The following is a 72,089-nucleotide window of genomic DNA, read 5'->3' on the forward strand; positions in this document are numbered from 1 at the left end:
AACGGTGGCCCGAACCAGTATAAACCCTGTGTCTCTTGTGTTGTTCTTTCCTTAGTTTAGATCCTAGCATGGCGGAGGGGTGCAGGTAGGAGGCGAAATCTCCGCGCGCACCCCAGTGTTCGAACCTCAAGGGTCTGCTGGAACCCGAAATCCGACATTTGGCGCGCCAGGTAGGGGTGCGCAGGAACTTGTCTTCCGTCACCCGTTCTCCTCCGACCATCGCGCTCATATCTGACGCTCGTCGGGCCCGCGCGGAGCGCCGAGCCGCCCTCGCTTCCCGCGTCGCTCAAACGGCCCCTGTCGACAGGCGTCCTCGCCGTTCCCCGTCACCTGCCGTCAACGCCGCCACCGGCCCGGCGGGGGACGAGCAGCAAGCATCGTCTCAGCACCCATCTGTGCGCCAAGACGGCCGCACTGCAACTCCCTCGCTCGCCCCAGCTGGTTCTTCGTTCCGCGCGCTCCGCGCGCCCATGGAGCCCCGCAACCTCTCCCCCGCCTATCGCGCTGCACCGGCACCCCCAGTCGTCACGACCCTCTTGGGCGGCTCGCAGGCGCCGCCTACAAGTTACCACGTCAAGCCGTTCATCCGCTGGTCAGCGCCGCTTCCACGCGGCAGGGGGCTCCCCTGGATCGGGCAGCGCCCGAGACCGGCCTGAGCTTCAGCTCGGAGGACCACCCCTCCAACTCGGCCTGCTCGGGCGCGCTCCCCATGCTGTGCACCCCCACCATCTGCCAGGTGGCTGTCACCAGAACTCTCATCGATGGCGGGGCAGGCCTCAGCGTGCTCTCAGTCGAGGCCTTCAACCTCCTCCGCATACCCCTGGAACGGCTGCAGCCCAGCCGGCCCTTCTCAGGCGTTGGGGGCAGGTCGTCCGGCTCCTTGGGACAGATCCGGCTCCCAGTGACCTTCGGCATCTACGACAACTTCCGCACGGAGCTGGTCGACTTCGACATCGCACCCATCGGCCTCCCCTACAACGCCATCCTCGGCTACCCAGCGCTGGCCCAGTTCATGGCCGCGACACACCCGGCGTACAACCTCATGAAGATGCCCGGGAGCAGCGGTGTCCTCACCGTGCACGGGGACACTGGGGACGCTCTGCGGGTGCTCAAGCTCGTCTTCAAGACAGCGGCGTCGGCACAGCCCGCCGCCTTGGAGGCCCCCGAGCCCAAGGGGGCTGCGCCCGCCAAGAAGAAACAGTTGTTCACCCAAGACAAGGCAGAAACCAAGCAGATACCCGTCGATGAGGACGGATCCACCAACGCCACTTTCACCATAGGCGCCCACCTCAAACCCGAGCAAGAGGAGGCCCTGGTCGGGTTCCTACACGCAAACAAGAAGGTATTCGCTTGGGAGCCAGACCATTTGGCAGGGATCCCCAGGAGTGTAGTCGAGCATCACCTCAACGTGTGCCCCAATGTGCGCCCTGTGAAGCAGAAGGCCAGGCGGCAGTCCACAGAAAAGCAGGCCTTCATCGTCCAAGAGACCCGCAAATTAGAGGCCGCTGGGGTCATTCGCGAGGTCCGATACCCAGATTGGTTGGCCAACCCTGTCGTTGTGCCAAAGAAGGGAGGGAAGGAACGCATGTGTGTCGACTTCACCAACCTCAACAAAGCGTGCCCGCAAGATCCGTTCCCACTCCCCCGCATTGACCAGATCGTCGATTCCACTACGGAATGCGACCTGCTATGCTTCCTGGATGCCTTCTCTGGGTATCACCAGATCAAGATGGCGGTTGAAGACGTCGAGAAGACAGCCTTCCTAACCCCGTGTGGGGTGTACTGCTACACCTGCATGCCATTCGGGCTGCGTAACGCAGGGGCGACCTTTCAGCGGCTGATGCATATCACCTTGGGCCCGCAGCTCGAGAAGAATATTGAAGCTTACGTCGATGACATCGTGGTAAAATCTCGGGAGGCCAGGACCTTGATACAAGACCTGGAGGAAACCTTCGCGAGCCTCAACGCAATGAACCTACGGCTCAATCCAGAGAAATGTGTGTTCGGAGTCCCCTCGGGCAAGCTCTTGGGTTTCCTCGTGTCTCACCGAGGCATTGAGGCTAACCCGGAGAAGGTCAAGGCAGTGAAAGACATGAGCCCGCCAAAGACCCTCAGAGAAATGCAGAAGCTCATGGGGCACGTGACCGCGCTAGGGCGCTTCATCTCCAAGTTGGGGGAGCGAGCGCTACCCTTCTTCCAGCTAATGAAGAAAAAGGGGCCCTTCGAGTGGACTGAAGAAGCCGACAAGGCATTCTAGGATCTCAAGAAATACCTGACCAGTGTTGGGGTACGCAGTAATTTCAAAAATTTTCCTACGCACACACAAGATCATGGTGATGCACAGCAACGAGAGGGGAGAGTGTTGTCTACGTACCCACGCAGACCGACTGCGGAAGCGATCACACAACGTAGAGGAAGTAGTCGTACGTCTTCCCGATCCGACCGATCCAAGCACCGTTACTCCGGCACCTCCGAGTTCTTAGCACACGTACAGCTCGATGACGATCCCCGGGCTCCGATCCAGCAAAGCGTCGGGGAAGAGTTCCGTCAGCACGACGGCGTGGTGACGATCTTGATGTTCTACCATCGCAGGGCTTCGCCTAAGCACCGCTACAATATGATCGAGGTGGAATATGGTGGCAGGGGGCACCGCACACGGCTAAGGAATGATCTCAAGGATCAACTTGTGTGTCTAGAGGTGCCCCTGCCTCCGTATATAAAGGAGCCAAGGGGGAGGGGTGCGGCCAGCCCTATGGAGGCGCAGGAGGAGTCCTACTCCTACCGGGAGTAGGACTCCCCCCCCCAATCCTAGTTGGACTAGGATTCCCCGAGGGGAAAAGAGAGAGAGGGGGGCCGACCACCTCTCCTAGTCCTAATAGGACTAGGGGAGGGGGGAGGTGCGCAGCCCACCTTGGGCTGCCCCCTTCTCCTTTCCACTAAAGCCCACTAAGGCCCATTTAGCTCCCGGGGGGTTCCGGTAACCTCCCGGTACTCCGGTAAAATCCCGATTTCACCCGGAACACTTCCGATATCCAAATATAGGCTTCCAATATATCAATCTTTATGTCTCGACCATTTCGAGACTCCTCGTCATGTCCGTGATCACATCCGGGACTCCGAACAACCTTCGGTACATCAAAATGCATAAACTCATAATAACTATCATCGTAACGTTAAGCGTGCGGACCCTATGGTTCGAGAACAATGTAGACATGACCGAGACACGTCTCCGGTCAATAACCAATAGCGGGACCTGGATGCCCATATTGGCTCCTACATATTCTACGAAGATCTTTATCGGTCAGACCGCATAACAACATACGTTGTTCCCTTTGTCATCGGTATGTTACTTGCCCGAGATTCTATCGTCGGTATCCAATACCTAGTTCAATCTCGTTACCGGCAAGTCTCTTTACTCGTTCCGTAATACATCATCTCACAACTAACATCTTAGTTACAATGCTTGCAAGGCTTATGTGATGTGCATTACCGAGAGGGCCCAGAGATACCTCTACGACAATCGGAGTGACAAATCCTAATCTCGAAATACGCCAACCCAACATCTACCTTTGGAGACACCTGTAATGCTCCTTTATAATCACCCAGTTACGTTGTGACGTTTGGTAGCACCCAAAGTGTTCCTCCGGTAAACGGGAGTTGCATAATCTCATAGTTATAGGAACATGTATAAGTCATGAAGAAAGCAATAGCAACATACTAAACGATCGGGTGCTAAGCTAATGGAATGGGTCATGTCAATCAGATCATTCAACTAATGATGTGATCCCGTTAATCAAATGACAACTCTTTGTCCATGGTTAGGAAACATAACCATCTTTGATTAACGAGCTAGGCAATTAGAGGCATACTAGTGACACTCTGTTTGTCTATGTATTCACACATGTATTATGTTTCCGGTTAATACAATTCTAGCATGAATAATAAACATTTATCATGATATAAGGAAATAAATAATAACTTTATTATTGCCTCTAGGGCATATTTCCTTCAGTCTCCCACTTGCACTAGAGTCAATAATCTAGTTCACATCGCCATGTGATTTAACAGCAATAGTTCACATCACCATGTGATTAACACCCATAGTTCACATCGTCATGTGACCAAAACTCAAAGGGTTTACTAGAGTCAGTAATCTAGTTCACATATCTATGTGATTAACACCCAAAGAGTACTAAGGTGTGATCATGTTTTGCTTGTGAGATAATTTTAGTCAACGGGCCTGTCACATTCAGATCCGTAAGTATTTTGCAAGTTCTATGTCTACAATGCTCTACACGGAGCTACTCTAGCTAATTGCTCCCACTTTCAATATGTATCCAGATTGAGACTTAGAATCATCTGGATCAGTGTCAAAACTTGCATCGATGTAACCCTTTACGACGAACCTTTTGTCACGTCCATAATCGAGAAACATATCCTTATTTCACTAAGGATAATTCTGACCGCTGTCCAGTGATCTACTCCTAGATCACTATTGTACTCCCTTGCCAAATCAGTGCAGGGTATACAATAGATCTGGTATACAGCATGACATACTTTATAGAACCTATGGCCAAGGCATAGGGAATGACTTTCATTCTCTTTCTATCTTCTGCCGTGGTCGGGCTTTGAGTCTTACTCAACTTCACACCTTGTAATACAGGCAAGAACTCTTTCTTTGACTGCTCCATTTTGAACTACTTCAAAATCATGTCAAGGTATGTACTCATTGAAAAAAAAACTTATCAAGCGTTTTGATCTATCTCTATAGATCTTGGAGCTCAATATGTAAGCAGCCTCACCGAAGTCTTTCTTTGAAAAACTCCTTTCAAACACTCCTTTATGCTTTACAGAATAATTCTACATTATTTCCGATCAACAATATGTTATTCACATATACTTATCAGAAATGCTGTAGTGCTCCCACTCACTTTCTTGTAAATACAGGCTTCACCGCAAGTCTGTATAAAACTATATGCTTTGATCAGCTCATCAAAGCGTATATTCCAACTCCGAGATGCTTGCACCAGTCCACAGATGGATCGCTGGAGCTTGCACATTTTGTTAGCACCTTTCGGATTGACAAAACCTTCTGGTTGCATCATATACAACTCTTCTTTAATAAATCCATTAAGGAATGCAGTTTTGTTTATCCATTTGCCAGATTTCATAAAATGCGGCAATTACTAACATGATTCGGACAGACTCAAGCATAGATACCAGTGAGAAACTCTCATCGTAGTCAACACCTTGAACTTGTCGAAAACCTTTTGCGACAATTCTAGCTTTGTAGATAGTAACACTACTATCAGCGTCCGTCTTCCTCTTGAAGATCCATTTATTCTCAATTGCTTGCCGATCATCGGGCAAGCCAACCAAAGTCCAAACTTTGTTCTCATACATGGATCATATCTCAGATTTCATGGCCTCAAACCATTTCGCGGAATCTGGGCTCATCATCGCTTCCTCATAGTTCGTAGGTTCGTCATGGTCAAGTAACATGACCTCCAGAATAGGATTACCGTACCACTCTGGTGCGGATCTCACTCTGGTTGACCTACGAGGTTTGGTAGTAACTTGATCCGAAGTTACATGATCATCATCATTATCTTCCTCACTAATTGGTGCAGGAGTCACAGGAACAGATTTCTGTGATGAACTACTTTCCAATTATGGAGCAGGTACAGTTACCTCATCAAGTTCTACTTTCCTCCCACTCACTTCTTTCGAGAGAAACTCCTTCTCCAGAAAGTTTCCGAATTTAGCAACAAAATTCTTGCCTTCGGATCTGTGATAGAAGGTGTTCCCAACAATAACTTTTTGGGTATCCTATGAAGACACACTTTTCCGATTTGGGTTTGAGCTTATCAGGATGAAACTTTTTCACATAAGCATTGCAACCCCAAACTTTGAGAAACGACAACTTTGGTTTCTTGCCAAACCACAGTTCATACGGTGTCGTCTCAACAGATTTAGATGGTGCCCTTTTAACGTGAATGCAGCTGTCTCTAATGCATAACCCCAAAACGATAGTGGTAGATCGGTAAGATACATCATAGATTGCACTATATCCAATAAAGTACGGTTATGACGTTCGGGCACACCATTACATTGTGGTGTTCCAGGTGGCATGAGTAGTGAAACTATTTCACATTGTTTTTAACTGAAGGCCAAACTCGTAACTCAAATACTCTTCTCTACGATCAGATCGTAGAAACTTTATTTTCTTGTTACGATGATTTTTCACTTCACTCTGAAATTCTTTGAACTTTTCAAATGTTTCAGACTTATGTTTCATCAAGTAGATATACTCATATCTGCTCAAATTCATCTGTGAAGATCAGAAAATAATGATACTTGTCGCGAGCCTCAATATTCATCGGACCACATACATCAGTATGTATGATTTCCAACAAATCTGTTGCTCGCTCCATTGTTCCGAAGAACAGAGTCTTAGTCATCTTGCCCATGAGGCATGGTTCGCAAGCATCAACTGATTCATAATCAAGTGATTCCAAAATCCCATCAGCATGGAGTTTCTTCATGCGCTTTACACCAATATGACCTAAACGGCAGTGCTACAAACAAGTTGCAGTATCATTATTAACTTTGCATCTTTTGGTTTCAATATTATGATTATGTGTATCACTACGATCGAGATCCAACGAACTATTTTCATTGGCTGTGTAACCATATAAGGTTTTATTCATATAAACAGAACAACAATTTGTTCTCTTACTTAAATGAATAATCGTATTACTATAAACATGATCAAATCATATTCATGCTTAACGCAAACACCAAATAACACTTATTTAGGTTCAACACTAATCCCGAAAGTATAGGGAGTGTGTGGTGATGATATCAATCTTGGAACCACTTCCAACAGACATCGTCACTTCACCCTTAACTAGTCTCTGTTCATTCTGCAACTCCCGTTTCGAGTTACTACTCTTAGCAACTGAACTAGTATCAAATACTGAGGGTTTGCTATAAACACTAGTAAAGTACACATCAACAACATGTATATCAAATATACTTATGTTCACTTTGCCATCCTTCTTTTCCGCCAATCACTTGGGGTAGTTCCGCTTCCAGTGACCAGTCCCTTTGCAGTAGAAGCACTTAGTCTCAGGCTTAGGACCAGACTTGGGCTTCTTCACTTGAGCAGCAACTTGCTTGCTGTTCTTTTTGAAGTTCCCCTTCTTCCCTCTGCCCTTTTCTTGAAACTAGTGATCTTGTCAACCATCAACACTTGATGTTTTTCTTGATTTCTACCTTCGTTGATTTCAGCATCACGAAGAGCTTGGGAGTTGTTTCCGTTATCCCTTGCATATTATAGTTCATCACGAAGTTCTACTAACTTGGTGATGGTGACTAGAGAATTCTGTCAATCACTATCTTATTTTGAAGATTAACTCCCACTTGATTCAAGCGATTGTAGTACTCAGACAATCTGGGCACATGCTCACTAGTTGAGCGATTCTCCTCCATCTTTTAGCTATAGAACTTGTTGGAGACTTCATATCTCTCAACTCGGGTATTTGCTTGAAATATTAACTTCAACTCCTGGAACATCTCATATGGTCCATGACGTTCAAAACGTCTTTGAAGTCCCGATTCTAAGCCGTTAAGCATGGTGCACTAAACTATCAAGTAGTCATCATATTGAGCTAGCCAAACGTTCATAACGTCTGCATCTGCTCCTGCAATAGGTCTGTCACCTAGCGGTGCATCAAGGACATAATTCTTCTGTGCAGCAATGAGGATAAACCTCAGACCACGGATCCAATCCGCATCTTTGCTACTAACATCTTTCAACACAATTTTCTCTAGGAACATATCAAAATAGAAACAGGGAAGCAACAACGCGAGCTATTGATCTACAACATGATTTGCAAAATACTACCAGGACTAAGTTCATGATAAATTTAAGTTCAATTTAATCATATTAGTTAAAGAACTCCCACTTAGATAGACATCCCTCTAATCCTCTAAGTGATTACGTGATCCAAATCAACTAAACCATAACCGATCATCACGTGAGATGGAGTAGTTTTCAATGGTGAACATCGTTATGTTGATCATATCTACTATATGATTCACGCTCGACCTTTCGGTCTCCGTGTTCCGAGGCCATATCTGCATATGCTAGGCTCGTCAAGTTTAACCTGAGTATTCTGCGTGTGCAAAACTGGCTTGCACCCGTTGTAGATGGACGTAGAGATTATCACACCCGATCATCACGTGGTGTCTGGGCACGACGAACTTTGGCAACGGTGCATACTCAGGGAGAACACTTCTTGATAATTTAGTGAGAGATCATCTTATAATGCTACCGTCAATCAAAGCAAGATAAGATGCATAAAAAGATAAACATCACATGCAATCAATATAAGTGATATGATATGGCCATCATCATCTTGTGCTTGCGATCTCCATCTCCGAAGCACCGTCATGATCACCATCGTCACCGGCACGACACCTTGATCTCCATCGTAGCATCGTTGTCGTCTCGCCAAGCTTGTGCTTCCACGACTATCACTACCGCTTAGTAATAAAGTAAAGCATTACATCGCGATTTCATTGCATACAATAAAACGACAACCATAAGGCTCCTGCCAGTTGCCGATAACTCGGTTACAAAACATGATCATCTCATACAATAAAATTCAGCATCATGTCTTGACCATATCACATCACAACATGCCCTGCAAGAACAAGTTAGACGTCCTCTACTTTGTTGTTGCAAGTTTTACGTGGCTGCTACGGGCTTAAGCAAGAACCAATCTCACCTACGCATCAAAACCACAACGATAGTTTGTCAAATAGACTCCGTTTTAACCTTCGCAAGGACCGGGCGTAGCCACACTCGGTTCAGCTAAAGTTGGAGAGACAGTCGCCCGCAAGCCACCTGTGTGCAAAGCACGTCGGGGGAACCGGTCTCGCGTAAGCGTACGCGTAATGTTGGTCCGGGTCGTCTCGTCCAACAATACCGCCGAACCAAAGTATGACATGCTGGTAGGCAGTATGACTTATATCGCCCACAACTCACTTGTGTTCTACTCGTGCATATAACATCAAACCATAAAACCTAAGCTCGGATGCCACTGTTGGGGAACGCAGTAATTTGAAATTTTTTCCTACGCACACGCAAGATCATGGTGATGCACAACAACGAGAGGGGAGAGTGTTGTCTACGTACCCACGCAGACCGACTGCGGAAGCGATCACACAACGTAGAGGAAGTAGTCGTACGTCTTCCCGATCCGACCGATCCAAGCACCGTTACTCCGGCACCTCCGAGTTCTTAGCACACGTACAGCTCGATGACGATCCCCGGGCTCCGATCCAGCAAAGCGTCGGGGAAGAGTTCCGTCAGCACGACGGCGTGGTGACGATCTTGATGTTCTACCGTCGCAGGGCTTCACCTAAGCACCGCTACAATATGATCGAGGTGGAATATGGTGGCATGGGGCACCGCACACGGCTAAGGAACGATCTCAAGGATCAACTTGTGTGTCTAGAGGTGCCCCCTGCCTCCGTATATAAAGGAGCCAAGGGGGAGGGGTGCGGCCAGCCCTATGGAGGCGCAGGAGGAGTCCTACTCCTACCGGGAGTAGGACTCCCCCCAATCCTAGTTGGACTAGGATTCCCCGAGGGGAAAAGAGAGAGAGGGGGGCCGGCCACCTCTCCTAGTCCTAATAGGACTAGGGGAGGGGGGAGGTGCGCAGCCCACCTTGGGCTGCCCCCTTCTCCTTTCCACTAAAGCCCACTAAGGCCCATTTAGCTCCCGGGGGGTTCCGGTAACCTCCCGGTACTCCGGTAAAATCCCGATTTCACCCGGAACACTTCCGATATCCAAATATAGGCTTCCAATATATCAATATTTATGTCTCGACCATTTCGAGACTCCTCGTCATGTCCGTGATCACATCCGGGACTCCGAACAACCTTCGGTACATCAAAATGCATAAACTCATAATAACTATCATCGTAACGTTAAGCGTGCGGACCCTATGGTTCGAGAACAATGTAGACATGACCGAGACACGTCTCCGGTCAATAACCAATAGCGGGACCTGGATGCCCATATTGGCTCCTACATATTCTACGAAGATCTTTATCGGTCAGACCGCATAACAACATACGTTGTTCCCTTTGTCATCGGTATGTTACTTGCCCGAGATTCGATCGTCGGTATCCAATACCTAGTTCAATCTCGTTACCGGCAAGTCTCTTTACTCGTTCCGTAATACATCATCTCACAACTAACATCTTAGTTACAATGCTTGCAAGGCTTATGTGATGTGCACCGAGAGGGCCCAGAGATACCTCTACGACAATCGGAGTGACAAATCCTAATCTCGAAATACGCCAACCCAACATCTACCTTTGGAGACACCTGTAATGCTCCTTTATAATCACCCAGTTACGTTGTGACGTTTGGTAGCACCCAAAGTGTTCCTCCGGTAAACGGGAGTTGCATAATCTCATAGTTATAGGAACATGTATAAGTCATGAAGAAAGCAATAGCAACATACTAAACGATCGGGTGCTAAGCTAATGGAATGGGTCATGTCAATCAGATCATTCAACTAATGATGTGATCCCGTTAATCAAATGACAACTCTTTGTCCATGGTTAGGAAACATAACCATCTTTGATTAACGAGCTAGTCAATTAGAGGCATACTAGTGACACTCTGTTTGTCTATGTATTCACACATGTATTATGTTTCCGGTTAATACAATTCTAGCATGAATAATAAACATTTATCATGATATAAGGAAATAAATAATAACTTTATTATTGCCTCTAGGGCATATTTCCTTCAACCAGCCCACCGGTCATGGTGGCTCCGCGCCCTCAAGAGCCCCTGGTGCTTTACCTCGCCGCCACTCCCTACTCCGCCAGCGCAGCCCTGGTGGCAGTCAGAGAGGAGCCTCGAATCAAAACCGCGGCAGTAGCCTAGGTCAAGGCGGAACTGGTACGAGGAAGGCCCACAGAAGCCGCCACGGAGGCTGATGAGGACCAGCCGCCGCAGAGGGGCGCACCAGAGGCAGAAGAGGCCCCTCTCCCAGATGGCCAGTCTCAGGAGGCCTCATTGTCTCGAGAGGCGCCATGGTCTCCAAAGGGAGCCGCCAGCACTGACGCACTCCACCTCGTTGAGCACCCAGTGTACTTCGTCAGCACAGTGTTGCGGGATGCAAGGGCGCGGTACACTATGCCCCAAAAACTCCTCCTCGCGCTACTGGTGGCCTCGCGCAAGCTGCGGCACTATTTTCAGGGTCACCCCATCAAGGTTATCTCGTCATACCCCCTGAGAGAGCGTGCTCAGGAGCCCCAATTCAGCTGGGAGAGTCGCTGAGTGGAACATAGAGCTGCAAGCGTTTCAGCTCGAATTCAGCACGACCAGAGTCATCAAGGGAGCAGCGTTGGCGGATTTTGTGGCAGAATGGACGGAGGCGCCAGGCCTCAAGGCCGACGAGGATCGGTCCCTGTTCCCGGGAAGGGAGGCGCCAGAAGGCTGGGTCATGTACTTCGATGGGGCGTTCTCCAGACACGGCGCAGGGGCTGGGGCGGTGCTTATATCGCCCACCCAGGACAAACTCTATTACGCCGTGCAGCTTTGTTTCCAGCAAGGCGAAAAGGTTTCCAACAACATAGCGGAGTATGAAGGTTTAATAGCGGGCTTGAAGGCCGCAGCTGCCCTGGGGGTGAAACGCCTCACCATCAAGGGCGATTCGCAGCTCCTTGTCAATTTCTCCAACAAGGTGTACGGGCCGAAGGATGAGCACATGGAGGCCTACCTTGCAGAGGTCCGCAGGATGGAGAAGCAGTTCTGGGGTTTGGAGTTGCAGCATGTGCCCCGTGGCACCAATCAAGAGGCCGATGACATCGCCAAACGCGCGTCCAGGCGGTTACCTCAGGAGCCCGGCGTTTTCGAGGAATGGCTCTTCAAGCCTTCAGCCTTGCCGTCACTATCAAACACGGCTCAGCCCCGGGAGGAGCTCCCCCAGCCACCTGCCTCCGGAGCTCCGGCCTGTGGCCCGGCCTCAGGAACACGCCTGCTCCTGATGATGGAACCTCAGGAGGGATGCTGGATCACGGAGCTCCGGAGCTACTTGACGCAAGGGACCCTACCGGAGAAGGAGGAGGAAGCAGAGCGAGTGGCACGCCAGGCCACGGCATACTGCATCAGAGATGAAGAGCTCTACCGGAAGCGACCAAACGATGTGTCCCTACGCTGCATCTCCAAGGAGCAAGGGAAGGAACTACTGGAGGATATACACGGCGGGGACTGCGGACATCATTCATCGTCACGGACCCTCATCGGCAAGGCGTTCCGCAGTGGGTTTTATTGGCCCACCGCGCTCAATGACGCCGTTGAACTAGTGAAAGCTTGTGAGGCCTGCCAGTTCCACGCCAAGCAGATCCATCAGACGGCAGGGGGCTTGCAGACTATCCCCCTTTCGTGGCCATTCGCAGTCTGGGGGCTCGACATCTTGGGTCCGTTTCCTCGGGCGCCAGGGGGCTACCGCTACCTTTACGTTGCTGTAGACAAGTTCACCAAGTGGGCTGAAGTGGAGGCTGTCCGCACCATTCCCGCGGGTTCCGCGGTCAAGTTCATCAAGGGCATCATGAGCCGGTTCGGGGTGCCAAATCGCATCATCACGGACAACGGTTCGCAGTTCACCAGTAACCTCTTCAAAACATATTGTGCTAACCTTGGAACGCAGATATGCTACGCTTCGGTGGCGCACCCCCGAAGCAACGGCCAGGCCGAGCGAGCCAATGCGGAGGTCCTGAGGGGCCTCAAGACCAGGACGTTCAAGAAGAAGCTGGAGGCCTGCGGCAGAGGTTGGTACGACAAGCTTCAGTTCGTGTTGTGGTCCATCCACACAACCGCGACCAAGCCGACTGGGGAGACCCCGTTCTTCCTGGTCTACGGAGCCGAAGCGGTCCTCCCTCACGAGGTCAGACGTCACTCCGCGCGGGTCCTGGCGTTCAACGAGGCGCAACAGGACGCCATGCGGGGGATGGACCTCGTGCTGGGGGAGGAACGTCGCCGAGAAGCCGCGCTACGAGCGGCGAGGTACCAACAAGCGCTGCGGCGATATCACTGCCGCAACATCCGCCCCAGGACACTCGAGGTAGGAGGCCTCGTGCTCAGGCGGGTCCTCTCCAGGGAGGGGCTGCACAAGCTCTCTCCCATGTGGGAGGGCCCGTTCAAGGTTGTCCATGTTTCCAGGCCCGGCTCGGCGCGCTTGGAGACTCAGGAGGGAGAGCCGGTCCAGAATGCATGGAACATCCAGCACCTCCGGAGGTTCTACCCCTAAGAAGGCCCGGAGCCTGTGAAGGAAGGCGAATGCCTGTGAAGCTATCGTGTTTTGGAAAAGGCCCGGAGCCTGTGAAGCAAGGGAATGCCTGTGAAGCTATCGCGTTTTGGAAAAGGCCCGGAGCCTGTGAAGCAAGGCAAATGCCTGTGAAGCTATCGCGTTTTGGAAAAGGCCCGGAGCCTGTGAAGCAAGGCGAATGCCTGTGAAGCTACCGCGTTTTGGAAAAGGCCTGGAGCCTATGAAGCAAGGCGAATGCCTGTGAAGCTATCGCGCTTTGGAAAAGGCCCGGAGCCTGTGAAGCAAGGCGAATGCCTGTGAAGCTATCGCGCTTTGGAAAAGGCCCGGAGCCTGTGAAGCAAGGCGAATGCCTGTGAAGCTATCGCGTTTCGGAAAAGGCCCGGAGCCTGTGAAGCAAGGCGAACGCCTGTGAAGCTCGCCGCCCGTGACACTCTCACGTAATAATGAGTTGGGGCTGTACACGCCCCGGAGTCTCAGGAGCGTCGGCCTCAGGCCCTGGGGCTCCCTCCCACGCCTAGTGGCAGCACTTAGCTCCGCGCTGGTGAGAAGACGTCGAAGACTAGACTAGGTGCCGGACGTGGCTTTTCATTTGCTTTCCGCAGTTGACTTGTTCTTCTTCATTTGAAGTTTTATTGAAGTTGTTGCCGTCTTTGGCTCGCGGTTCTTCGGCTTTTGACGCTCCTGCCTCGATTTCTCTTGTGCAAGGCCTCGCGAGGGGGAGAGCCGAGCGCCCTCGCGAGTGTTCCTATCCTAGTCACTCAAAGGGTTCGCGACCTGGGCCCCTTGCAGGAGCACCCCTCCAGTCCATGCCCCTCGGGCACCGCGACACAAACACAGGGCCTGGGTCGGTCGCCCCCATGGCTGGGGCCGGGAACCATCCATGCGCGGGCACATAGTCGGAAGGTACGATGAAGAAAGCAAAATGATAATTAACAGCAATAACCCATACACGTCCCCGCGGGGCACCACACTACTGTCCTTCTTTATGCAAGAAAAGGGAAGAGGAAAAAACAAATCTAGTGCGGCTCGCCTCGCACCGGCCCGCAGGGAAGCCCGAGCTGCCTCCGGAGCTCAGGCGGACTCCCTCTCGCGCTTCACCAGGGCGCGACGGTGGGCGGACGCGCCACCACCCCCCAAGCAGATACGACGGCGTGGGGGCTGGCTGCGGCCACCACTAGGAGAGTCGCCGCCTGAAGAAGAACCGGAGAAGCTTGAGGAACCCTGAGCGCCGCCAGCCCCGCGAGCGTCGTCCTCTCCATCATCGCCGAAGCCGGGTTCCCAGCCGCGGTCGTCGCCCTCGGGGCAACACCCTGCGCGGCGACCATCTTCCCCAAACACCCTCACGTAGAGGGTGGCATCCCCGTCGAACCTGAAGTGTAGGGTGCACCGACGGCCAGGCCACGCGCGCGGGCAAACGTCTACCAACCGTGGGCCAGGGCCAGGCTCCCGACTGCGGAGACCTCCAGTGAAACCCATGAGGCCCGGCTGCAGTAGCCGTCGGCCTGAAGCCAGAGGCCGCCCGGGGCGCCGGCCGGGAGCTCGCCGAGGAGGAAGCAAGGAAGTGGGAGCCGGGTGCTAGTCGGCTCCCCCGACCACATGATGAACTCCGGCAGCACCTCTGCAGCGCGAAAGCGCGGCATAGGGGGACGCGTAGCCGGAGCGCACCCCCTGGCCGCAGCAATCCGTCTGCCACCGCGCTGGAAAGCGTCTCCGCGGCCGCGGGGAGCTGCCGTGGTGGCCACAGGATGTTTGCGGGGGCGCCCTCGGCCGCGCTTGGGCAGGGGAGAGGCATGCTCTTCCTGGCAAGCCTTCCCCTTCTCCGCGGCTGAGAACCTCCTCGACGGGGCCATGAAGAAGAAGGAGAAGCAAGGGAAGATGAACCGGAAGGGCGCACGCCGTCCCGTACTTATAGCCGGCGGAGGCCAACCGCCGACCTCCACGATCGCAGGTAATCATGACCCGTTTTGCATGCAGGGACTTGTCCAGTTAGTGCAGTTGCCGAGGCACCATGGGGAAGTGGAGACGCCCACGTCCAATCAACCGCCACACGGCGCCCAATGCCGCAGGCTGTTAGGGCCCGCAGCGCTTCGCTCTTGCCCTTCCGCCTCCCTGCACGGCCAAGTCCGGGTGCGCCTTGGGCCCGAGGGCTATTGTCGGCGTTCTGGGAACGGGGGTCCCCAGACTTGCCTGCCTGCGGCCTGCGGCGTGGCTCAAAGGGGGGCCCAGCACGGCCCATCTTCACCAACACAAACCCATGACCCTCGCGAGGGGCCAATCCTCGCGGGGCGGACGACGCAAAGCTTCCTCAGGCACGGCCTCGTCAGGCTAGCTCACGAGGAGGCGGAGAGATCAAGGCGGGGTACCTCACGAGGTGCCCATGACGCAAGCCATGACAACTCAGGACGCCAGGCGGGTGCCAGCCCGCGCAGCGTCCTCCTTTCCTCTTTGGTGCAAAGGGGGCAAGTGCAGCCGCGGAGTACCGAGGCATCAGGCAAAGTTTGCCATTTCGGTGCAACGAGACCAAGACCAGGAGGACTACGAGACGGATGTCACCGTGGAGCTCAAGACGGCGTCATCACCAGAGCTTTGCGCAGGCGAAGACTACTTTTGTCAGGATAGCTGATACTTGTTGTCCCCCTTCAAATTAGCCCGCCATTGTTGGCTCCCTTCCCGCTCAATACTTGGGAAGAGGACCAGGGCCTCTATAAATAGGACTAGCCACCCACACAGCAAGGGGGTCGGTCGGAGGAGAGCAGAGAGAGAGAGAGAGAGAGAGAGGTGGTTGAACTCCTCCCAGCAGTTCATCGCCTCAGCCAAGAACAGACCCTCGCGAGGCTGTTCTTCCCTGTATTGTTCATCATCATCAGCCCAAGAGGCAATCCACCACACCACACACTGGAGTAGGGTATTACACCACAACGGTGGCCCGAACCAGTATAAACCCTGTGTCTCTTGTGTTGTTCTTTCCTTAGTTTAGATCCTAGCATGGCGGAGGGGTGCAGGTAGGTAGGAGGCGAAATCTCTGCGCGCACCCCAGTGTTCGAACCTCAAGGGTCTGCCGGAACCCGAAATCCGACAAAACATTGCCTATGTTTGTGCTTTGATGCTCTCTTTTTTACTGGCTGTTGGCCGTTCATATATTGCGAAATCTTTGCTCCATGTTGTGAAGCTGGATATTTGGTAGAACTCGTGTGCAAATGTTATGTGTAATGTAAAGGGATCATTTTTGAACTTGCAACTTAGGTAGCTCACTTTACTGACAGGGATTTGAATCTTCTTTGATCATCTTCATCGACAGGGTTATTCTTGAAATAACCCAAAAAATGTAAAACCCTATATCCTGTAGTTGATGTGCTAAATAAATTAGAGGAGTCGTTGTATGGACAAAGAATTCTTTAGGACTGGCAAAAATCATTAAAATTATACAAAAGCTCAGCTAAGGTTCACTGCAACATGTCTGGAACTAGAAAAACATAAATTTTAGGAGACGATGCGAACTTGCTAGGGCAATAAAGTTAATTGTAATAAGCTATGTTAGCCCCTCTGTGAAGTCTGTGACAAAGGAGGCGCATTAACAGGTTTCACCGGCTGAAGGTTTACAAAATTGAACTTCCAAAACATCACTAACCTGGCTTTTGCTGAAGGGTATGTTCATCCGACGATGAAGCCAGTGTTGAACACCAATTCTGATGGCAAACTATGGATCTTTTGCCGCTGGATAATCTCTTCACATAGCTTCCAGGGCTCCCATCCTTGACAACAATGTTGTCTCGTATCTGAGGATGGAGGCCGGAGCCCCTGGTGTCGAGTGTGAAGAAGAAAATAAGGGACTACAGTTGTTGGTGGAGTCACGTGGAGCCTCAGAGTAGCTGTGGCACTCATGGTATAATCTCGAGTCCAATATATATGGAAGTTTGACTCATGGATGAATTCAAGGTGGCAAAGAATATTCGTCAAGATGGAGTTTGTTGGAGTTGTGTCAAATATTGTGTACAAGGTAGGTTACAGCTGAAATTGGAGTAGTACTTTTGTGTAGGCAGGGTATTGTGTCATGTCCTAATCGGACAATTGTATTCATGGTCTCCTATATAATGTGAGGCTCAAACGGCGTAACCTATGCTAACATAATAGCACATGCACACAGCGCCTAAGTGATCGGTGTGCGACATTGCAGTGTCATGGGAGGAGCGTTAGTAGGCATGCCCCGGGGATTAGCATATGATCGTTGAACCTTGTTAGCCCGGGGATTGCTTGTTTCTTGGTGGATTGATCGTGTACCTTGAATTATTTTAACAAGATGGGAACCGGCTCCGTTCCATATGAATACGCAAGGTGGATGATCATTGTTGATTCTGGAACTGATGACATCCTTTTAGCCCGGGTGTTCGATGCTTTTAGCAGGCAATGGCAACAACAGTGTGAGCCAAGGGGTTTACGGGTGAGACTAGTGGTAATCCGTTTGGATTCCGCTGTAGCCAGCCCTGCCAATCACGGGCGTGCCAAAAATTTGGGGGAGCAATCGGCCGCTAGCTTCTCGCCAAATAGTTGGCGTGGAATTGAACAAGGAGGGAGCTAGCCTGGGCACGCCAAAGAATCGGCGTCCATCCAAACACATAGCTACCGCAGGGCGGCTCGGCGATCTAAACCAAAGAGTACATATCTGATGGAAACCATATATTCAGTGGAAGCATGGAAACTTGATCCCGTGCCGTTGGATAAGGAGTGTACGTTGTGAGATGAAAAGATGGAGGAATCTCAAAAGAACCCCCGTAATCTTCCTATACCTCGGTACAACATCCCTGATGGAAGATGAGCCATCCCGTGCCTTTCCCCTTGGAGCTACCCTGATTCAATTTTTCCCCATCAACAACTAGGGTTAGGAGATGACACCGGCGGCCGGCGGCCGCAGCTAATTCCCTCTCTCCTCTCCGGCGGCTGGCCCACCGCACCAACCCAGCACAACGCCCTTGTTCCATGCAGGGCCAGCGACTGACGCGACTAATTCTTCCTCGGACTTCTCTCCTCTCCGGCAGCTGGCCCAGCGAGCCAATCGTCCTCTGGGCATTCCCCATCGGATTGGTACTGGATCTAGGTCTGAAGGTATGGACCTTTCTATTACATTGTTCATCTTCTGTGTTATGTTTTGCCACGTTCTTCTTATCGTAGCTCAACTAGTGTTTTTATCTGTCGGTTGGGCTAGGTTTGCAAAGCAAAAGAGATGACAAGGTCGTGGGTTCTGGTTGTCTCCTCCAAGATTAGCACTTCTAGTTGGGATAGGTATGCAAAGCAAAGCAAATAGAGTAGGGGAGGGAATGAGGTAGTAGTATCTTGGCTGGAACTGCTGATTGCCCCTAACTCTACTATCCAGATTTTGGTCTTCAAGAAGTTGGTAAAGACTAATGCATTGCGTAAGTAAGTTTTATATTAATGCAGCAACATGGAGACCCCATCATGCTAATTTGACAATATTGTTTACCATATTGGTGGTTCTAGGCATATTTGTTACTGTATAGTTGTTAAATGAAGGAAACTATCAGGCTTAGTTTGGCAGCACAATTTTTACAAAACTGTGGTAATCCAAAACCGCAGTATTCCAATGCCTAGGCAAGAAATACTAAATGTTCTTGAAATTGTAGTTTTCCTCAGTTTTACCAAAAATATCGAGGTGTTTGGATGTTGTTTTACCATGGTTTTGACCGGCACAACTGGCATGAAATTGCTTAATTAATCTAACCTGGAGGTACATGATTGATCAAGGTTCACCAATCAACTAGATCAAAAGTAATTGTGACGACAGCTGGAAGAAAATGGATCCGAGAGCACAACTTAAGCAACCCAAAATGGCTAATAAGCAAGAGATATATTACAACTAATTTACCATATAACAGAATGAGGAGAAATCAAAGGTAGAGATCACATCTATTCTTATCTGGTCATGGATAGGGACATAAACAATTTCGTCTCATTTGGTTTAGAAAAAATGGGCCGGGACCTCTTTTCTAGACACACAAAAAAACCCCACGGTTTTGAGAATACTACAGGTTCTAAAACTTCAGCCTTACTTCTTGTAGACTTGTGTGTAGTATGATGGGCATAAGAAAGGAGTTGAAACTGGTTGAGCATAGAAAAATTGTAGAAATGATTTTAGCTGTCAGTTTTAATTTATATTGCAATTGATCGGTGAAGTGAGCTGAGATTAGGTACTTCTAACACTTGAATGTTCTTTCTAGCAGTTTATTTTATTCTATGTTATTCTGGAAGGCACATATTGGCTGGCTCCTATGAGAGTGTGCTTTCGACTTACAAACTGTATTTCTTCTATTTGTGGAGTAATTATGGAATGCCACAGTGAAGTGAGCAAGGCACCACCTTTGGCTATTTGCAACTCCCAGTCTGATGCAGAATAAGCCATCCACACTAGACCAAGCCCGGAAATTGTATTTGCCACACAACAAAAATTGTATAGCGCACCTTTCTGTGTAAGTACTTGTCTAACTAATATGTGCATGCTTATAATTTCTTGTATTCCAGCATGTTAAACCGTTGTGCTTTTCATCCACATTTCATGGCTCATCTTGTACTCCGGAGTGTGATGATGACATCAGGCCGGCCATAGGGATGACTTTTACAGATTTGAACGCAGCCAAGGATTTCTATGAAGCTTATGCACATCATGAGGTAGAATAAAAGGACTAAAGGGATATAAGGATAAGGCTGGAAAGCGAAGACAGGAAGACAAGAACAAGAACAAGGAAGTGCAGCAAACATGATGGCGGTACATTCCTCTGGACTTAGTTTGAGAATATTTCTAAAATTTTGCTTCCTAATAAATACACATGCACCGATGTATCTATGTTCATATATTAGGATTAAAAATTGATTTCAAAAATTAGGTATAAATTCTTGCAATTTTTCCTACTGCTTGACCAATTAATTTTTTTGTTTCAGATTGCTTGGTGGCCCTACCGACCTCTACAAGTTTTTAGGACTAATAGTATTACATTATTATGTTCTTGGCTAGTGTAATGGAGCTATTAGCTATTGGCGCCGAACTTCTTCAAGTTGTTAGCTAGTGTACTGGAGGTATTATCTGTTGGGGCCGGGCATCTGCAAGTTGTTAGCTAGTGTACTGGAGCTATGTGTTCAATGACTGATGTATAAAGGTGTAGATTTGCCATCACTGTTAATGATGCATCTATTTTGTAACCATGTATTGGAGTGTGGGCATTATTTAAGTGACTGAATCAGATGCATGAGTTTTGCTTTACTTAAATATATTCTAGGAAATTGTTTCAATTGCTGGAAATGTGCTATGTGAGGTGCATGAGTTCTTCAACTGGGCAATGGTTTTGGTTGTGGTTTCGTCATTTATCTGGGCAATGATTTTAGCTAATGTATTTTACTGTTTGTTCTACTTAAATTTACAAGGGAACTGGGTAGTACCCATCGTTCAATTTTTGTCTTCGTTCAGTTTCACGCAATCAACACAAATAGGTGGGGACATGTGCCGAAGCCCCACACGTGATGGGGTGCTAGCTGTAATACTTGTATGCGTCAGGGGTCATGTGCAGAACAACATTGCTGGGGTGGGCGTTTTTCTGCAAAAATGCATGTAGCAGTTATGGATGGATCTAGTCCATACATACAAGATCCAACAGCCTATGGTAAAGTTTCCAACCTTTCACTGAAGATGTGGTTTTCACCTGATATTGTCTCCTAAACCAAACAGGCCCTCTTGACTTGCTTCAGGCCTACCAGTGGTAATTGGGTGGAGTAGAGCGACCGTCCAATGGTGGAGATGAAGTTTACAGGGACTACCCTGAAGCAGCCACCGGAGATTGAGAACGTGTTCCATGGACAGTCGTAGTCAACTGCTGAAGTTTGCTTAGCATTTAAGCCGGATGTTGTTGGTGTGAGAAATGTCCAGATTCTGGGGCACAAAGCAACAAGATCATTTAAGGTTGTGTATCATCTCCAGGCCATGTATTTTGGCTTTCAACCTGGTGAATGTTGATGGGAGAGACTAATAGAGTTGTGTGTTTCAATAACTACCCATTTTAGAGTTGTGCGTTTCTCCAATTTGGACGCGTGATGTTTGATAAACTAACATGGATGTCTGAAAATACTATGTTGTTAATACCTTATCTGATATTTTTACTTGAAGAGTATGTAAACATGGAGCTCATTTAAAAAAACACAGAGCTCATATTCCTATTTGTAAAGCACTTAATCAGACTTTTATTCCGGTGATGCACTAAATATATGTAGTGTGCACCAAATATGTTCCAAAATACTTGAGTCAAACTTCTTTAAGTTTGACAATGTATATAAATAATCTCTTGACTTAATCTAATGGTGTCACAGTCTCTCTCAAACTAATTTGGTTAATCTAATGAAACTAATTTGGTGTTGTAGATGTTGGTATTTTTTCAATATATTTGGTCAAACTTAAAGATGTTTGACTTATAAAAAATCTAAAACTTCAAGTACTTTGAAACTGAGGGAGTATAGTTTTTTTCCTTATATATACATAACAGCCCCAGCGAGGTATTTATTTCTGAAGATACTCACATCGTTAGCTTGTGCTTGAAAACTATCAATAATGCATGATTAGGATTATTACGGAATGCAACCGATGATCATAGATGATGTACTGAATACGTTTCTCTTTGCCTGTCGCCGAGTTGCACCCGACAGATTGCATGTCCTGTTAAAATACCCCTATAGTCAATTTTCAGTAACAACAAAAGGACCTTGTAATCTTCTCCCGTGTCCATTCTTGTCTGGAGAAACAAAAGTCAGCATTGTTGGGTACAAAAGAACAAATGGCAAAAGATAAAAGCCAAATTGCAATATCCTATCTTTTGCAAATTCAGAGAAATCTCAAGTATCTCAAAGTGACGTTGTTTCTGCTGTGAAGTGGTAGAAAAATGGAATAAGAGGGCAGTCAAAGCATATACAGAGTTTCCACATGCCATAAAATTACTGGTTTGTTCGAAAGAAAACTAATTTACTGATTACACATGACATTTTCAATGATTGTGCTTATCTATTTTGGATATAATCTTATTTAAATGCATTTCCAATGTGAGAACTTATGTCTATCTTTATTCAAGTATTTATTGCCCCCTTCTTTTACTGTACTTGTTGCCCTCTTTGTCCAATAGGCTACTGGAAACCCGGTAAACATTTTCATGCTATCTGGTGGTGGTTGGTATCACATCTCTTCCCAAACCCCCGCCAATTTTTCATCAATGAGCTCTTAACTGGCTGATTGAGCTCATCTTCAACTCGGTTGCAACAAATGTTATCTAACCAAGTGTCTATAAAAAACCCTCCATTTCTTTAGCAACCACCCCTTCCCCCCATAAAGTATCGAAGAGGTCTCAAATGGAGGGGGGGTGAATAGGAGACTATGGGTTTTTAAGATTCTCTTAACAAACTTTGGGTAGCAGATAAAATAAGTTTTTTAGTTATGCAATCTACGGTGAGACAAGCAAGCTAACAATAAGGTAAGCAAGAGCAACAAGCTAAGAAGCAAGGACGGCACAAAGTAAATGGTGTGGAAAGAATGAACCACAAGTTGGAGAAGAGGATGTATCCCGAAGTTCACACTCTCTAAGAGTGTTAATCTCCATTAAAGGGGTGCGAGTGCCAAGGCCTCCCGAACACAACATATACCTCACCATATTCTCCTTTTGAGCCACCCCTGACGGATGACCCTCAAATTGTTGGGAAACGTAGTAGAAAACATAAACAAAAACGGGCTACGGACCAAGATCCCAAGGTCACCATGAAGATGCATACAAGGTTAGATCTGATCGTTATTAACTTCGAGTTGCAACGGAAGAAGAGTTGGTGTAGCTCGTTCTTCAAGTCCCTCAAACCGTCCCACGAACGCTTCCTCGAACGAAGATCGAAAATACAACCTCTCTATGGATTGCACGCGTACGAGATTGATGGTACAGTAGTGCTTCGTCGTCTAGAGCTAGGCGTCACCGGAGAACTAGGGGAGGGAGGAGCAGCCTCGCGGTGTCTCACAATTTTCCTGGAGAACTAGAGAGAGAAGGGGCGCCCAAAGATTGTAGGAGAACTTATGTCTCAATAGGGGTGCCCCTTGGGTATATATAGGCGGAGGGAAGGGAGGACGACTTGGAGGAGGGGCCTCCCTTCCCTGTGGCGGCAGCCAAGGGGTGGGCCCCACCCCTCCAACCCTAGACGCACCAAGTTGGACTGGTGCCCAAGGATAAAGGGGGGTGCCACCTATATGGGCCTTAAAGCCCATCTGGTTGCCCCCTACTAGGCCTAGCCTATTTTGGGATGCCCAGATGCCTATAATAATTCCAGGGGGCTCCTGTAAATCCAGGAGCCCCTCTACATAATTATTTACCCTCTTGAAACTTTTTCCACCTATCCGGTTTTTCTCTGGATTTATCTGAAACACTTCCAGTTCTCTAACAAAACAATTTGTGTTATCTTCGAAACTTTTTCGGTGATATTCTCTCAAACTCCTAACTCCAATAGTACTCAACAGATCATAAACCCTTAAGCGCCTGACTTGCAGGTTCAGTGAAATAGAGACATGACCGAAACACATTTCGTTGAATGATAAATAGCATAACTGTGGGCATCCATATTGACTCATATACTCACACCAATGATTATCGAGGAACCTAAAGCTACCATATGCTATTCCTTTTGCTTCACGATACTTTACAAAAGCCGAGGTGAGATATATCAGCATCCCGTAAATCAAACACATGATCACTGTGTCGGTCTCCTTGTTATCGGTTTTGTTCTCTTTTCTCATTCTCGTGTTTCGGCATCCCCGTGAGCAAGTCACACTTTATTTGGCTAGGGGATGATTGATGTCGTCAGGCAGAGAGGACCCTAAGAATATCTCGCCATCGCCGGAGGAGCAAATTCCGATCTCGAGCTATCTAGTCCCGCATACGTTTCCGATGAACCTATAAGTTATTGTTATGATCATTGTGTTATGGTTCATGTTATAACAACCCCAAAGTGCATTGTCCGGTATTAAGTGACTCGATACTCTCAATGGTCTAAGGACATATGACAACTTCTCGTGTTATGGACTATTAGACTTGTGACGAAATCATCTCCTAGTATAGCATACAATTTTGGTCAATTCAACATGAGTGTTCGCCTTTAAATAGTGGATAAGCATCCGGGTGCGTCAATGCGCGGGCGCCGGAGTTGGTTTCTCAGCTGACGAGCCTGTTTAATGGCGGCACACGAAGGGATGGGCATTGAACTCCAGTAAACGTCTCTTCAGCATTGAACAGGCATAGACACCGGGGACACGACGCGGGCGGTGCCCTTGGCCGACGAGCCACTTCAATGCCGGTGTCGATGAGAGGTCATGTCCACTCTCAGCCGACGTCAATGTGGAGTGGCCGCTCTAGAGCAGTATGAATACGGGCAACTGGCTTCTGGCGGGAAAGCGCGTGGGCGAGGGAGGGTTTTTAGGTGTTGGGCCAGGGTAGTTAGAAGCAGGCATGATAGTGGTTCGAGCGCTTGCAAAGCCCCCCCCTCCAAACCTCAGTTTGTTCTTGGTTTGCGGAAAAAAGTGTGTATGGACCGGTCGGTGGACCGATACAGACCCGCGCTCGATGACAAAACACGTCCCAACCGAACCGTTACGTGTGGTTTGAGGGTCAGTATTGCAGATGCCCTAAAGAGTAAAAGTCCTACCGCTCAAGTGTGTCTGAAATCTCCCTCAGAATTGTGCACCAGGAGTAGCGGTAACCCCCTGCAACATTGTAGGGCATCAAATCCGCCCTCGCAGCCTATAGTGAGGGTCGACTATAGCAAATTCGATGTGCCATCGGGAGATCTATGTGTGATCACCGGTGCTCTGCCATCCTAGATATTGCCATTGCCACAAGTTTGTGAGATTCGTGTATGAGCTGAGATATATATTTTTTGATTTTATGGCAACACATGAGTACCTAGTTGTACTAAATAGGGGAATGGCTATATGCAAGTTGCCTAATTTTTATCATTTGAGTCAGTCGAGCATTTCAGGCCATTGGATAAAGATTCTACGTCTCCTAACCCTTCTTCTTCCCCAGCAGACCACCGCACGGGTCGCCAGACAAACTACCAGCTTTCGCCCCTGCAGCCGGCAGCGATCCCGCGACCGCCTCGCTGCCTCGCCCTCGCCTGAATCGCCAGTCTTCCGCCGCCCCCGGCCATAGCCCCCCCTCCACCCCTCCCCGCGCCCAAGGTTTTCCTCCGGTGAGGTCCCACCACCGCCCCCACCCGTAATCCTAAGATAGATAATGGGGTAGCCCTCCAGCGAGCCCCTTCCTTCTTCGTTTCCTCCGGCGAACTCTCAAGAATCGACTGCCTGGACCCGCTCCTAGGGTTCCTCCCGCGCCACCGCCGCCGCCCTCCCCTCCCCTCCCGCGCCTCCGGCCACCGGCCGCGCCACGTCTCCCTCCTCCCCTCCCGGCCCGCCCCCCGCGTCGCCTCCCCGAGCGGGGCGACTGAGGGCCCATCTCCTCGTCCCCCAGCGCCCCTCTCCCGTTCCCCTCCTCCCGCCGCCGCCGGCCTGCGCCACCGGGCCCTGCCCGCGTGGTGTTGGCGGCGGCGGAGGCCGTCCCTTCCCCGCGCGTGGTGCCATGGCTCGGGTGGTGGCGTCTTGTGGCGGTGCTCCTCGGTCGACGGTGGTTCCGGCAGCGGTGGCTGCTCCTGGCGGCGCAGCTCCGGGTGGCCTAGAGGCGGCGGTGCAGCCACTTGGCGGCGAGTTGGCGTGGTGGATGGTGGCGGCGTCCTCCCGGCCCAGATCTGGGCCCTTTTGGGCCCCATCTGGGTCTGGGCGGGCCTGACTCGGTCTCGCCTGCGGCGGCTCCGGCGGGGCGGTGGTGGCGCGGCTCGTGCAAGGGGTGGTGGAGACGGCAACACGTCTACTGCAGCTCGGCGATGGGTGCTTCACGAGCCCCTTTTGGGCTCGGCCGGGCCTTGAGGGCCTGGTACGCCCCCCTTGCCGCGTCCGGTCGGTGACCGCCGATGGCGGTGGAGGTTGTCTCCTCCGGCGTGGCTGCTCTCGCTGCCATTCCTCGTTCCCGGCTGCTCCCTCTCGTCCTCGTCGGTCTCGCTTCGATGACCATGGTGAGGCGGCGGTGATGATTGCAAGACCGTGGTGGCGCACGTTCGTGGGTGGCTTGTCTGGTGGAGCGCGTCGGACCGTTCGGGGTGTGGGTGTTTGGCGGATGGGAGAAATCTGGGCCGGCTTACCGGCACCGACGCGGTGACGCCCGTGGGCACCATCGTTCCTTCCTGAAGGGCGTCGGGTCTTCCCCTTCCCCACACCCCTCCGTGTACCGGGGGAAACCCTAGGACCTGTCCGGGCAGCAACGTCGTCGTCGTGTTCCTTCTTGAAGGTGCTGCTTGGTATGCGGAGGTTCGAGGTGCCTGGAGCGAGGTGGCACATCTCTGGTAGGCACAACGGTTTTGGGTTATCATCGTTTTCGTCGATCCGACGCTGTTGACTTTATTTTCTCTCTTCTTTCTCTTTTGTTTTTTTGGGCATGCTTGTGTTGTTTGCCTCAGCATTGGACTCTTTATTGTATTGGGTGGTTGCTATATCAATATAGCGGTGCGAAAGCCTTTTTCTTAAGAATCGACTGCCTCAATTTGAAATTCAGTCGACTGCCATTTAGCTCATGTGACTAAATAGACTAACCTCGTGTTGAATTTCTTCAAAAGAAAAATGGATTGAAAGATTCCGTAGGAATTTAATAGGAATCGTATCAACGTTTTCATTTGTTCCAAAGGGTTTACACTTGTATGCCCAATTTTGTTGCTGAGAAGAAAAGACCCTCACAATATGACCCATGACACACCTTTTATCTACCCTGCAAAAGAAAGGCACACCTTTCATCTTATTTATCATGTAGGAGTATAAAAAAAAAGGGAGCGGCAGATTTATGACAAAATTTTAAGCCAACAGACGCTATCGAAAACAGTCACGCACTTTGTTTGGTTGTGTAGGGCGCGGTTGCAGGGACGTAACCTGAAACAGAATGGTTTGATCACAAGCTTGTCTTGTACCTTGCGACCCAAACCTCGGGGATGAATTCCAAGAGAATAATCTCAATCTTCTCAGTTACTCCACCGAGATGCGGACAAAGATGGCATTGCGCGTGCCGCAGATGCGTCCAGCCTTGGAGAGACCCGAGGTGACACAAGAGACAAGCTCACCACATCGGAAGGTATGAACTCGAGGCCTCGCCATTTTTGTTGCTTCGAACAAGACAACGGGGTCGAACAATGCCCATGGCTTGACTCACCCGATAACCTTAATTACTCTCTGCAGGGAGTGGAACCGCGCACTTGGGGTGGGATAGCATCCATCATGTTCCAGCAGCAGCAGCCGCAGCCGCAGCCGCAGCGCCAGCAGCAGCAGGAGGACGTGATGTCGTCGGCGACGTCGTCGCCTGCGTCCACGCTGTACTCTCCCATGCCGTACGCTTTCGCGGGGACGTCGGTGCAGGAGCTGAGCTCGGACCAGTGCAGCGTGCGCCTCATCAGCCTGCTGTACCAGTGCGCCTCCGAGGTGGCCGCCGGCGAGTTCGACCGCGCTAACCTCTGCCTGGAGCACATCATGCAGCTCGCGTCGCTGGACGCGCCTCACACGCTGCAGCGCCTCGCCGCCGTCTTCGCCGACGCGCTGGCCTGCAAGCTGCTCAAGCTCCTGCCGGGCCTCTCGCGGGCGCTCCTGTCGTCTTCGAGCTCCGACGACGCCCACCTCGTCCCGGCCGCGCGCCGCCACATGTTCGACATGCTCCCGTTCCTCAAGCTCGCGTACCTCACCACCAACCACGCCATCGTCGAGGCCATGGAGGGTGAGCGGTTCGTCCACGTCGTCGACCTCTCCGGCCCTGCCGCCAACCCCGCGCAGTGGATCGCGCTGTTCCACTCGTTCCGCGGCCGGCGCGACGGCACGCCAAATCTCCGCATCACCGCCGTCCATGAGAGCAAGGAGTTCCTGGCTGGCATGTCCGCGGTGCTCGTCAGGGAGGCCGAGGCGTTCGACATCCCGTTCCAGTTCAACGCTGTGGAGGCGCGGCTCGAGGACATGGACTTCGACGCGCTCCGGCACAACCTCCGCGTCAGGTCCGGCGAGGCGCTCGCGGTGAGCGTCGCGCTACAGCTGCACCGCCTCCTCGCGGCCGACGACACCGGAGGCAGGCGGCAGGGCGGCCTCACCCCGCTCCAGATCATCGCGCGGTCCAGCCCGAGCAGCTTCGGGGAGCTCCTGGAGCGGGAACTGAACACGCGGCTACAGCTGAGCCCCGACGCGTCCGCGTTCTCCTCCATGTCGCCGCAGTCCCCGATAGGCGGCCACTTCCCCGCCGTAGGGCAGCAGAGGCCCAAGATCGGGTCCTTCCTGTCGGCGGTGAAGGCGCTGTCTCCCAAGATCATGGTGGTGACGGAGCAGGAGGCGAACCACAACGGGGCGGCGTTCCACGAGAGGTTCGACGAGGCGCTCAACTACTACGCATCGCTGTTCGACTGCCTGGAGCGCGCGGCGGCGGCGCAGCGGGGCAGCGCGGCGGCGGAGCGGGCGCGGGTGGAGCGGTCGGTGCTGGGGGAGGAGATCAGGAGCATCGTGGCGTGCGAGGGCGGGGAGCGGAAGGAGCGGCACGAGCGGGCGCGGCAGTGGGCGGGGAGGATGGAGGCGGCGGGGATGGAGCGGGTGGGACTGAGCTACAGCGGCGCCATGGAGGCGAGGAAGCTGCTGCAGAGGAGCGGGTGGGGCGGGTACGAGGTGAGGCACGACGCCGAGGGGCACTGCTTCTTCCTCTGCTGGCACAAGAAGCCGCTGTACGCCGTCACCGCGTGGAGGCCGGCGGGGTACCACCACTCCGGCGGCGCCAGGTCCAGGTGATGGATGAGTGGAGCGTGTCTCCTCGTGTGCCGCATGTACCCTGCTGTCTCTCTCTAATTCAGGTGTGTTAATTTGACTGTGGATTGGGCTGGATGAACAGTTTTTCTTTTCTTTTTTTGAAAAAAAGCGAGCGGGATTTTTCGATAAAGGGCGCTTTTATTATCTAAAAAGTAGCATCAAGATCAAAGCATTATGAGTAACACCCGCCTCTGCAATAACTAAGATGCATACAGCCAATCATCTAAAGTCCGATAAAAAGAAAAAAAAGACGACAAATGGACAACCGTAGAGTCATATAGACTGACACTATGTCTATGTCGAAAGGGGCGGTGAACCGATCCGGAGATTATGCTGCCACCCTGTTCCAATCGCGTACACACCGCCTTGAACAGCGGTTGGTACTCCACTCGTTATAGCGTAAACCATGTATGAAACGAGTGCGTACAACGAAAAATAACCTGCAAAGGAGAAGCATTTTTGTTATTGAAAACCAAATTGTTTCTATATAGCCAAAGCGACCATAGTAAAACATACACTCCCATCCTTATTAGCATTTTCAGTCTATTTGAAATACCATCCAACCAATGACCAAAAATATTGGCGACACTTGTGAGCGGATACAAATTTGACGCTATTTGAATGACTGACCACGTAGAACGTGTAAACTTGCATTGAAAAAAGAGGTGTTTGATTGTCTCTTCATGAGTGCAAAAATAGCACTTCTTAGAGCATCTCCAACAGCCGCCGAACGCGCCGCGCGCTAAAAATTACTTTGCCGCGCGCCCATCGCCTGGTTTGGCACGGCATGCAGCGCCGGCTCCAGCAGCCGCGCTAAAATGTAGAGCGCGCGCAGCTCCAGCAGCGCGCAAAAATGCAGCGCGCGCGACTCTCGCACAAACAACATATGCATTCCAAAACAGAAGCAAAAAGATCAAACACAAACAAAATAAATCAAAATAAATAGTTCAATTTCGTTATTACAACTCAAACAAACAGTTTATTGTTCAATACAACAAATAGTTCAACAATACAAGAAATAGTTCAACAATACAATATTGAACGCACAAATCATGATGCTCTTTATCGTCCATTCCATGCGCCCCACTCCGCAATGAGATCCTTCTGAAGATCATCATGCGCTACGGGACGTCGAATGGCATGATAGGAGGCAACAAAACGGGCTACCCTTTCAGCCCTCCATCGCACTCGCACGGGATGTCCCAAGAGTTCATACCGAGAGTAGTCTACATCTTGGCCACGCTCATTCTCGATGATCATGTTATGCATGATCACACAAGCGTGCATGATGTACCAAAGCATTTTTTGATTCCAAAATCTAGCCGGTTCTCTCACAATAGCAAATTGGGCTTGCAAAATCCCAAAAGCTCTCTCCACATCTTTTCTAGCCGCCGCCTGAGCATTGTGGAAATCAAGATTTTTCTTACCTTCAATGGCTTCACAAAGGTTTGCCACTTTGAATAGATGCCATCCGCTAGATAATAGCCATAGTTGTATGTACGTTCATTTGCTACAAACTGCACCGGTTGCAAATCACCATTTGCAATCTTATTCATCAGTGGTGACCGGTTGACAATATTGATGTCATTCAAAGATCCAGGCATCCCAAAGAATGCATGCCAAATCCAAGTCTCTTGATTGGCCACCGCTTCAAGGATTATAGTGGAACCCTTTTTTGGCCGTGGAATTACCCATGCCATGCCTTTGGACAATTCTTCCAACTCCAATGCATGCAATCTATTGAGCCAAGCATACTAGGAAAGCCACGAGCTTTGTTCATCTCCAATAGCCTTGCAGCGTCTTCAGCATTGGGAGATGTCAAATACTCCTGGCCAAACACTTGCACAATTCCGACTGCGAAGTGCTTGACACACATGATGGCTTGTCTCTCACCCATAGCCAAGTGATCATCAACTAAATCAGTCAGGATACCGTATGCCAACATATGCAAAGCGGCTGTCACCTTCTGAAAGATGCTATGCCCGAGCTCTCCGGCGGCATTCCTCCTTTGCTGAAAAAACCGGTCATGGCTCGCTAGTTTCTCTGCAATGCGCCTGAACAACTCGTGATCATCCTAAACCGGCGACGAAAGTACGACTCCGGGTATGTGGGATTCTCCACGAAATAGTGCCTCATCAATCTGTTATGGGCATCAATCCTATCCCTCCAAATTTTCTGCCGACCCATAACCGAACCACCGTGCTTCGGTTTTTTATTGATGTGCATAGCTAGGATCATTGCAAGATCCTCCTCCTCTTCCATATCAAATTCTTCTTCGGAAGAATCATACGTCGAACTCATCTACAATGTTCAATACTATGCTATAAAAACTACAATCAACATGCACCAAATTCATGAAGTTTGAGCAATACATACCTTGCAGGCGTTTTGTCGAACACCTTGCGGGCGCCGAGCGGCAGCGAGCGCCCGGGCGCTGTTCATCGGAGGACGGACGCGTACGAGGGGAGGCGGTGACTAGAGGGGGCGGAGGAAGCCGCGGCGGCGCGGGGATAGGTCGGGGAAGCGCCGGAACGGTCCACGGATGGCGTGGGCGGCAGCGGCACCGCGGCTGGAGAGGGGGTGAGTTGCGAGCGAGCGCGCGAGAGTACAACGGGCGGGAGCGGGCGCAGCAAATAAGCGGCGCGCGATGCAGTTTTGGCCCGCGCGTTGAACTAGATATGTCGCGCACGCGGTTTTTGCGCACCCGCTGGAGCCACTATACCGGTTGCGCGCGCTAAAATGGGCAATTTTGCGGCGCAGCGCTAGTTTGGCGCGGTTGTTGGAGATGCTCTTACTCCCTGGCCAGTTACGCCGTGCGAGGTTGTCTTTGGTTAGAACAACTCCCCTACGAAGAGACTGGGATGAACAGCTTGTTCTACCGAGTTTGCCACTGCACAGGAGTACGGGTACAGCGCTCCAAAAAAAGCTTTAAAATCCAGGTGAATATTTTGGGCCTCCAATTCGGTTAGACAACTTTGGTGTTTCTTGTTCCCATCAACGGTCAACTAGATTAAACACATTCTACCTCCCTACCGTGTTCATGTTCATCTTTTATCCTCGACGATGATCGGTTTTTCGTGCGAACTTGCACCACCCCCACGCCCCTAAGATAGATAATGGATTAGCCTTCTCCGGCGAGCTCACCCCCCCCCCACACACACCCCTAAGATAGATAATGAGGTAACCTTCTCCGACGAGCTCCTTCCTTCCCTCCTTGTTCCAACGTGAAAATCGACTTATGCATATTCCAAATTCAAGTGACTTACATATACCTCTTGTGTTTTTATTAACTCAAATGTAGCATCGAGAGGATACGAATCACACCGACATCTACATAGATAGGATGGACACAACCAACAACAAGCAGTCCAACAAAAAGGTAAATGAAACAAAATATTGTCAACAATAAAGTCATATAAAACCAACATTGTGCCTATGTCGAAGGAAAGGGTGGACCGATCCAGAGATTACGCTGCCACCCATGTTGGGTAGAAACCTCTGTGGTCACTCGCTTCAAGCGCATACACATCTCCTTATCACCGGTTGATACTCCATTTGATCCAGCATAGACCTCGTATGGAGCCAATGAGTACAACGCAAAATAACCTGCAATGGAGAAGAAACTTTGCCACTGAAGACAACATCATTTCTATGTAGTCAAAGCGACCATAATAAGGGTGCATATCCGGTATTAGCATGTTGAACCTATGTGGTATTCCGTCAAGTCAATGACCATAAATATTGACTACACTTGTGGTTGTTACAAATTGGACGTTATTGGGATGACTGACCAAATAGAACGCACAAACTTGCATTGGAAGAAGAGGTGTTTTAACGTCTTGACATGAGTACAAAAACAAGACTTCTTACTCCCATGACAGTTGCGCCGAGCGAGGTTATCTTTTGTCAACACAACTCACATTCGAAGATACCACATGAAAATTTTAGCTTTTAGCGGTACCTTGCATTTTCAGGTTTATTTATGTCTATCCCACTAGAATCTCAGAGTGCATAAGACCACGATACATAGACTCAACTGTGAATGACCTAGATGTGGTGAGACTCCAATGAAACAAATCCCGCCCTTGTGTCAGGTTAACTGATTCCAAATGGGTTAACAGTTGTTGCCATGACATAAGTCAGGGGCCAACCAAGTCCCTCTGAAAAGATACTTCGAGGGGTAGGGTGTGGAGCTAAGCACTTCCGCAAGAGTATCATTATTATTGCGGAAAATGTTGTACAAGGCCGGACATTGTTTCTGGGAGTGGTGTTTCCTAACCACTTACCCTCCCAGAAACACACCTCTGAGTCATCCTTTATCGCGAAAGACCCCAAGCGGGAAATGATGCTTCTTTGCCGCCATCAGGCCAGTCCAAAAATGTGACTCCATTGGGCTCCAATATGCCTGGGACACCACATTTGGCCTATATACTTATTGCGCAGTAGGGTTTGCCAAACACCCTCCTCGGTAAGTAGCTTGAACAACCATTTACTAAGTAAGGTGTCATTCTTGACCTTGAGGTCTTGAATGTCAAGACCTCTTTGGCCTTTCGATTGACAAACCACACTCCAGGTGAGCCGATACCTTTTCTTTTAACTATCTCCTTACCAAACCAATCTGGACCTAAAATAATCAGAACCCCTTTATGGAGTTGAAAATAGGAAAGCGTATAGAGAACCATGTTTGTAAGGACCAAGTTGACAAGAACTAGTTGTGCTCCAACTGAGAGCAACTTACCTTTCCAACTGCTCAACCATTTCTTTAAGCACTCTTCGACACATGTACATGTTTCCTTGAAAAAACTAAATCAAATGTTTGTCATGCAACCTCACTTTAAATCAACGATTCATAGCAATTCAACCATACATTTAAATCATAATAGGAGTGTCGGATGTTCAACAATTTTTTTGAATTCATCGATCCCAAATTCAACCATACTCCTTGAAAGCGGCCTTCATCTTGTGTTTTCTCTGCTCGAGCTTGAATTTCTTCATTGATGCATGGTGTTCACCCAGATGGGTTGCTCCTAGAGCTTCGTCTAGCAATGCATCTATGTGAAGGGTTGCCCTCCATCCTTCGCTTCATACCTACAAACCCTGCACTTGTGGCCAACCACGTGTCCCACCACAATGCATCTTCCCTCACTGAGTACCCCACCATCATGTTTGCTTCATGTTAAACAAGGAGAAAGATAAAAAATCCCAATGGCATTTGCTCAAACACTTGCCCGGCATGGTGTCTGCCATGGATGGCGTCGGCTAGGGCGAACGATACATGTGTTGTGGATGGATCCACACCTCGGTGGCGAAGAACAAGGCGCCTGGGTGGAGCAGTGGTGGTTCAACAAGAACTGGGCGGCGGACAGAGTGGTGTACAGGTGGCGGTCTTGGTGGGTGCGGATACAAAGCAAGGGGAGGGACGAAGTGGGAGAACAAGCCTCCGAGAGGGGTGGTGGGTGGGCCGGGTTTGTCGGAGTACGACGTGGCGGGCGTCCGAGATCCCCCAAACCTCCCACAAGTTTGTTTCTAGTTTGGCTGAATTCGGATGTCCGGACTTGTCTGTGGACATTTGATGCACGAGTTGGATGGGACAAAGGACCGCGTTGTCCAGACGTTTATGTGTGTTTTGTGAAGGAAATATGCCCTAGAGGCAATAATAAAGTTGTTGTTTATATTTCCTTATATCATGATAAATTTTTATTATTCATTCTAGAATTGTATTAACCGGAAACTTAGTATATGTGTGAATACATAGACAAACAGAGTGTCCCTAGTATGCCTCTACTTGACTAGCTCGGTAATCAAAGATGGTTACGTTTCCTAGCCATAGACATGTGTTGTCATTTGATGAACGGGATCACATCATTAGAGAATGATGTGATGGACTAGACCCATCCGTTAGCTTAGCACTATGATCGTTTAGTTTATTGCTATTGCTTTCTTCATGATTTATACATGTTCCTATGACTATGAGATTACGCAACTCCTGAATACCGGAGGAACACCTTGTGTGCTATCAAACGTCACAACGTAACTGGGTGATCATAAAGATGCTCTACAGGCATCTCTGATGGTGTTTGTTGAGTTGGCATAGATCGAGATTAGGATTTGTCACTCCGTGTATCGGAGAGGTATCTCTGGGCCCTCTCGGTAATGCACATCACTATGATCCTTGCAAGCAATGTGACTAATGAGTTAGTCACGAGATGATGCATTACGGAACGAGTAAAGAGACTTGCTGGTAACGAGATTCAACTAGGTATGATGATACCGACGATCGAATCTCAGGCAAGTAACATACCGATGACAAAGGGAACAACGTATGTTGTTTTGCGGTTTGACCGATAAAGATCTTCGCAGAATATGTCAGGACAAATATGAGCATCCAGGTTCTGCTATTGGTTATTGACCAAAGATGTGTCTCGGTCATGTCTACATAGTTCTCGAACCCGCAGGGTCCGCACGCTTAACGTTCGATGATGATATGTATTATGAGTTATGTGATTTGATGTACCGAAGGTTTTTCGGAGTCCCGGATGAGATCACGGACATGACGAGGAGTCTCGAAATGGTCGAGACATAAATATTGATATATTGGAAGTTTATATTCGGACACCGGAATGGTTCCCAAGTGTATCGGGTATTTCCCGGAGTACCGGGAGGTTACCGGAACCCCCAGGGGGGATTAATGGGCCACAATGGGCCTTAGTGGAGAAGAGAGAGGGCCGGCCAGAGGTGCCCCCCCTTGCCCAGTCCTAATTGGACAAGGGGAAGGGTAGCGCTCCCCCTCTTTCCTTCTCTTCTCTCCTCTTTCCCTTCTTCTCCTTCTTGGACTAGGAAAGGGGAAACCTACTCCTACTAGGAGTAGGATTCCTCCCCCCTTAGCGCGCCCCTTGTGGCCGGCCGGCCTCCTCCTCCCCTCATTTATATACGGGGGAGGGGGCACCACATAGACACACAAGTTTATCTTTAGCCGTGTGCGGTGCCCCCCTCCACAGTTTTCCACCTCGGTCATATTGTCATAGTGCTTAGGCGAAGCCCTGCGTCGGTAACTTCATCATCACCGTCAACACGCCGTCATGCTGATGCAACTCAGCCTCGGCCTCAACTGGATCAAGAATACGAGGGACGTCACCGAGCTGAACGTGTGCAGATCGTGGAGGTGTCATCCGTTCGGTACTTGATCGGTTGGATCGCGAAGACGTTCGACTACATCAACCGCATTACTAAACACTTCCGCTTTCGGTCTACGAGGGTACGTAGACACACTCTCCCCTCTTGTTGCTATGCATCTCCTAGATAGATCTTGCGTGATCGTAGGAATTTTTTTGAAATACTGCATTCCCCAACAGTGGCATCAGAGCCAGGTCTATGCGTAGATGTTATATGCACGAGTAGAACACAAAGAGTTGTGGGCGATAATAGTCATACTGGTTACCAGCATGTCATACTTTGATTTGGCGGTATTGTTGGATGAAGCGGCCCAGACCGACATTACATGACCACGTTCATGAGACTGGTTCTACCGACGTGCTTCGCACACAGGTGGCTAGTGGGTGTCTGTTTCTCCAGCATTAGTTGAATCGAGTGTGACTACGCCCGGTCCTTGTTGAAGGTTAAAACATCACACTTGATGAAAAATCGTTGTGGTTTTTGATGCGTAGGTAAGAACGGTTCTTGCTAGGCCCATAGCAGCCACATAAAACTTGCAACAATAAAGTAGAGGACGTCTAACTTGTTTTTGCAAGGCATGATGTGATGTGATATGGTCAAGATGGGATTATATAAATTGTTGTATGAGATAATCATGTTTTGTAACACAGTTATCAGCAACTGGCAGGAGCCCTATGGTTGTCGCTTTATTGTATGAAATGCAATCGCTATGTAATTTCTTTACTTTATCACTAAGCGGTAGCGATAGTCGTGGAAGAAATAGTTGGTGAGATAACAATGGTGCTACGATGGAGATCAAGGTGTCAAGCTAGTGACGATGGTGATCATAATGGTGCTTTGGAGATGAAGATCAAAGGCACAAGATGATGATGGCCATATCATATCACTTATATTTATTGCATGTGATGTTTATCTTTTATGCATCTTATTTTGCTTAGTATGGCGGTAGCATTATAAGCTGATCTCTCACTAAATTTCAAGGTATAAGTGTTCTCCCTGAGTATGCACCGTTGCTACAGTTCATCGTGCCGAGACACCACGTGATGATCGGGTGTGATAAGCTCTACGTTCACATACAACGGGTGCAAGCCAGTTTTGCACAAGCAGAATACTCGGGTTAAACTTGACGAGCCTAGCATATGCAGATATGGCTTCGGAACACTGAGACCAAAAGGTCGAGCGTGAATCATATAGTAAGATATGATCAACATGGTGATGTTCACCATTGAAAACTACTCCATCTCACGTGATGATCGGACATGGTTTAGTTGATATGGATCACGTGATCATTTAGATGACTAGAGGGATGTCTATCTAAGTGGGAGTTCTTAAGCAATATGATTAATTGAACTTTAATTTATCATGAACTTAGTACCTGATAGTATTTTGCATGTCTATGTTGTTGTAGATAAATGGCCCGTGCTGTTGTTCCGTTGAATTTTAATGCATTCCTAAAGAAAGCTAAGTTGAAAGATGATGGTAGCAACTACACGGACTGGGTCCGTAAGTTGAGGATTATCCTCATTGTTGCACAGAAGAATTACGTCCTGGAAGCACCGCTAGGTGCCAAACCCGCTGCAGGAGCGTTATGAACACCTGGTAGAGCAAAGCTGATGACTACTCGATAGTTCAGTGTGCCATGCTTACGGCTTAGAACCGGGACTTCAACGATGTTTTGAACATCATGGAGCATATGATATGTTCCAGGAGTTGAAGTTAATATTTCAAGAAAATGCCCGGATAGAGAGATATGAAGTCTCCAATAAATTCTACAACTGCAAAATGGAGGTGAATAGTTTTGTCAGTGAACACATACTCAGAATGTCTAGGTACCACAATCACTTGACTCAACTGGGAGTTAATCTTCTGGTTGATAGTGTCATTGATAGAGTTCTTCAATCACTGCCACCAAGCTAAGAAAGCTTCGTGATGAAGTATAATATGCAAGGGATGGATAAGACAATTCCCGAGCTCTTCGCGATGCTAAAGGCTGCGGAGGTAGAAATCAAGAAGGAGCATCAAGTGTTGATGGTAAACAAGACCACTGGTTTCACGAAGAAGGGCAAAGGGAAGAAGGGGAACTTCAAGAAGAACGGCAAGCAAGTTGCTGCTCAAGTGAAGAAGCCCAAGTCTGGACCTAAGCCTAAGACTGAGTGCTTCTACTACAAAGGGACTGGTCACTCAAAGCGGAACTGCCCCAAGTATTTGGCGGATAAGAAGGATGGCAAAGTGAAAGTTATTTTTCATATACATGTTATTGATGTGTACCTTACTAATTCTCGCAGTAGCGCCTGGGTATTTGATACTGGTTCTGTTGCTAATATTTGCAACTCGAAACAGGGGCTATGGATTAAGCGAATATTGGCTAAGGACGAGGTGACGACGCGCGTGGGAAATGGTTCCAAAGTCGATGTGATCGCCGTCGGCACACTACCTCTACATCTACCTTCGGGATTAGTTTTATACCTGAATAACTGTTATTTGGTGCCAGCGTTACACATGAACATTATATCTGGATCTTGTTTGATGTGAGACGGTTATTCATTTAAATCATAGAATAATGGTTGTTCTATTTATATGAGTAATATCTTTTATGGTCATGCACCCTTGATGAGTGGTCTATTTTTACTAAATCTTGATAGTAGTGATACACATATTCATAGTATTGAAGCCAAAAGATATAATTTTAATAATGATAGTGCAACTTATTTGTGGCACTGCCGTTTAGGTCATATTGGTGTAAAGCACATGAAGAAACTCCATGCTGATGGGATTTTGGAATCACTTGATGCTTGCGAACCATGCCTCATGGGCAAGATGACTAATGGAACAAGCAACCGACTTATTGTAAATAATACATACTGATGTATGCGGTCCGATGAGTGTTGATGCTCGTGGCAGGTATCGTTATTTTCTGACCTTCACAGATGATTTGAGCAGATATGGGTATATCTACTTGATGAAACATAAGTCTGAAACATTTGAAAAGTTCAAAGAATTTCAGAGTGAAGTGGAAAATCATCGTAACAAGAAAATAAAATTTCTACGATCTGATCGTGGAGGAGAATATTTGAGTTACGAGTTTGGTCTTCATTTGAAACAATGCGGAATAGTTTCGCAACTCATGCCACCTGGAACACCACAGCGTAATGGTGTGTCTGAATCTCGTAACCGCACTTTATTAGATATGGTGCGACCTATGATGTGTCTTACTGATTTACCGCTATCATTTTGGGGTTATGCTTTAGAGACAGTTGCATTCACGTTAAATAGGGCACCATCGAAATCCGTTGAGACGACACCATATGAACTGTGGTTTGGCAACAAACCCAAGTTGCCGTTTCTTAAAGTTTGGGGCTGCGATGCTTATGTGAAAAAGCTTCAACCTGATAAGCTCGAACCCAAATCGGACAAATGTGTCTTCATGGGATACCCAAAGGAGACTGTTGGGTACACCTTCTATCACAGAACCAAAGGCAAGATATTCGTTGCTAAGAATGGATCCTTCTAGAGAAGGGGTTTCTCTCGAAAGAAGTGAGTGGGAGGAAAGTAGAACTTGATGAGGTAACTGTACCTGCTCCCTTATTGGAAAGTAGTTCATCACAGAAATCGGTTCCAGTGATTCCTACACCAATTAGTGAGGAAGCTAATGATGATGATCATGAAACTTCTAATCAAGTTACTACGGAACCTCGTAGGTCAATATTAGTAAGATCCGCACCAGAGTTGTATGGTAATCCTGTTTTGGAGGTCATGTTACTTGACCATGACGAACCTACGAACTATGAGGAAGCGATGATGAGCCCAGATTCCGCAAAATGGCTTGAGGCCATGAAATCTGAGATGGGATCCATGTATTAGAACAAAGTGTGGACTTTGGTTGACTTGCCCGATGATCGGCAAGCCATAGAGAATAAATGGATCTTCAAGAAGAAGACTGGCGCTGATGGTAGTGTTACTGTCTACAAAGCTCGACTTGTTGCGAAAGGTTTTCGACAAGCTCAAGGAGTTGACTACGATGAGACCTTCTCACCCGTAGCGATGCTTAAGTCTGTCCGAATCATGTTAGCAATTGCCGCATTTTATGATTATGAAATTTGGCAAATGGATGTCAAAACTGCATTCCTTAATGGATATCTTAAAGAAGAGTTGTATATGATGCAACCAGAAGGTTTTGTCGATCCACAAGGTGCTAACAAAGTGTGTAAGCTCCAACGATCAATTTATGGACTGGTGCAAGCATCTCGGAGTTGGAATATACGCTTTCATAGTGTGATCAAAGCATATGGTTTTATACAGACTTTTGGAGAAGTCTGTATTTACAAGAAAGTGAGTGGGAGCTCTGTAGCATTTCTGATTGGAAATGATACCAAATTTCTGAATAGCATAAAAGGATACTTGACTAAGAATTTTTCAATGAAAGACCTCGGTAAAGCTTCTTATATATTGGGCATCAAGATCTATACACTACAAAAAAAGACACATCTGTGACATTTTGGGCCGAACGAAAAAAAATTCTGTCATACATATGACACTTCTATGACGATGATTGTGACAAAACCCGGTATCGTCATAGATGTGGTGGGATCCTACTTCTATGACAAAAAATCATGACAGAAAATGGGCTTTTCGTCCTGGGCGGGCCGGAGACGCAGCTGCATGACATTCTTTGGGCCGTCCATGATGGAAAAAACCCGTGGTAGAAGCGAGGGCGAGGAAAATTTCGGGGAGTTCCCGGTTATAGTGGGAGGTCGGGGGCCGAGCGATGCGCGTTTCTCTCGTACACGTACGCGCGTGTGTGCGAGGCGTTGGCTCTAACTGAAACCGAGCGAGGCGTTGGGCTCTAACTGAACTCGAGCGATTGCACTGCAGGCTACGCGTTACTGAACCCGAGCGATCAATCGATGGCTGTTAACTGAACCCGATCGAGCAATTCCTTCGCTACTGCTGCTAACTGAAGCCGATCGATGCTGCCTCTGGGATGAACAGTGAGCATTGCGGGGGGTTTTGGATGAACAGTGAACGGTGGCGTTGCCTCTGGATGAACAGGACCCCGTGGTGTGGAGGGCTGGATGAACAGTAGACGGTGGAGGGGTGCCCGTGGAGGGATGGTTGAATAGGACCCTGTGGTGTGGAGGGCTGGATGAACAATAGACAGTGGAGGGGTGGTTGAACAGTAGCCGGTGGAGTAGCGTGCGGTGGAGGCTGGATGAACAGGAGCCCGTGGAGGCTGGAGGAGGTCGACGGTAGCCTGTGGAGGCTGGAAGAGGTCGACGGTGGAGATGAACAGTATCCCGTGGAGTCCCGTTTTGCGGTACGCCACACCCCTCCTGATGAACAGGACCCCCGTTTCGACCGTAGGAGGTCCGTTTCGTCCGTTTTGTGGTACGCCACACCCCTCCCAATCAACAGGACCCCCGTTTCGACCGTAGGAGATCCTTTCCTCCGTTTTGTGGTACACCACACCCCTCCCGATCAATAGGACCCCCGTTTCGACTGTAGGAGGTCCGTTTCCTCCGTTCTGCGGTACGCCAGGCCTCGTTTCCATCGCATGTTCCGTCCAAGCCCTCCCGATGAACACGACCACGCATTCTGTTCCGACCCAGCCGGTTGGCTCCCACGCGTTCCGTTGCCTCCCGATGAACACGACGCATTTTGTTGCCTCCCGATGAACATGACGCATTCCGTTGCCTCCCCATGAACACGACGCATTCCGTTGCCTCCCCATGAACACGACGACGATGCTGTTTCTCCGTTCCGACCCAGCCATGTACACGAGCCCTGGCCGTACGTATGTGCGAGTAGGCGTTCGAGACCCTGCCCGTATTTACACATACGTGGCCGTATTTTCTTTCTTACACCATGGCCGCTATACGTACGTGTACATGCTACGTGCGCGCCTCTACTACGACACGTGCGCGCCTCTACTACGACACGTGCGCGCCTCTACATCGACCAGTATGTACGTACACATTCGCGACCAGAATGACAAAGCTACATACGCTTCGACCAGGTGGGTCCTGACTGTCAGGCACTTCCTTGCGTGCGAAGATGTAGCTGGTGGGTCCCAGCAGTCAGGGGGGCGAATCATTTTGTTTTTTTGTCCAGACACACTTCCTTGCGTGCGAAGGTGTAGCTGGTGGGTCCCAGCAGTCAGGGGGAAACGTTTTTTTTGCAAAATATGGTGGCCCGTCCGGTGGGTCCTCGCTGTTAGGTGGAGGAAAAATTATTTTGCACGTAATAAGGAGGCACTTCCTTGCTGCGGCCGTGGACCCAGCTGTCAGCCTCTCCACGTATAGTCCATGTCCGATGGAAGCCGTTCCTTGACCACGTTGACCATGCCGCGCCGAGAGTACCAGGGCGGTGGACGACGGCGAGGCCTAGGAAGGGGACGACGCGGAGCCGGGGAAGACGCGGCAGTGGATGCCCACGCGTAGAGGAGTACGAGGGTTCACTGGTTCGCTGCGGTGTGAGGCTGCCGTCGCCCAAGAATAACAGGGGGTGTGGGTGAGTAGAGGGATGGCCTGGCCAGCAGTGGGAGTAGTAGGGGGCGGTGAGGACTCCGCCGCATCGCAGCCGGCCACGGGAGGCAGGAGCACGAGGCACGACCGACGCTGGTTTGGGCGGCTGGGGCAAGAAGACCAGAGGTTGAAGAAGCACTATGGCCGTTGGATGGACATCGTACGATCAGTGGAGCTAGAATCGTGCATATTGACTAAGTTGACAAAGACCTCCGTCCCCGCCAACTTAGTAGGCCCACAAGTCAGCCTGCCACTATACTGAGTCCCAGCTAACAAGGGGAGTATTCATTTTTTTGTGCGTAATAAGGAGGCACTTCCTTGCGTGCGAAGATATAGCTGGTAGGTCCGAGCTGTCAGCGGCGGTAACGTTTTTTTCGCGAAATACAGAGGCCCTTTCGGTGGGTCCCTGATGTCAGGTGGAGGAATCATTATTTTGCGTGTAATAAGGAGGCATTTCCTTGCGTGCGGCCGTGGACCCAACTGTCGGCCTTTCCATGTATAGTCCACTTCAGATGCATGTCGGTCGTTGACCACGTTGACCAGGCCGCGCCGAGAGCACCAGGGCGGTGGACGACGGCGAGGCCTAGGAAGGGAACGACACGGAGGCAGGGAAGACTCGACAGTTGTTTCCCACGCGGAGGGGAGTACGACTGTACGAGGGTTTACTGGTTCGTCTGCCGTTGCCGAAGAATAACAGCAGGTGTGGGTGAGTAGAGGGATGGCTAGGCCAGTGATGGGAGTACGGTGGGGCGGTGAGGCCTGCGCGGCAGCAGAGCCGGCCGCAGGGAGGAGGGAGCAGGCAGTCCCGCCGGCGCTTGTTTGAGCGGCTGGAGCAGGAAGAGCAGAGATTGAAGAAGCACGACGGCCGTTGGATGGACATCATACGGTCACTTGAGCTAGAATCGTTCATATTAACTAAGTTGACAAAGCCCTCCGTCCCCATCAACTTAGTAGGCCCACAAGTCAGCCTCCCACCATGGTGGGTCCAAGCTAGCAGGGAGGTATTCATTTTTTGTGTGCGTAATAAGGAGGCACTTCCGGTGGGTCCGAGCTGACAGCGGGGGGAACATTTTTTTCGCGAAATACAGTGGTCCATCCAGTGGGTCCCAGCAGTCAGGGGCAAACATTTTTTCATGAAATACGGTGGCCCGTCCGGTGGGTCCCAGCATTCAGGGGGGAAATGTTTTTTCCGCGAAATACTGGTGGCCCGTCCGGTGGGTCCCTGCTGTCAGGTGGAGGAATAATTATTTCGCGCGTAATAAGGAGGCACTTCCTTGCGGCTGCCGTGGACCCAGCTGTCAGCCTCTCCACGTACAGTACTCTTCCGATGGAAGTCGGTCATTGACCACATTGACCACGCCGCGCCGAGAGCACCACGGCGGTGGACGACGGCGAGGCCTAGGAAGGGGACGACGCGGAGCCGGGAAAGACGCGGCAGTGGATGCCCACGCGGAGAGGAGTACGAGGGTTCACTGGTTCTGCTGCGGTGTGAGGCTGTCATCGCCGCAGAATGACAGGGGGAGTGGGTGAGTGGAGGGATGGCCTAGCCAGCGGTGGGAGTAGTATGGGGACGGTGAGGCCTCCGCGGCAGCACAGCCGGCCACGGGAGGCGGGAGCATGCGACACGATCGGCGCTGCTTTGGGCGGCTGGGGCAAGAAGACCAGAGGTTGAAGAAGCACTATGGCCGTTGGATGGACATCGTTGACCACACCGCGCCAAGAGCACCAGGGCGGTGGATGACGGCGAGGCCTACGAAGGGAACGACACGGAGCCGGGGAAGACACGGCAGTGGCTGCCCACGCGGTGGAGAGTACGAGGGTTGACTGGTCCGGCTGCCGTCGCCGGAAAATAACAGGAGGTGTGGGTGAGTAGAGGGATAGACAGGCCAGGGATGCGAGTATGATGGGGCCGTGAGGCCTGCCCGGCAGCACTGCCGGCCACGGGAGGTGGGAGCAGGCGGTACCAATTGCGCTGGTTTGGGCGGCTGGGGCAGGAAGATCAGAGACTGAAGAAGCACGATTGCCGTTAGATTGACATCTAACGGTCTGACGCTGGTAGAGTCGATTGTTGACTAAGTTTATTTTTTGAGAAACCTTGTGTACGCATGAACTTAGTAGGCCCACAGGTCAGCCTCCAAATTTGTGACAGACAACAGAAAGCCCATTTGCTATTTTTTTATATTTTTCAACCCATTTGCTAATTCTTAAGTAATTTATTACAGCCCATTTTCTGCCCAGGACCACGGTCAAAAAGTTCAACCTTATTTTGCATATTTCAGTGGAGTCCGAACTGTTGTAATCCCGAAATGATAAACATTTTTTAAGAACTTATTGATTTGCCAAAAAAATCGTTTTGTTTTTGTAAGCAAATAAGACATGGGACAATTGAGTTGGTTTAAGGGAAAAACCAATGGTAAGAAAATCAACGCTGGGTGGGAAAAACAACAAAAATAAGGATGTAAATATGAAAAAGGAATTTTATGTGTTTTCAATATAATGATACGTGTATATGAACTAGTAAAACTATAGGTAGAGATTAGAAAACGGATGTAGGACATGCGTTTCAAGAGGATAATAGAACTGGGTTGTGTGTTTGGTTCAGTAAAAAACTGCCTGCGGATGTTGTAAGACAAAATATAACTAACGCTGGCGGGCCAGAGGCCAGTCGATACCTGCTAGATCATTGTGCCCCGTTGTCGTCATGGGCTGGGCCTGTTAAAAACAAAACCAACCCTGGGCAGTCTACAGCCCAGTTGAAACTTGCTCGACCTGAAAAAACAATATACGTGCTCAATAAACGAGAGAATTCTGCAAGTACAGACTGATAACTGGGATGCAGCACGGATATTGTTTTTTTATCGTGATAATAAGTGCATGCACTTGTTTCGAAAAAAAATGGAGAAATGGGAATTCGAACGGCGGGTGCTTATGCTACCCATCAAATAAAAATCAGGTGCCTAAAAATTCATTTCGAAACAAATGATTCAGCTTTATATCCACGTCGACCCTCGGCATGATGGTTGGAAGCAAATGCAAGTTCATACCAAAAGATCGTTAACAACAATACCAACTTGCGGACGACAAGGTAGTACAACTAACAATACCAAACTAACTTATAATCTTTTTACTCCTGGCCCTAGTGTTCGTCTGGTAGAAAATCTTGCAGAGGACCAGCTCCCGCTCCTTCTCTTTCTCCAGGTCCCCGAGGTGGTACTGGTGCATCACCCAGTTGGTCCTCGGCTGGTCGAAGTTCTTGTTGGTGTGCAACACCAGAACCTTTTTTGTTGCCCATCTGTCGGCCGTTGACCATCACCGGCAAGGTATTGCCGGTCTTGTGCCACATAGCGTGCATGCCGCACTCCGACTGTATCTTGCGACGTGTCCACATGCCCCTTTTGAACGCCCTGGAATTGCGCTGGAAGAAATGCTTCCTTAGGCCACTCAGTGTGATACCTGCAGTATTGTGGAATACAGGTTTTGGTGTACCTAGTTGGCATTTTCATAACATCGTTGGCATGTTGCAGTCACTTGTTTCACTTTTTATTAACTGTCAAATTGTAATTGCTTCACCAGGTCTGCGTCTAAAAAGAAAAATAGAGCTATAAACAAAGGAATATGTTTGTGCAAGTAGACGGTCGATCGGTGTCTTACCTGGAAGTTTCTCAGGTTGGGTGTAGCATATGCCGTGCTCGCTGTTGATGGTTGGTATGAACAAATCGATGAGAGACTGAAATCTCGCGCTGTCAGCACTCACTTTGGCCTCAAGGTGCTCGATCAGCTCCTGATCCATGGGATCGAACTTGATGCCAGCCGGTACCACCGGCCAATCCTTCTTCGACTTGCATCGGTAATTCCAGTTATATGGTACTCAATGTATGATCAATCGATTGTTTTAAGTGAATGATGAAAGATTTCGATAGATAAGTGGTACTCCAAATATGAAGTCCAGAATACCCGAACACGCCGCCGGGATTCTTGTGTCACCTCACACGCAGCGTGTTGTGCTACCTCTTGAGCACTGCGTTGGATTTCCCCGAAGAGCAGAGGATGATGCAGCAAAGTAGCATAAGTATTTCCCTCAGTTTTTGAGAACCGAGGTATCAATCCAGTAGGAGGCTACGCGCGAGTCCATCGTACCTACACAAAAACAATAGCTCAACGCAACCAACGCGGTTAGGGGTTGTCAATCCCTTCACAGTCACTTACGAAAGTGAGATCTGATAGAGATGATAAATAATATTTTTGGTATTTTTGGTATAGAAATGCAAAGTGAAAAGTAAAAGGCAAAGTAAAAAAGCAAAGCAATAATAAAGTGATGGAGATTGATATGATGAGAAAGAGACCCGGGGGCCATAGGTTTCACTAGTGGCTTCTCTCAAGAGCATAAGTATTCTACGGTGGGTGAACAAATTACCGTTGAGCAATTGACAGAATTGAGCATAGTTATGAGAATATCTACGTATGATCATGTTATAGGCATCACGTCCGAGACAAGTAGACCGACTCCTGCCTGCATCTACTACTATTACTCCACTCATCGACCGCTATCCAGCATGCATCTAGAGTATTAAGTTAAAAACAGAGTAACGCCTTAAGCAAGATGACATGATGTAGAGGGATAGTTTCATGCAATATGATAAAAACCCCATCTTGTTATCCTCGATGGCAACAATACAATGCATGCCTTGCTGCCCCTTCTGTCACTGGGAAAGGACACCGCAAGATCGAACCCAAAGCTAAGCACTTCTCCCATGGCAAGAAAAACCAATCTAGTAGGCCAAACCAAACTGATAATTCGAAGAGACTTGCAAAGATAACCAATCATACATAAGAGAATTCAGAGAAGATTCAAATATTATTCATAGATAGACTGGATCATAAACCCACAATTCATCGGTCTCAACAAACACACCGCAAAAAGAAGATTACATCGAATAGATATCCACGAGAGAGGGGGAGAACATTGTATTGAGATCCAAAAAGAGAGAAGAAGCCATCTAGCTACTAACTATGGACTCGTAGGTCTGAAGTAAACTACTCACACTTCATCGGAGGGGCTTGGATGATGATGTAGAAGCCCTCCGTGATCGATGCCCCCTCCGGCGGAACTCCGGAACATGCCCCAAGATGGGATCTCGTGGATACAGAAAGTTGCGGCGGTGGAATTAGGTTTTTGGCTCCTGTTCTGATCGTTTGGGGGTACGTGGATATATATAGGAGGAAGAAGTATGTCGATGGAGCAACAGGGGCCCCACGAGGGTGGAGGGCGCGCCTAGGCGCTCCCCTACCTCGTGGGCTCCTGTTACGTGGCTTGACGTAGGGTCCAAGTCTCCTGAGTTGTATTCGATGAGAAAATCATGTTCCCGAAGGTTTCATTCCGTTTGGACTCCGTTTGATATTCCTTTTCTTCGAAACCCTAAAACAGGCAAAAAACAGCAATTCTGGGCTGGGCCTCCGGTTAACAGGTTAGTCCCAAAAATAATATAAAAGTGGATAATAAAAGCCCAATAATGTCCAAAATAGTAGATAATATAGCATGGAGCAATCAAAAATTATAGATACGTTGGAGACGTATCAAGCATCCCCAAGCTTAATTCATGCTCGTCCTCGAGTAGGTAAATGATAAAAACAGAATTTTTGATGCGGAGTGCTACTTGGCATAATTTTAATGTAATTCTTCTTAATTGTGGCATGAATATTCAGATCCGAAAGATTCAAGACAAAAGTTCATATTGACATAAAAAATGATAATACTTCAAGCATACTGACTAAGCAATTATGTCTTCTCAAAATAACATGGCCAAAGAAAGTTCATCCCTACAAAATCATATGGTTTAGTCATGTTTCATTTTCGTCACACAAGAATGCTATCATCATGCACAACCCCGATGACAAGCCAAGCAATTGTTTCATACTTTAGTAATCTCAAACCTATAAACTTTCACGCAATATATGAGCGCGAGCCATGGACATAGCACTATAAGTGGAATAGAATATAATGAGGGGTGTTACATGGAGAAGACAAAAAGGGAGGAAGTCTCACATCAACGAGGCTAATCAATGGGCTATGGAGATGCCCACCGATTGATGTTAATGAAAGGAGTAGGGATTGCCATGCAACGGATGCACTAGAGCTATAAATGTATGAAAGCTCAACAAAAGAAACTAGTGGGTGTGCATCCAACTTGCTTGCTCACGAAGACCTAGGGCACTTGAGGAGGCCCATTGTTGGAATATACAAGCCAAGTTCTATAATGAAAAACTCCCACTAGTATATGAAAGTGATAACATGAGAGACTCTCTACTATGAAGATCATGGTGCTACTTTGAAGCACAAGGTTGGCAAAGGATAGTAACATTGTCCCTTCTCTCTTTTTCTCTCATTTTGGGCCTTTTTTATGGCCTTTCCTTTTTTGGGCCTTCTCTTTTTTATGGCCTTTCCTTTTTTTAATATTCCTCACTTGGGACAATGCTCTAGAAAATGATGATCATCACACTTCTATTTATTTACAACTCAATTATTACAACTCGATACTAGAACAAAGATGACTCTATATGAATGCCTCCGGCGGTGTACCAGGATATGCAATGAACCAAGAGTGACATGTATGAAAGAATTATGAATGGTGGCTTTGCCACAAATACTATGTCAACTACATGATCATGCTAAGCAATATGACAATGATGAATGTGTCATGATGAACGGAATGATGGAAAGTTGCATGGCAATATATTTCGGAATGGCTATGGAAATGCCATAATAGGTAGGTATGGTGGCTGTTTTGAGGAAGATATAAGGAGGTTTATGTGTGAAAGAGTGTATCATATCACGGGGTTTGGATGCACCGGCGAAGTTTGCGCCAACTCTCAATGTGAGAAAGGGCAATGCACGGTACCTAAGAGGCTAGCAAGGATGGAAGGGTGAGAGTGCGTATAATCCATGGACTCAACATTAGTCATAAAGAACTCACATACTTATTGCAAAAATCTACAAGTCATCAAAAACCTCGGTACTACGCGCATGCTCCTAGGGGGATAGATTGGTAGAAAAAGACCATCACTCATCCCCGACCGCCACTCATAAGGAAGTCAATCAAATAACACCTCATGTTTCAAATTTGTTGCATAACGTTTACCATACGTGCATGCTATGGGACTTGCAAACCTCAACACAAGTATTTCTCAATTTCACAACTACTCAACTAGCACGACTTTGATATCATTACCTCCATGTCTCAAAACAATCATCAAGCATCAAACTTCTCTTAGTATTCAACACACTCATAAGAAAGTTTTATTATTAATCTTGCATACCAAGCATATTAGGATTTTAAGCAAATTACCATGCTATTAAGACTCTCAAAATAATCTAAGTGAAGCACGAGAGATCAATAGTTTCTATAAAACAAATCCACCACCGTGCTCTAAAATATATAAGTGAAGCACTAGAGCAAAACTATAAAACTCAAAAGATATAAGTGAAGCACTAGAGTAAAACTATAGAGCTCAAAAGATATAAGTGAAGCACATAGAGTATTCTAACAAATTCCAAATCATGAATGGATCTCTCAAAAGGTGTGTACAGCAAGGATGATTGTGGTAAACTAACAAGCAAAGACTCAAATCATATAAGATGCTCCAAGCAAAACACATATCATGTGGTGAATAAAAATATAGCTCCAAGTAAAGTTATCGATAGAAGTAGACGAAAGAGGGGAGGCCTTCCGAGGCATTCCCAAGCTTTGGCTTTTAGGTGTCCTTAGATTATATTGGGGGTGCCATGGGCATCCCAAGCTTAGGCTCTTTCCACTCCTTGTTCCATAATCCATCAAATCTTTACCCAAAACTTGAAAACTTCACAACACAAAACTTAAAGTAGAAAACTCGTGAGCTCTGTTAGCGAAAGAAAACAAAAGACCACTTCAAGGTACTGTAATGAACTCATTATTTATTTATATGGGTGGTATACCTACTGTATTCCAACTTCTCTATGGTTTATAAACTATTTTACTTGCCATAGATTCATCAAAATAAGCAAACAACACACGCAAAACAGAATCTGTCAAAAACAGAAAAGTCTGTAGTAATCTGTAGCTACCGCGAGATCTGGAACCCCAAAAATTCTAAAATAAATTGATGGACGTGAGGAATTTATCTATTAATCATCTGCAAAAATAATTAACTAAATATCACTCTCCAAATAAAAATTACAGCAGTTCTCGTGAGCTCTAAAGTTTCTGTTTTTTACAGCAAGTTCAACAAGACTTTCCCCAAGTCTTCCCAACGGTTCTACTTGGCACAAACACTAATTAAACGCAAAAAACACAACCAAACAGAGTATAAATAATTTATTTATTTAATAACAGCAAGGAAAAATATTGGGTTGTTTCCCAACAAGTGCTTTTCTTTAAAGCCTTATAGCTAGGCGTTGATAATTTTAATGATGCTCACATGAAAGACAAGAATTGAAGCACAAAGAGAGCATCATAAAACACGTGACAAACACATCTAAGTCTAACATACTTCCTATGCATAGGCATCTTATAGGCAAACAAATTATCAAGGCAAGCAAAAACTATCATATGCAAGGAAGCGGAAAGAAACAATAGCAATCTCAACATAATGAGAGGTAATTTAGTAACATGAAAATTTCTACCACCATATTTTCCTTTCTCGTAATAATTGCATGTGGGATCATAAGCAAATTCAAAAAAATAGCTATCACATAAAATATTTTCAACACGATCCACATGCTTGCAAAGTTGACACTCTTCCAAAATAGTGGGATTAACATTAACTAAAGTCATGACCTTTCCAGACCCACTTTTATCAAAAATTTCATAAGATTGAACATGCTCCAAACATGTGGATCTAAAGTTGACACTCTTCTAAACCCACTTTCAATAATATTGCAAACACTGTTATCAATCTCATATTCATCATGGGGCTTAAATAAATTTTCAATATCATAAGAAGAATCACCCCAATCATGATCATTGCAACAAGTAGAGGTCATAGCAAAACTATCATCCCCAAGCTTAGGGTTTTGCATATTATTAGCACAATTGACATCAAGAGAGTTTATAGTAAAATCATTGCAATCATGCTTTTTATTCAAAGATCTATCATGAATCGATTCATAAAGTAATTCATCACACTTTCCAGATTCACGAATTTCAAGCAAAACCTCATAAAGATAATCTAGTGCACAAAACTCACTAGCAATTGGTCCATCATAATTGGATCTCTTAAAAAGATTATCAAGTGGATGAGGATCCATAGATCTTGGGTTCTCTGTTTAGTAAAAAATAAACAACTATTCCAACCATACGAGCAAACAAGAAACGGGCAAAAGAGGCAAATTGGGAAAGAGAAGGGGAACGGAGAGAGAGGGCGAATAAAACGGCAAGGGTGAAGTGGGGGAGGGGAAAACGAGAGGCAAATGGAAAATAATGTAATGCGGGAGATAGGGATTGTGATGGGTACTTGGTATGTTGACTTTTGCGCAGACATCCCCGGCAACGGCGCCAGAAATTCTTCTTGCTACCTCTTGAGCACTGCATTGGACTTCCCCGAAGAGGAGAGGATGATGCAGCAAACTAGCGTAAGTATTTCCCTCAGTTTTTGAGAACCAAGGTATCAATCCAGTAGGAGGCTACGCGCGAGCCCTCGTACCTACACAAAAACAATAGCTCAATGCAACCAACGCGCTTAGGGGTTGTCAATCCCTTCACGGTCACTTACGAAAGTGAGATCTGATAGAGATGATAAATAATATTTTTGGTATTTTTGGTATAGAGATGCAAAGTGAAAAGTAAAAGGCAAAGTAAAAAAGCAAAGCAATAATAAAGTGATGGAGATTGATATGATGAGAAAGAGACCCGGGGGCCATAGGTTTCACTAGTGGCTTCTCTCAAGAGCATAAGTATTCTACGGTGGGTGAACAAATTACTGTTGAGCAATTGACAGAATTGAGCATAGTTATGAGAATATCTAGGTATGATCATGTATATAGGCATCACATCCGAGACAAGTAGACCGACTCCTGCCTGCATCTACTACTATTACTCCACTCATCGACTGCTATCCAGCATGCATCTAGAGTATTAAGTTAAAAACAGAGTAACGCCTTAAGCAAGATGACATGATGTAGAGGGATAGTTTCAAGCAATATGATAAAAACCCCATCTTGTTATCCTTGATGGCAACAATACAATATGTGCCTTGCTGCCCCTTCTGTCACTGGGAAAGGACATCGCAAGATCGAACCCAAACCTAAGCACTTCTCCCATGGCAAGAAAAACCAATCTAGTAGGCCAAACCAAACTGATAATTCGAAGAGACTTGCAAGGATAACCAATCATACATAAAAGAATTCAGAGAATATTCAAATATTATTCATAGATAGACTGGATCATAAACCCACAATTCATCGATCTCAACAAACACACCGCAAAAAGAAGATTACATCGAATAGATCTCCACGAGAGAGGGAGAGAACATTGTATTGAGATCCAAAAAGAGAGAAGAAGCCATCTAGCTACTAACTATGGACCTGTAGGTCTGAAGTAAACTACTCACACTTCATCGGAGGGGCTTGGATGATGATGTAGAAGCCCTCCGTGATCGATGCCCCCTCCGGCGGAGCTCTGGAACAGGCCTCAAGATGGGATCTCGTGGATACAGAAAGTTGCGGCAGTGGAATTAGGTTTTTGGCTCCTATTCTGATCGTTTGGGGATACGTGGATATATATAGGAGGAAGAAGTACGTCGGTGGAGCAACAGGGGCCCCACGAGGGTGGAGGGCACGCCTGGGGGGGTAGGCGCGCCCCCTACCTCGTGGGCTCCTGTTACGTGGCTTGACATAGGGTCCAAGTCTCCTGAGTTGTATTCGATGAGAAAATCACGTTCCCGAAGGTTTCATTCCGTTTGGACTCCATTTGATATCCCTTTTCTTCGAAACCCTAAAACAGGCAAAAAACAGCAATTCTGGGCTGGGCCTCCGGTTAACAGGTTAGTCCCAAAAATAATATAAAAGTGGATAATAAAGACCAATAATGTCCAAAACAGTAGATAATATAGCATGGAGCAATCAAAAATTATAGATACGTATCATGTTGTCACGTCAATTCAATGTGTGGACATGATGAATAATTTGACCGACGTATACTAGTACTGCTACTGTACTACTTACTAGTCGTATTTAGTGTCACAATTTATACATAGGTTTATCTAACAAGTACGCACTTGAAGCCTGACTGATATATATATATATATATATATGGCTTCTGCACAGCATCTCCATCATCATTATCAGTACATCCTACGCAGGTGAGTTAGGATGCACTTGATCCCAGGAAGGTATCTATCCTTCAAACCAAAGGAGTGCTTCAAACTAACAACAGTACATAATATCCAACAAAAGAGGGTCGTGCTACAGCAGCAGAATACATGGCTCAGTCTAGATATTAGCACGAATCAAGTTGTGCATATTTGCTGTTGGCATGAACCACATCGCCGCATGTCGGGTTCGCAAAAGCCATCCATCGCATGGAAGCTTGATGCCTTTCACACACTAAAGATTATCTGGCAACAAGCTGTGTCGACTAATCTCCGGATATGGTGATTCATGAAACCCATGGTATGATGTGTAAACACAGCCCCCCTCGCGAATGGAAGTTGCATAGCACAGTAATCATTGCCGGTGATATGATCGATGATTGGTTGGATGATCGGATAATTGACCCCGAGGAACAAGGGGTAGTTGCCGAGGCTATAAACCCGCCTCAGTTGAATACGCCTGGCCCAACGGAGCTGGGATCTTTCTCGAACACGAAGCAGCCATAGCCATCAATGTCACGAACGCCCCACGCATTGTACTGCATGTGGTTTGATGTAATGGTTTGGTCAATTTGGTACGTGCGAATGAGCATCAAATGACCGTCGTCAGCTGAACGAGCGATAAACCACCACCCATCGGCTGGTATGATTCCAGGTCGTGGAATCATGAAGGCCAGCGTATTTGCGTCTGCTGCAACAATTCAAATTGGAGACCAAAAGGACAAAAATAAACAATCATGTTCAGAGTATGTGTGGAATTAAGATTATTATAACAGTGACACATATCATAACAAAGAATTGCAATGCCGTGGTCATAATCATACACCAATTTAAAAAATAAGCCAATGGCTTTCATATTCTAGCAATATGTCATGGTTCAAACATCATGTAACAATGAGAGGAAAACAGTTATGACAGCGCCTACTCATATTCTACCATAGCACTTACTACTACTGTTCTCATATCAACTCTAAGCAATAACATGCGTTGTTATACAAATCTTGTAAACGAGAGTAACATATAGCAATCATGATGTTATGCTCATAATATGTATTCTAACAATCATTAGATGCCAATTGTTCTCATATCAACTCTAACAATAACATGTGTGGTCATAAAAATCTAGGAAATGAGAGGAACATATAGCAATGATGTGGTTATAGACATGCTATGCATTCTAAATTTGTAACAAATGAACAGGCAGTCGTATTCATAAGGTAAAGATGAGATGAGATGGAACAATTACACGACGATAGATTCCACGAGTATAGGCAACCAATCTGTGCGTCGACCGCGTAAATGATGCCATCGTGCACTATAGCACCAGACAGAAATGTTGCCTCAACAGGATTGATGATGAGCCATAACCATGTATGGCGACTGGATTCCAGATAGACTAATCCCATGTTGAACAAGGCAATGTGCTTGTAATCCATGTAGTCTTCTGATGGTGTGGGTACTTCGCAGATTACAACTTTCTACAAACAGAGGTCGAGCCAAAAGCTTGACGCGTCTCGTGCATAGTAGGCAGGAGTGTCCGGCAGGCCGCGAGGCTCGATGGCGGTGGTATCCAACGATGGAAGGGTGATCTCTCGCTGGGTGTAGATATCCACGAGACGCCATGGACTACCGGTGTGGTGGATGAGGACGATCCAGTTGGCCTTCATGCCCACCCAGTAGTGGCCTCGCATGAAGGACATGTGGACGGGTAGTGGTAACATGTCGAGGGGCACCATGGCAACCTCCGTAGGATCATCAATTCAGTGTCTGGGCCACCTGCGAGGATCGGCCATCAGCAAGCAGGGTGTCTTGAAAAGAGTCGGCCGGTTGCAGACGAGTAGACGGTACAAAGACACTGAGCATGCAGCTAGACGGACGGTGCTGAGTAGGTCCATACGACTACAGATCTGCTCCAAGAGAACATCGGGGAGGGAATTCCAATCGCGGCTCTGCGTGTCAGTCGGTTCTGCCATTGGGGTTTTCGGTGCCTGCGAGCCAGCGGGGAAGTGGATTCGGGCGGGCGAGCGAAGAAGCTTCTCCTCGTGTGGCCGAGCAGTGAGCGGGGGGATATGGTACGCGCGAGCTACCAAGGAAGATGGTGCGGGCAGGCGAGCAGTGAGCGGGGGTAAATGGTGTGCGGCCGACGATGGGGAAGAGAGGAGGAAGAAGAAGAGATGGCAGTACTTGGTAAGGCTGATTTAGTAACACCAACACGCTGGTTCAGCTTATTAATTACATGTCCCATCTGCTGCAATGTGTATTGTCACTTCACTGCGAAGACTAGTTGAATAGTTCTCTCTGACCGAGATGGGGAATAATGGATCGCGAGGACTTCCTTTCTATAGTATCCCTATTCCTCTACGCTCACTTCACTCATTTTGCTCCGTACCTAGTCACTTGTTGAAATCTGTAGAAAGACAAATACTCCGTATTTGGGAACAGAGGGAGCTTTTACTCCGTACTATTTGGGAATAGAGGGAGTATCACCATATGGAGGGAACAGAGGAAGCTTGAAATATGAAGATGTCAATGGGAGGGAGTAAGCCCCATGCATGCATGCATGCATGCATGCAACATGCAGCACTCACATGTACACATGGACGCATGCAACACTCACGCACCCATGCGGCACACGGCACACGACGCAACACACACGCTCACGCTCAAGTGCTCAACCTACTCCCTACGTCTGTGAAAGACTGTACATTTAGAGATTTACACATTGACCAGGGCATAATTAACGCCCAAAAGTAGCAGACTTATGTGTGCATGTGACCATTGAGATAAGAAGATTAAATGAAGGCCGTTGCATGCTGTAATTAAGGATAGACATGTAGCCTATACCTACAACACAAGTTGGTGCATTAGTCAATCAATATCAATTTAGATTAAAGGCTAAATGCATTGGAAGTGTAGATGTACATCATGTACTACACTCTTTGTTTTATAGACGATGTACACTCTTTGTTGGAAGACCGAGGGAGGACACGTGCATGCACTCACATACACAGCCAGGGCGGTTCGCGCGCAAGGGTTGGACTCGTGTCGCGCCTGCGTAAAGTTTTGTTTAACTGATTTCTTTGCTCTACCAACTGACAGGTGGGACCCAGAAACCAGGTGACAATTTAACCAGTCAACAAAGTGCCACGTCGACTATGTGACCGGTTAGTAGGGTGCAATACGGTGCTCTGCGATGAGCTAGTGATCGTATAATCGCCGCAAAACTATATATAGTGACCGTAAAGAGCATATTGTTACATACGTTGACCGCCGGTGTATTTTCTCATTTCAAATTAAGCCATGTTAATTGGAAAGGACGCAGTATGGACGACTACTACTAGTACTAGTACTGCTTTGATGTGTCCCGTCAACTCGCCGAACGAGGAGAAGCTTGCTTACTACGCCTCTCCCTCGCCCACGCGCGCAGTGGTTTGCAAGACGAGGGGAGGGTTTTGACTACAGCGCCCTCTCCCTCTCCCTCTCCCTCGCCCTCTCCCTCGCCCTCGCGGTGGATGTGCAGCAGTTCAATCGGTGTCAGATTGCCAGAAGCATATTGTACTGTAGTATCATCATTGTTGGACCTTCCGAAGAGGCGAAGAGCCAAGTGCAAGGTTCATACGAGTACAAACTGTTGAACCTCCCGAAGAGGCAAAGAGCCAAGCGCAAGGTTTTATAGGAGTTGTCATCCTAGTAGGAATGTACTACAACTATAGCGAACGATGCTACTGTATGATGCCGCCACGTCACATATATCCAAAGTTGTGCCACCTTTTTTTCTCAAAGAGCATGTTGGAGCCCATGCAACAACCACACAAGTTGCACGTACACATAACACATTCCCTAGTAATAAATTCTAAAGGACAAATGCTAGTATGCCACACAAGTTCATCTCCAATTCATGTGATAAATTTGTGCACGACTAGTCTACATATATTCACAGCTCTACCGTTCACAATTACCGTACTCCACTTACACGTTATAGATGGGCTACATGTCCTCCTCCAGGTTCCAGTCCCAGGTGTTCTTCATGGATGGCACGATCCATAGCGGTGGGAAACGGGGGTCATTGTCGTAGCTTTCTAGTCTGGTTCCACACGATGGAGACTCATCCAAGCTGAAGCGGCATAAATCAGGGATAGCGTGTCCCAGCATGTCATCCATCCGGCGGTGCACACTGAAGACACAACCATGTTTCATGAACGGCAGGCTTTTCGTGTTGTGCACGGTAGGTGGCATCCGCTTCACAATGGGGTAGCTGTCCCCGATGAAAAGCGAGTACTCTCCAAGAGTGTTCCTCGGCACCCATGTAGCATCACGGGGGTCGAACCCGGCGCCGTTCATCTGGTACACGCGGCATCCCAGATCAGGACACATGGTGACGTACATAGTCAAGGTCCATGCATAATAATGTTGTGCTCAAATATGGCGGTCAGTAATACTGTGCAGCAAATAGTACTACTCTGGTATAGAGGAAGTAAAATAACCGGCTTATTATATATAGCCACTCTTGGCTACATGGATGAGATAGTAAGACATGGAAAAACAAAAATGGTGGCAGCTAGTGGGTTCAAGTCTTCAAGGGCCTAGCTATCTATACGCGTCCTCCAAGGTAAAAAGTACTCCTACTAGTACTACAAAGTATGCTACTAGTACAAAAATGAAAGAGAAGGCGAGAGGGTTAAAAAATGGAATACCTGGGTAGATGGTGACGGTCCGATCGTGGTAGATTGTGTGACCATGTTGCACATCAGTGGTACCATGGGTAACGACTGCTAAGATAGTTGATCCCAATATGCCAAAGTCAGCCACAAGGTTCCAGGTTAGACCGAATCGCGGATGCAAATGCACATCCAGGATCGGCGATCTTATTTTGATCGGGGGATGACTGGTCCCTGCAAAATAATGGAGTACCATTAGGGATGTAAATGATGGTTTGTGCATTCCGTTTGTGATCTCCCGTACCGTAGGATGGTAACCAGATGAAACAAGTCCCTTGGCTTGTCACCGCGAAGATGCGGCCTAGATGGCGCACGACGTCTTCGAACGTGTAGGGGTACAAATCTGCCGCTGCCAACATGCACCAGCCTCTGCCGTTACTGCCTCTTGCATTGATGGCAATCCTTATGTCGAACACCGTGATGAGATAGTAATCGTCGTAGCTGCGTCACTTTGTCGGTGGGTCCGCAATTTCTATCTTCTTCAATCTCATGTAGGCATCATCATACGTATTCAAGCCCAGCCAGCCCGGAAGGCCGATCCCAATGGTGGAGAAGGGGTCTACCGGAACGGCCACACTGTTGTGGATGTTGTGCAAAATGATGGTGGTATCCGGCTGGAGGTATGCAAGCCAATCTTCGTTGGCACCGACCCAGACCTATATATAAGACGGTGGGCAGCGGAGAAATTACGGGATGGAAATGGAATAACTAAGTACTACATGATCAAACTCCATTACTAACCTGCTCATCGGACAAAATCCGACTACCTCTCAACGTCGGCAACTCTAGCGGAGTCAACGTGCAACCATGGCCAGGGAGCGGTGGACTGTTCGAAGGATTGTCCCGTAGAAGAACCTTCTCCTCGAGGACGCATGGAAGACCAACAAGCATGGCCTGTTTAAACAGCGTCTTGAAAAAGTTGGTGAAGGAAGCACCGAGTCTTGCGGCGGTGAGGACGTCGGAGCGGCATGCGATTTCTCCCACAGGATCGTCGTCCAAGGTCTCCCAGCCCCGACGAGGAGGAGAACCGCCTGACGAATCCATGAGAGCAGCGACGAACTGCCTTCTCTTCGGGGAGAGGGGAACTGTCGAGGAGGAGATAAGAGCGTAGTAACCGCAGGGCCTCGTCCCTTCCAACTGTAGATCGTTCCTCAGCGAAGGGGTGAGGCTATTATTTACTACTAGTACTCCCTCCATCCAGGTGCATAGGGCACCTAAGAAATGGCACCATGAACTAGGCATATGTTGATTGGACGCTCATCACGTTTTTCTCTCCCTCTAGTTAATCCCGCATTAAGTGTAATGATGGTAGGACTAACCATGCATAGGCTAACGGATTGTTCCACACAATTCTTTAGGTCCAGCTTGCATGCATGCAAAGAAAAAGTAAATGGTAGAGGCGGCTGATTGGTTTGCATATGGAAGGGAGATAAATGTGAAGCTGAAAACGCTAAGTGCATTGGGGTAGGCATACGAGTCATTAGTGCTAACTAATGAAGGGCGACTAATATACTTGAAAATCCTAAATTCTCTTAGGTGCCTTATGCACCTGGACAGAGGGAGTACTAGCATTATGGAACGTTATGGGATTGCATTATACTGTAAATAATAGCACTAGTAAGAAATTTTTGGCACTAGGTAGTAGTTTTTGGCGTGGATTAAGAAATTTTTGGTATGCTTTTGCCATTTTTTGTACACGCCAACTAGTGTCAAAAAACGTCTTACATTATGTGACGGAGGAGTACGTACTCATACTGTAGCAGTACTAGTACTACTTTTCTCAACTAGTAGTGCGATGTACTGTACTTCTAGTCTAGTCTAGTATAGTGCACTGGTCTTGAACTCTTGAATCTCAGGGCCAAGGAGCTACAGTTGGAAGTGGAGGGTACTACTGTTCTCTAGAACCATCGTTGTACTATCAATGCAGGGAAAGTAGACCTGCGTAGTGGCCTAGTGGGTACTCTCGGTGCTCTATTCAGCCGCTCCTCTCACGTAGCTGGCCTACTCAGTCGCTCCTCTCACGCACACACTAGCAGCCTGTTTATCAGCGAAGGTTACTGCGGGGGCAGAACATTTGAGTTATTTGATACATCGAGACTAGGCTTTTCGCTTCCATTTGTGGAGGTGTAATGGATCTCGTCGAACTTTGTTAGTAGTTCCTTCTTTATGAATGAGATGAAGCAAAGCTTTTGCCTCCATTTCAAAAAAAACACGTTAAGAGGAATTTCTTTTATAGTAGAGCCGATAATGGAGTAAAGTCCATGCGTGCAACGCCACAAGCTATAGAGTAGTAGTAGCAGAGCACTTTACGTACAGAGCCATATTGCACAGTTCCCAATGCCCCGCCAGGCTTTTCCGGCTCCTCGGGCTTAATTGGGAGGCGCTAGTTTAAATATGCTACTAGCTGATGAGGAAGCAGCAAGCGAGGTGCGGCTAGGGCGAGCACGCGAGCCAAGAGATGCTGGGAAGGAAAACCCGTTCACGTGGCTAGGCTGTCCAGTGCACCCAGATTGTGGGGCCGCACATCCGTTTGACTTCAAAACTCAAACTACCCGTGCAAAATATTGGCTCGCAGCGAAGTGTAGTAGTACTATTTTTTTAAAAGGCCGTCGTCCGTTTGGCCGGGATCGAACCCACAAAACAAGGTATATACTCCCGCGACCACTAGTAGTACTCGTTGGAGTACAACGCAACCTAGAATCGCCTTTTGTCGCTAGTAGTACGTACATTGTTCCTTACAAGAAACCCCTAAGAGCATGGTTAATAGTATAGCCAGCTGTTGGCTATAAGCCAGTGCCATGTCATCTACAGCCCATCTTATAGCCAACATGTACAATAATAGATCAAAAGAGTGTACTACTTTTTTATTATGTGGCCCACTTCTCATTCTCACAAAGTGCCTAGGAGCACGTGCTAGAGCTGGCTCTTCACGAAGAGCCCGCTTACCTTCTCTCTCCTCTTCTCTTTCGTCCAACTAAGCAGAAATATACTAGTTTATTTCTTATAGCCCGCTGACTCGGCTCTATTGTACTTGCTCTAATAATGCAAGAAACCACTAAAATGCCAAGAAACTACTACCACTTGCATACGTGGCAGACTTAAGATAACACTACCTTATCAACCATTATACATGCTCTTACCAACAAAAATCCTCGAGTGACCTCCTACCTCCGGCCCGTCCACCTAGTCATCCTCGGCCATGGGACGCAGCTACCGCCGCTGGTAGAAGGAGAGGTCAAAACCGCTGGCGGTGCGGAGCCCATGTTGCGGCAGCCCGGATGCCAGCTCCGTTCGGCGCTCGCGGCCGCTAGCTAGCCAAGATAGCTCCGTCCAGCTGCTTGTCTGCAAGGTTTCCTAGCCAGATTGGCACGGCAGCGCGGCGGCTTGCTCGCGCGCGCTGCGCTAAGGCCAACCATCTGGCTCGAGCGAAGGCCAGCGCGGTGGCTTGCTCGCTCGTGAGTCACGCATGGGCCAGCCTGCCAACCCGTGCGGAGGCCAGCGCGGTGTCTGGCCCGTCCAGCGGAGCGGCGGCCAACTCGCTCATCACCGGCGCCACCGACGAACACGCATCAGTACTGTTTGAAGTAATGTTCAGGAAAAATAATGATTTGAGGGGGAATAACAGGATAGAAGGTCAGATGTCGGTCCCTTGTGTCAACGGTCAAACAAAATGTGTTGGTTTAAGCTGCCTTGTCAGCAAGGACGTGTGGGCCAACCCTGTCATAAATGGGTTTAAACAAACCTAATCGGTAGGAGTACTAGGTAGTTTTTCGCGTGGATTAAGAAATTTTGGGTATGTTTTTGCTATTTTTTGTACAATAGATTCTTCCTAGGGCTGGTTGAAAGTGGTAGTTTTTTGTTAAATACTCTACATATTGCAAGTAGGAGTGAAAGTTAAGCTTTGGAAGCCAATAAGCAAGGCTAGTTACATAGTGCATATGTGTACATGATTGAAAGTAAATATCAACCATGAGTGACTAATATCTTGATGGAAAACTCGAAACTATGGAATACTAGGAAAAAATGCATGGTTGGAAATACTAGCAATGTTCATGTCCGTTGCAATGAATCATAATTAGAATAATACTTATTCACAAACTTGGTACAAAACACTCTAATTTTGATATACATATGTCACTAGAGATATATTATGTTTCAATTAGAATATATTCCTTGGGCTGTTTTGGTGAGGTCAGGGAGGGATGTGGTTGGTTTTAATATACTAATTGTGGGTTTTTTCTGCAAATTGGTAGACAAGTGGGATGTTGGTGAGAAAAGGCAACAACTTACCTCACAATCGTTAGATGTAGATCTAATGGTCAAAAATGATGGATGGCAGACAAACCGGCATCACCAACTTAGTCTTGTGTAGGAGTACTAGCAAGATCCGTGCATTGCACGGAACATCAAGATGCATTTTTTTATAAAACACTTGTTGTGATTGACCCTTGCGGGAGTAATCCCATGTGTAAAAACTAATGATATCTCGAGAAATATGAGATAAGGTGAAGCGGAGTGGGGTGTGGTGGTGGTTGGTGGTCAGACTGAGCAGAGGCATGGGGATTGACGACGCCGGCAGCGGCCACCAGGCCAGTTTGTTCCAAAGGCTTCCTTTCTTAATTGCTCAACAATGAGGTTTGTTGGAGATAAGGATGAACGAGGGAAGGCCTTGTCTGCAAATGTGGAGAGGGGTGCGGGTATCTTTTAGTTTAAGTTCCATCTGTCAGATATAGATCAGACGGTCTATATTGCAAGATGGCACACGTACCATCATCACCAACTCGGTTTTTTATAAGAGAAGAAATATAAGTATGGAGATACAAACGTATTGTCGATACTTGCTTTCGTAAACTAGCATCTACATTCTATTCAATGCCTCGGCATGTGGGGCCTTAGCACAATGACTTCTCGACTGTGTAAAAAAAGATTTTCCCGTCACCGACAAGGAGGGGGTGACGGCGGCGCGCTTTTTGGCTTGCTCTAGTCCTAGTAGTCATACTAGGTGGTCTAAGCACATGTAGATTTATTCTTTTTCATGTCTCGTGTTCTCCATACTGCCATGACTGTTGATGAATATACGGTAAGTTATTCACGGGGAAACCCTTGTTGAGCGTGTTTGTGTGAGAGAGAGAGACAGTGTGCGTGTGTGATATGTTAGAGACTGAGGCAATGATAACAGATTCTTTGTGTCTATGTGTGTGGAGGATAGAGAGAGACATGCACATGGGGCTTTGTGTTGTGTAACGTGGAGACACATATACATAATTAGAGAGTGAGTGTGTGAGATACACATGCGGACATGAGGAGAGATGAGGATCCAGATAAATGGGTGTTTGTGCGTGTCTGTGTGTGTTTGTGCACGCGTTTGTGTGTGAGAGGGAGAGAGTGTATGTGGAGTAGAGAGACCACTGATGATGTAAACCTAGTATAAGGGAAGGGGGAATGGTGTGACATGTGTAGTAGCGAGATAGCACGGGTGCGGGCGGGGGAGCAGACTATTTGGAAGAGACATCGAGTGTGTGTGGGGGGGGGAGAGGGGTGTGAGAGCGAGATAAAGAGAGAGCTAGCGACGGAGAGAGAGAGAGAGGAAGAGAGGGGGCGAGAGGGGCCGTCTGTGTCCATAAATGGCGTATAGATAGGGAGACAATGTTGATGTTGTCCGAAATTGGCCTATGAACGGAGACGCAAGGGAAGCAAGTCATCGTGTGTGTGATAGGGACTTCATGAGAGATCTAGAATAGATGGTGTAGAGAACAGTGTGCGAAATCAAGAACGATTATACATTAGGGAGCTGTGCAAAGAGTCACGACATATATGTATACATGGAAGGAGCTGGGGCGGGTCCGCATGTGGGAGAGATAGAAAGAGGAGAGTGGTGCACAAGGAGACAAAGTGTGCTTGTTTGCAGTGGGGGTGGTGTGTGAGGTGAGTGCGCGAGAACCACATAACTAGGGAGATAGACGTTTGGGGGCGACGTTTTGTGTGTATGGGAAATATACACTCTACATAGTGCGTGTGCTTGGGTAAGAGAGATAGCGGGAGACCTAGAGAGTGAGGGAAGAGATGTGTGCATGCCCGAGAGACAAAGTGATAGAGACCTATGTTGGGGTCCGGACTTCACAAGAGAGAGGGGTGTTAATGTGCTCGTGTGTTGGTGTTTGGGGGGAGAGAATGACTTCTCTATGTGTGTGTGTGTGTGGTGGTGGGGGGGGGGTTGACTTCAGATAAAGAGTGAGGTGTCTATATTTGAGGGACTTTAGCGTAATTGAGATATTGTGCACTCATGGTTGATCAATTTGTTTCACAGTTTGTACTATGAGATAATGATACTTTTGAACATGCGTGATATACCTTGATGTACCAGAATTACAAACCTAAGATTGGAATTTTGGAATTCGACTCCATCATTAGCTTTTGTAATTCATTTAAACAGAGGTACATTTTTAAGCCGGGATTTCGTGATTTCAAATTCATATATCAAACCTAGAGATATACACATACGGGCATGTTCAAACTTTATAATCATCCACTTTATCCATACACATACACATTTTTGCTTTTGTCATCATATTTAGGATAAACACATTTGGAATTTCATTTGAATTGGACCGTATGATGGTATTTGCTTGTAGTAGCTCAATGATCCATATTTGAATTGAATGGACAATCTAAGTTTCGAGTTGGAGACATTGATTTTCAAAACTTGCACCTTTTTTTTTGCATGCAAAACAAACAAATTGTCGGCCATGATATCATAGTCGGCCGTACGAGAGTACAATACTTATAATTTTAGGCGCCAAAAGCTTTCAAACTTCCCACTCACATCGAAATATCACGCGCCCGAAAGTTTAGCCCTGCGATATTCCTGTTTTACCCCTGCCACATGAACGGAAAAGGGCTGCTTTCGTAACTCCATTGTTTTCCCCTCTTTGCCCCCAACATTCTTCCCTAGAGCCCCTCCCCTTCCCCTCCCCGACCCCCCAACCACGGCAAGCTGCCGAATCTAGTCCTCCGCCGCAGCGGTGGACCGCACACCCCGCCGGATCTACCTTCCGCACCTTGGAACCCCCAACTGCCAACTCACCACTTCACTGGAGCTGCTTCAGCGACTGGCTTGTCCACCGCTCTAGATCTCCTTGACCGCCATCATGGTCCACCGCACCGGATCTGCTTAACCAGCGCCCTCGTCCACCACAACGTAGGCCCTTCACTGACTCCCTCGTCGGCCCCTTCGCTGGCCCTTCATACAAGCCCTCATCCGCCGCAACAGATCCGCCTCAACGAAAGCACTATACAACGCGCCCGCTGAAGCCTTTGTCCACTGCACCGGACCCGCTCCACGGACGCCATATTCAACTGCACCGGCCCTGCTTTACCGACGCCGCAGCCTCATCAGGTTATTTCGATTTGTACTCCTTTGGTTTTTCTCTTTATCATGCAACTCTTCACTTACCACAGATGAGCTTTCTTGTATGTCGACAGGTGCCGCAACCGTAGCACCGGAGCCACTTCAGCGACGGCGACAGCCGGCCCAAACTCAACCGCAACACGAGCACCATCAACGATCCTTAGCTATCAAGTATGACAACAATACCCATACGCCACCGAGAATCAGGTACTATTATCCAACGGCCGGCGCCTACATTCACTTTCCTAGCATAAGCACCGCACCTTTGAATTTCTTCAGGGCATCATTCAGTTTTTCATGAGACGCGTTATTCTGCTTGCACCTGTAGGGCCATACTTCTGGCAGTGAACATGTTACATGTGCTAAATTAGATACCAGTGCACATATAGTTAATATGCTTTAGTTTTGTTCTGATGCCACCTGTTGGTTCCATCAGACTGCTTAATGTTCTCTATGCTTAATTACACATCAGCAAACTAGCATGTGGTTCCGCTGCTTTTTGTTCGTTTACCCTACATTTTCTAATGCTAGCTATTACATCACTGCTCCGAGCCTCTGTTCATTACTTGTTTGTGTGTTCTTGATCTTCCCAAGTTGCATGACTAATTTGATGCTTCTATTAATTATGGAGCTACCAACCCCATCAAGCAAAATATTTGTTCTTTTGGGGCTGGCACCTCGAACAAGCATAAAAATAGAGGGAAGCAGATATATTGTCGTGTATGCACACACCCTTCTTTCATTAGTTTAGATGAACCATTGATGATCAATTCGGACCAGTGCATGTGATTAAAATTAATTTTACCTAAATAGATGGTGCAGAATAAACTACAACAACTAGATTTGCAACCACGGGATGCTGACGATATCTTCAAAGAACATTGCAATAGCAGCTAGGCTTCACAAATACATATGGTAAGCCAGTGCGTTTTAGTACATGTGAAATGTAATGCGAGTGGGCTGCTTTCTTGGCTTGAGCCCTCAACGTGTAATCCTACCGAATTACAAATAGTTCAGTTGTCTGCTTTGCTGTATTGCTTGATTCGAATGCTTATTTGTTGTTATGCTATACCTGAGTTGGCCAATATGTCAGCAGTGCCTGCTATACTATCGTAATGAAATGCATGCCTATTTCATTTGAGTCCTTAACTTTTCCTCTCGACTTCGTCAAGAGATTGTCTTCGTAGTTTATATGAGGCCACACTGTTAAGTGCTTTCTTAGATTATTTCAACTGCTTAGATGCCTTGGCAACTTAAATATAGCAGTTGTACACTCCCTTTCAACTAGGGATGTCAACTGGGTCCCGTTTAATCCTGATTAAAGTCCACTAGTGGTATGATAGTTCAAAAGAGTTCTTGTTTTTTGAGGAAAATGAACTAGGGAGGTAGCAAAAACTAACTAGATGGGACTGGCGGATGTTGTTTATTTGCCACTTACATCCCTAGTTTCATCTTACCATTTTAATTTCTTTTCGGCTGATGCTGCTTCGAACCATTTAAATATAGTTTGCCATGCTCGGCAATAATTCGTCCGTCGTTTACCATGTAAGCTTACTGCCTGGATCATACGATAACTATCTCTTACTGATGTCTAGCGGAAACCATTCAAGATGCCGTTCACAGTAGGACACAATGTACAACCCCAGAATCTATTTGTGGAAGCAGTGCGCCATCGATGTTACCAGATGGTAGCAGTTCAGAGGCAACACCGTCGGAGAGCAGTCTGAGCATAGATATTATAGTGCTTGAGGCTCTACTAGAGGCAGAAAGAGATGGTGTGGCTGCCATGAATGAGGTAATCTTTATCTTGAGGCTGGAAATTATGGAATTAGCGGCACACATTATGCAAGCAACCCAAGAATTGGAGGAAGTAAGAATGCTGCATTTGAAGACGGAGGAGGTCCTGCTGTTTCTTCTATCTGAAGCCCAAGGTAATCCCGGTTCTTCTTTAGATACCAGTTGAAATTGTCATTAGATTATTGTACTTGCATGTTGTGTCATGTCTCTGAATGGATTATGTTGCAAGACCCCATATGGTGTCCATGTGTTGTAATGATCTGAATTTTTTAGGCGAGGTAATCCTTAGTACTTGTATGATTGACATAAGGTGAACTGTTTTTTGTGTGAGCATATTGCATTGGATGAAATAACTGTTTGACTCAGAGTGTATCCAACCTACTGAATTCGAAGATCGCGGCATTTCTAAATCATAATTATATATAAAGGTGGAATAAATCTTTGTTGTGGTTTTGAAGAAATAAATAAAAAAACGTATAATTATCTGTGGATATTCGTAATCGAATACAAATTGGATTTGAATTTAGTTTGCCAGGTCCCAGGGAAAACGTGAATGCTAATTCTCCCAAGTTTTGAACGAAGCGGCTAAACACCCACTATAATTTGTGGGCTGCCCAAAGCAAGTGTTTGCGAGATGGAAATTACTGTCTACCCCTGACACTTGACATCCTTATCGACCGGATTTACACTGCTGTCGATAGGGGTAGACTAGTAACTTCAATCAGACATGACACGACGGCCTGTGAGCCCATTCAGACACGGTGGGCGCCAAACGTGGGCGGAAAAACACATTTGATTCAAGCTCGTCCGAAAGACATGTGTCTCTTCCTCCATTTCGCCATTCATACACGGTGGGCGGCAAAACAAACTCTCCTCGTCCGAAATCGATGTAGGCTAATATTTTAAATAGGGGCAGATGTGTAACTTCCATCAGACGTGACACAACCGCCCTACCTGTCAGCCCCATTCATACACCGTGGGCGCCAACCGTGGGCGGCAAAACACCCTCTCCTCGCCCGAAATAGTTACCGGCAAATATTTGGGAGATGCGAGATTACCGTCCTATCCCCAACCGACGCGATGTCCAAAATTTTAAACGGGGGATAAGTTCGTAACTTTCCCCCATTTCAGAGAAGCGCGTCCCAAAGTTTGAGATCCTCCCTCCCCTCCATTTCCCCATTCATACACCGTCGGCGGCACGACAACCTCCGCACTGCGGCCAGCCTCCTCCGTCCGCCACCCCATCCTCCACCTTGCCAGAGCTGTTACCCCTACCCCGTCGTCCACTGCAAGAGATGGACGTCTCTCATCCATGGCGCTGGACCAGGATCCTTTCATCGCCTCCTCTCGCTTCATCGGCGCCGTCGTCCACCTTGCCGTTGCCGCTCCTACGACCGTCTCGTCCACAACAATAGGATATATCCCCTGACCTGGCCGTCTGCCGTCTAAAGTCTTCTTCCCCGCCGCCGACAACCATCGCACCCGCAGCACCCTCAACGTATCAGCATAGGCCTACATGGCATCGCAAGAGAGGTGGTACTCTTCCATATGTGCTTAAGTTATTTATCTCACCCGGAAAATAGATCATAATTTGTTTACTGTACTTTTCTTGTCTGTACCAAATCATAGTGGCTAGTTCAAAGCAAACATTGGTTGTGAAGTAGCTTTGTCCGGTTTGCACCTTCAGATCCTCCATGGCACGGGCACTATACTCGTAAAGCTTATGGTTTCCCCCCCTTTATATTCACTACCATCATCGTAGGTGCTTCATGTCGTGCTAGCACTGCTCCTGAAGACCTCAACCCAAAGCTTACGTGTTGAAATACGAATCTGATATGATGCTCATATCACTAAAACAGAGAACGTTTAATTGGTCACCTAATGTTCCTATATTCGTTTCAAAAAGCATGTGCGCCTCCCACTGGTCTAGCTAGTTCCACTTTCCTAATTTTTCTCTAGCTGGCGAAAGGGGGATGTGCTGCAAGGCGATTAAGTTGGGTAACGCCAGGGTTTTCCCAGTCACGACGTTGTAAAACGACGGCCAGTGAATTGTAATACGACTCACTATAGGGCGAATTCAAAAGCTTAGTTGTTCAAATATGATAGTGATATGATACTAATATTAGTTAACCGACACATTTAATTGGTTAGCTAAAGGTCCCACTTGAGTTTCCAAATGCATGTCGTGACATATAGAGAGACAACATAATTGCATTTCTTTGTCACTTGTTGACCGTACTTTCTTGTCCATACCAAATCTTAGTTGTTATTTCAAAGCAAACATCGGTTGCTAACTACCCTTTGCGCGGTTTGCAGCTTCAGATCTGCCATCCCATTGCCACGGTCAACACTGTACTCATCATGCTTATGTTTTCCCCATTTTATGATGACCACAATCAGCCTACGTGGTTCGTGTCGTAATAGCACTGCTCCACCCATCGAGCTAAACAAGCTTAGTTGTACAAATTCATATCTGATCTTATTGCTGATATTAGTAAAACTGAGAGATGTTTAATTAGTTAGCTAAATGTTCCTACTTTAGTTTCGAAATGCATGTGAGCCACATATGGAGAGATCGGAAAGAATAGTATTTCTCTGTGCGCTCTGGTTCATCATGGGTGGCCAACCGACATTGTATTGAAAGACTTGTAATATCTTCAATCTGCTTGCTCTTCTGCTCTTCTTTAAGATGATACTCTTCTCTTGCGGTCGACTGGTCAGGTCGAGTTGTTCTCCCTTAGTATATTTTGAATCTGTCAGGTCAGGTCGACTTGTTCTTCTTTACTATATGTTGAAGCTATCATCTGCGAAGTGTCATCACTTCTGGAGCTCTCATATTTTGAGTAGTAGGCAACATTATATTAATGCACACAACAAATTACAGCATGCATGGCATCTTTTAAAAGAATTGCAGAGATAGCACAAAGGGGTTTACAGGGAGGCAGTATTGGATTAGAATCACTTCTGCATTACAAAGAAAATCTCACTTGTTTTTATGTTTTCATGCATGTCAGATATTGAACATTATCAAAATGAATATGAGAATGGGCGCACGAGAGGAATATTGCGGAACGATCCACTGGCTAACAAACTTGGCATGGTGGAGGATGGCCTATCTTATTCACCCATCAAGGTGCTTGCTCTAACTTTGCAAAGTTGTATTGGTCGCGCATATTTTGCATCTGACCTCTTGCATTACTTCTACTTTGTTACACCATCTGCTTAGTTTAAGCATCATATATGAGTATATGCCATACTATCCATTTTCTGTACCTATTCCATGTGTCGTCACACTATGTTTTTCCAGTCAAATGTTGTTCTTTCGTAATAGATGTCCAAAAGGAAGAGGGTGAGTGTAGATCCTCAAGGAGTACAAACTAGGTATTTGTAAAAGGTAGTGATACCTATTAAATCAGATAGATCAACAGCCACAGAAAACACAGCCCCAACTGTACCACACTTTACCCCTACTCCAGTGGCCAAACCCCTATTAGAACTGCTGGGAGCCCAGCGCCAGGTACTGTCTGTGATATCAATTCAAAATTTGAACTCCTAAATTTCTGCTTGTGCCTTACCCTCTCTCTTGTATGAAAAATAATTTCAGATGAATCTCCTTGCTCAAAGGATCATACGATCTCAAAACAATAATGGGCTCTGCATTGCTCTTGTCAGTACCTCTCTCCCTTTTGCCTTGTAATGCTGTACTTAATTAATTGCTATTTGATTATGTATCATCAGTCTGCACCTGAGCTTCATTATCCTCTGTTTCTTCCAATATTATTTGATCTATATTTACTCTTTGCAAAATGTAGAATAATGGCAACGCTTATAAAG

At 47.5% G+C, this 72,089-nt stretch overlaps 1 protein-coding gene across 1 annotated transcript; it reads left to right on the plus strand.

Annotated features, from left to right (window-relative positions):
* Positions 1 to 27,208: 27,208 nt before the first annotated feature.
* Positions 27,209 to 29,437, plus strand: LOC125555899 (scarecrow-like protein 3). The gene has a single exon (XM_048718705.1). It carries the CDS (start codon positions 27,604 to 27,606, stop codon positions 29,278 to 29,280), a length of 1,677 nt encoding a protein of 558 aa, XP_048574662.1. The 5' UTR covers positions 27,209 to 27,603; the 3' UTR covers positions 29,281 to 29,437.
* Positions 29,438 to 72,089: the final 42,652 nt, after the last annotated feature.

The sequence above is a fragment of the Triticum urartu genome, chromosome 5 (assembly GCF_003073215.2).
Source record: "Triticum urartu cultivar G1812 chromosome 5, Tu2.1, whole genome shotgun sequence".
NCBI lineage: Eukaryota > Viridiplantae > Streptophyta > Magnoliopsida > Poales > Poaceae > Triticum > Triticum urartu.

Excerpts from the sequence above, each read along its gene's own strand:
- LOC125555899 (XM_048718705.1), top strand. The coding sequence starts at position 27,604 with ATGAACTCGAGGCCTCGCCATTTTTGTTGCTTCGAACAAGACAACGGG.